Here is a 72,089-nt window from a genome sequence, read left to right on the forward strand (position 1 = left end):
AAGCAGCTGGCAGACCGGAGGAAGAATTTTTGGCTGCCTTTTGATGCGATCAAGATCTGCTTGAGTGATGAGATTGGCTGAAGCACCAGTGTCCAGCTTGAACTGGATGCTGCATTGGTTAACGTGTACGACAGCACGCCATTCATCTGCAGAATCCACGTTGAGGATAGATAGACGTGTTGCTGAATTTGAGGAGGCCTTGTCACACGTAGTAATGATGCCCACACGATATGGGGACTCCACGCAGTCGTCCTCTGGATCCGTGGTGCTACCAGGATCAGAATCCAGCAGCCCTTGCTGCACACATCGAACGCGTTTGCGTTGGAAATGGGATCGCTGGCCCACGACTGGTGGTGCAGACCTGCACAAGGCTGCATAATGTTCAGGCTTCCCACAATTTAAACATCGTCTGCCTCTTGCAGGGCATTGCCGCTTTAAGTGGGCGGTGCCGCAGTTCGGGCACGTCATGACGTTGACGTTGTTACTCTCCATGCGTCGTCGCACATGCGCAGTGCGGTCAGCTGGCGTTCGCACCTGCGCAGTGTGGTCTTCGCCCGTTTCGTTCTCCCGTCCATGGTGTGCATGCGTGGGACCCCGGGAAAAGCGCACAAAATGGCCGCCTTCATCGATACGAAGGCGCCGCATCTGCGCGATGGCCTCTACACTCGCTGCTTCGTGGGAGGCAAGTTGTTCCTGTTCTGCCGATTTAAGATGGGAATAGCGACTTTTCGCCTGTTCATGCACTTTACACGTCTCGATTGCGACTGGCAGGGTCATGTTTTTCATTTTTAGGAGCTGCTCCCGCAAGGTGTCGGACTGGACTCCAAACATGATCTGTCCCTGATGAGGGAATCAGCGGTGTCACCATAGTTGCAGGACTGCACTAATATACGGTGATGAGTTAGAAAGGATTGGAAAGGTTCATCCTTACCCTGAAGGCATTGCTGGAAGACATAACGCTCAACGCTCTCGTTCATTTCGACTTCACAGTGACTGTCGAATTTGGCTAAAACGGTGTTGAATTTGGTCTTGTCCTCGTCGTCGGCAAAAGTGAGCGAGTTGAAGCTTTGGATGGCTTAGTCCCCCGCAATCGATAAGAGCAGCGCGATTTTTCTGGCATCAGACGCATCCTCGAGGCCCGAGGCCTCAATGTAGAGACTGAACTTCTGCTTGAAGACCCGCCAGTTGGTGCTGAGATTGCCGGAGATCCGTAGCTGTGGAGGGGCCTGGATCTTCTCCATGCCGCTGGAAGGCACTTGCTGGTCGTCACTGAATTATTCAAGGTAAATCACTTAGATGAAGTAGAATCCTGGTATCATGTCGTGTTATTCACCCTGGGGTAACACGGACTGCAACTGGATGCAGTTGTACTGGAAAGCAGACACCAAACTTAGACGTTGGTTCAATATGATGTATTGAACTTCTGTACCAATTCACAAAGCTTGTTGTGGGTTGACACTCGACTACTCTAAGTGTGCTAACTCTAATTAACTAGACCAGATTAGCTCTGAGCCACGTGTAGAAGGTGCTAAATTATATATACACCCTGACTGTCACTACAGTTGTCACCAGTGGAAAGAGGAGGAGTGCTGATGCCTCGTGTGTTTTATAGTAGGAAGCCCCCCTCTAGTGTTCTGTCTGGTGATTGGTTGTGTTCTGTCTTGTGTGTTAATTGACTAACCTGGGTGTCTGTCATTGCCTGTCCTTACCTCAGGGTGTGCATGAGTGCATATTATGACACTCACCATCTTCAAGGAATGGGTCCTGGAGGTTACGAGGGTGGCTTAGGACAAAGCAGTCACCAACACGAAGGTAGGTGCACACTGCAGAGATGAGGATCCACTGGGCCCCACTAAGATGGACTGTCACACGTGGGTTGTAAATACCATACACGGGAGAGGCCCGTCCCTCCCATTGACCATATGTCTATTCTCCCGCAGGACCTGCATCCAACTGCACCGGCCCATCCGGGATGGTCCTCCCCCAGCCTCCCATGAGAAATCCTCATAGGAGAGCTCTGAGGATGCCGTCATAGATGGGCAAAGATAGTAGTCAGGCTTCTGGGGCACATTCTGATGAGTACCAGACAGTTGCAGATGCACATCAGGTGGAGGCAGGAACGCTCAGGTGAGACAGCAGTCAGAGGTCTGCTGGATCCCAGGATGCGGCTGGGTCTCAGGTGCTGAACTTCTGGAACAAGTTTAATCCCAGCTGATGTAAACATTGGAGTGTGGCCATGATATTCAGAGGGGATTGTCAGCGACACTCCAGCAGGTCCATAGTTGATTGGAGAGGTTCCAGAGGCTAAGGGCACAGGATATAGCACTGGCAATGCGTGGTACGAGGCCACACTGCAGGGATGGCAACCCCAGAGGACAGCCTGGTGCACAGCATCGGCAGCATGAGTGGAGGTGTCCAAAGCATGGCGCAATCGGTAATGGCTATGGCTGAGGGCCTCGGTAGGGTGTCTGACTCAGTACTAGGTGGACCTTGATGAGGCGCTGCGGGACATGTTCCGGTGTCACATTGGAATGGTCGAGGCACTGCGGAGCTTTCACCAGTCACAGGTGGGCATTGCCGAGGCACTGCTGAGCGTGGCTCAGTCACCAGGTGATGTGTCCCAGTCACTGAGGAGCATCGCTGAGGGCGTCAGCACCAGCGTGCAGACATTGAGGAGCTGCTAAGGCTGGCAGGATCAGTTGACGCAGAAGCAGCCGGGGCTAAATCCAGCTGCCCCTCCATTCCAAGATGAACGCTAGGGCCTTATGGGCACCATCAGGGAGGAGGTGGCACTGAGTGACAACCCTGACACATCCTATGGACTGGGGAATGTAGCCATCAACTCCCCTGAGTTCCACCCCTCTGACAATGCTGTGTCTCGCTGTCAGCACACGGGACAGGGTGGCACAGCTTTGCATGTGCTGCCAGCAAGTGTTAGGGACCCTCAACCCTCAGCACTCCCAGAGGACGCCTGCCAGGGCATCGAAAACCACGGGACGTGGTACGCAGCTGGCTGCCTCCACATCTTATGTTTATCCTGGGGATACACCTAGACGTAGCGATAGAGCAAGGAAGGCCAAGCACATCAAGTATTACTGAGAGAGCACTTGGCAGAGGGTGGAAGCGGTAGGAAGTGAGGACGGGAGTGTGCGTGTGGGGGGAGATGGGGGGGATGGAGGGAGAGCGGGGAAGAGTGGGGCCGCACCAACGGGTCGCTGGGGCAGTGGTGTACACTTGTCTGAGACAAATTTTTAAATCCTAACTACAATCAATAGAACGCCCCTCGCTCTTTGTTCCGCGATGCTTGCTGACCACCAATCCCATGCCCCCTTTCCCCATAGGCATGGGGCCCTGGCCCCACCCGGCATGCCCTACCATCGCACACCCAGCCGCAAGGGGATGTCATGCGGATGCCATGCTCACCGGCTCGCACACTCTGCACCCTGAACAGAGCATCATCAAAGCCCGGACATGTGCCTGGGACTGAGGCCTATCCGCTGGGTGTTCAGAGTTTGGCTGCTGCGACTGTGGTGCTGCCTCCCACAGTGTTCAAGCACAATGACCATGCATCAAGGTGTGATTGGGATGCTGGATCGCATGGCCTAAGGCCTCCGCGGTTAGTGGGGTTATGGGTAGTCGGTAGGGCAGACAGGCAGGGAGTAGAGTTGTCCCTGGAATGGGTACACATGATCCAGGGGTTGGCATGGAAGTGCGCACGTTTGATCCCCCCCCCAGCAGAGCATCCCCTCCACCTCTGATACCATCCCCCCACCCCCCCCACTCCGATACTCCCAGCCCTTCATGCCGGTCCACCCCAACCTGGGCTACACCCCCGCCTCCCGGCCGCCCCTACCCTCCTCCTAGCACAGGGGCAGAAAGCCCAGTGCCCCTGGGCTCATTACCAATGAGCGAAGATGGCTACCTCACAGCAGCCCTTCTACCAGGTTCACGTTTTTCAAAAGGAGTACTAATCGGCGCCAACATGATCACTTGCTGGGAAGAGTGCTGGATCACGGGAGACCATTGGATATGGCTTGGCTCCTGTTAATTGCATGGAAATAGGACTTAAATGGTGATTATTGGTTTCTTGTCACTCTACAGAGGGATTCCGATTTCACCTATGGGAGCAGGCCGTTTGCATCGCAAACGGTTTGGCGCCCTGCACGGTTCTCGTTTTTGGCCTCTCCCGCTATTCACCGACCTTGTCGCGCTCTCGCTAAAGTGCAACGAGGCCACTGGATCACGCTCATGTACTTCAGAAGCGAACAAGTTATAAATGTATTGAGGTGCACAATTTGCATCGATCAGAACTAGTTTCGGCTTTGTAGCACTATAAACAATATGATTGAGTATGAAGCTACCATATACAATTCAAAAAGCACTGAGAGACAACCACCTTGCTTCATGCTTCATGATCAAAATAACCCTAACATCGACTGCACAGGCAGCTATTGGCATGCCTTTGTATATGTTACAGGGGCTGTACATCTTTGGAATGAAGTGTTGTCCTGTAGATTGACTTCACGCAGGCAAGATTGAATTTCAAGGTATTTTATAGGTGAGATACTTCTAATATACTAATTAGTGTCACATTTTAGTTGGCTTTAACAGGCATTGAGGCAAGATGTGCATCTATGGATAGAATCACCCATGGAATTGTGGAAAATACTGAGCATTGTCTTTACTTTTCCTGGTTCTCCTTTACTTAAAAAATCTGTACGAAAAGTCAGAGGTACACAGCTAATTGATATGTTGTTTTAGCCTTTTTGTGAACCTGCTCTGAGCTGCTTTGGTATTTGGATTGATTTCAACAATCATCACTCATTCCCGTTGCTGTAAAAAAATCAATTTGTAAATAAAACCATTTGATGGTCTATCACAAAAGAGCTTGGCATGACTAATATCATCTCCTGAAGCGACGTGGGCTCAGATAGTTGAATGCTCATTTTTTTCCCCGGAGCACTAATATTCCAAATCGCGAAGCTGCATACAATTAAGGAACCATAGGCCTAGTGTCGGAGATCATCTTTTGTGTTGTACCCGGTGGAGCCTGAATCATAACAATCAAAATGAATCTCATAAGGGCTCCTTTCCTCAGTTTTACTATGATTTACCGGAAAACATTCTAATGGTGTTACCCTTGACGCACTGGCATCACTCTCATCTCTGAGTCAGTGGTTTATGACTTCAAGCCCAGCCCATATACTTGGGCACATCATCTCATCTGATACTTCAATTCCCACTCAGGAGGACAGACAAGATTCAATGGCAATATTTGCCGAGAAAGGTAGTCTTGGCTAACTTTTGTTTCTTGCAACAGCATCACCAAAGACAGATTATCTGGTTATGTATGTCATTGCTTTTTGTGGGAATTTGCTGTGAGAAAACGGGCTACCACATTGGCCAAAATGACTTCATTGGCTAGAAGCACTTTGGGACACCCCAAGGCTGTGACAGGTACTCTACAAATGCAAGTTCTTTCTTCTCTATACCTGATGAATATGCAGTGCCTGGCGCTAACACATGATCTGACAGGGCAGAATTAGTGAGAGCCATAGTGGTGGTTGCTGTTAGCATTTACCATTAGCAAAACAATTCAAGCTCGAAGCTTTATGCATTATATTTGAAAATCAACTTAAAATTATTTTGAAGTGACATATTTGTCTTTGGAGTCTTACATTGATTTATAATCTTTTGAACTAATAAAAACCTTAGTCAATAAGACAGCTTTATAGGGCGCGATTCAGTGGCCTTGTTGCGCTCGAGCGAGACCACGGGAGAGGCCAAAAGCGAGAACTGCCCGAGGTGACAAACTGTCTGCAATGCAACCGGCCTGCTTCCGTAGGCGAAATCAGGATCCTGCAGTAGTGTGGCAAGAAGCCAATAATCACCACTTAAGCCCTATTTCTGTACAATTAATGGGAGCCACCCCATACCCAATGGTCTCCCGTGATCCAACCACCTCCCCAACAAGGGATCACGCTGGCGCCGATTAATATTCCTGTTTAAAAACGTGCAACTGATGGAAGGGCTTCTGCAGGGAGCCGAGGAGATGAGTAACCATCTCTGCTCACAGACAATGAGCGTGGGGGCACTGAGCTTGCTGCCTCTGTGCTCAGATGGAGATTGGGGGGGAAACACAAAGTGGGGGGGGGGGAACTCTCGGCTGGGGTGATCCACAATGGAAGGGGGGTCAAAGTTGTGGTGCATATAGTCAATGCCCTCTGCAATGCTCCTCAGTGATTGGGACATGCTCTGCAGTGCCTCGGCAATGTCCACCTGCAACTGGGACACGTTTTGCAGCACCTCGGTCATTCCCCACTGAGACCAGAACATGTCCTGCAGAACCTCATCAAGGTCAGCTTGATACAGGGTCACGTCACCCTTCGAGTCGGACAGTCTACCGAGGCCCTCAGCCATGACCGTCACCAGCTCTGCCATGTCTTGGACACCTCCACTGATGCTGCTGACATTATGCACCAGGTTCTCCACTGTGATCGCCACCATACCAGTGTTGGCCTCAGTGTCACGCATTGTCAACACTATCTCCTGTGCCCGTAACCTCTGGGACTCCTCTAATCAGATGTGGACCTGCTGGAGTGTCGCTGACATCTCACTCTGAAGGTCCTAGCTGCTCCCTAATGTCTCCATCAGCTCCAGGCAAACCTGTTCCAGAGACTCAGCATCTGACTGGGACGCAGGTGGGACCTGAGTTACAGCAGGGTAGGGGAGAAAGTTTCCGGATGGGGTTTGGTAAGGGGTCAGCATGGGTGGACCAAGGCACGGTGCGGTGCTGGGCAGGGGCGGTGCCAGTTGCAGGCTCATGGGTGGGAGGGGGGCGGTGCCAACTCATCCATGTGGCCCGGTGTAGGTCATTGACCTTCTTACAGCGCTGGGTACCGGTCCTCCTGGTCACGCTTTCCGGGTTGACGACCACTGACATTTCATCCCAGGCGGCACTGGTTGCCTAGTGGTCTCCATCCACGATTCGGGCCGGTCGTCTTGGCGCCATGGCTGCGAGCTGAGTGGGGTTGGCTGTGCAAGTGCTGTTTAAGTGCTGCGCGGCCTTGTAAAGGGAGGGCTGGTGAGAGCGCTCTCAGCAAATCAGCTGGCGAGCCTTCATTTGCGGCGTGAACGCTGTGAGGCTTCATTGAGTGACCCAATTAGCATTGTATTGAGGTGATAGCCTCGCCGGGCCGTGTGTAGGAAAGCTCGTGGCAGTTCCCGCTTACTTACACGATTGGAAATGTTTTGGAAGAATCATGGCCATAGTTTTGTATGATATCAAGGTGTTGGGCGGCGTTCTCCCGCAACTGGCCGGATGGCCTGATGCCGGCGCCAAGAGCGGCGCGAAACACTCTGGTGTCGGTCCGACCGGAAGGTGCGGAATCCTCCGCACTGTCGGGGGCTAGGCCGGCGCCAGAGGGGTTGGCGCCATGCCAACCGGCGCCGAAGGGCTGGCGCGAGTTGGCGCATGCGCAGAACCGCCGGCGTGGTTACTTGCATGCGCTGACCGGACGGCGTGTTCCTACGCATGCGCAGGGGGTTCTTCTCCGCGCCGGCCATGGCGGAGCCCTACAGAGGCCGGCGCAGAAGGAAAGAGTGCCCCCACGGAACAGGCCCGCCCGCAGTTCAGTGGGCCCCGATCGCGGGCCAGGCCGCCGTGGGGGCCATCCCAGGGCCGGATCCCCCCATGCCCCCCTGAGGACTCAACTAGCCTGCCTACAGCCAGGTCCCGCCGTGATGGACCGTTTCCATTTCACACCGGCGGGAATGGCCGAAAACGGCCGGCGCACACCCCATCGGGGCCCAGAGAATTGCCAGGGGGGCCGCTGCCAACGGCTCCCGACCGGTGCAGCGTGATCTCCGCCCCCACCCGAAAACCGGCGCTGTAGAATTTGGCAGCCGGCGACTGAGCGGCGGAGCGGGATTCACGCCGCGGGGGTTCAGAGAATCCCGCCCATAATGTCTCATCCACTGAGCAAAATGTTGTAGAAGACTGACTGGATCAGCTGGATAACCCATCGTATTCTGTACGTGTCGTTTTGCCTCAGTGGGAGAGAGCAGTTTAGCAATACTGAAGCACGTGCCTGCTAAGAGCAATATTGCATGGCCATAGCTGCTGTGGGAACACGTCAAAAAAGGTTTAGATTTTTCTTTTTTGGTCCACAGCATTTTGTCTATTGAGATAGGTGGCTGTCAAGATATTAGACGTGCTCAACATATTCTAGAGACTTTCCTTCAACATATATGAGAGGTAGAATATTTGGCTGACCAGGTGTGGATCTGACCAGACAAGTTTTGTTTTAGCAGCATTCAAGGACAGGCCATTTTCATATGTGCAGAATTGAAGAGGTTGAGAGTGGCTTGCAAGTCAGGTGCAGAGTGGGCAAAAAACTCTGCCATGATTCAAAAGCTGTAAGTCATCTGTGTCGTGGTGGTCAGTTTAGTTTTGACACAGTGGCAACTTAAGGTTGAAGGGTTTTCCATTCAGAAGTATTTAAGACTGACAGCAAAGGGTACTTGGGGCTGGATTCTCCAGTCGCTGACGGCGAAATCGCGTTCAACTAATGTACGGAGAATCCAAATTCCCGGCGAAATCAGGGACGGTGCCGCTTTCGTGATGCGCCGCCCCCTCCAAAGTGTACTCTGCATGTACGCTGCGCCACGTATCCATGGCCTCAGGTCATTGCCTGAGGTCCGCCCCCGATGCTCCGCCCCTTTCCGGCCGAGTTCCCGACACGTGTGGTCTCACCCGCCGGCAACTAGGTGTGGCGGCTGCGGACTCAGTCCAGCGCAGCCACGGTCGGGGGACGGCCGACCGCAGGCAGGGGGTACATATTCGGGGCTGTGGGCAATGTGGTGGAGCGGTCCGGGGCGCGTGAACCATCCAGAGTGGGCGACTATTTTGAGGGCCGGGTCCGCGATCGGCCTCAGCCATGAAGCACGGCACGGCTGCTGCAGGCCACCGCAGTGCACATGCATGGCGACCGACCCGGCAATTCTCAAGGCCGTAACGGTAGCTAGAGCGGGGTGCTCTCTGCTGTCTCCCTGGTACCCCCCAACAAAACGGGGAATCGGTGGCCGTTTTGCACCAGTTTTCCTGGCGTAAAATGCCACCGTTCCCACACCAGTGTGGGGGCATAACCCCAGAATTGGAGAATCCAGCCCTTGATCTCTGGAAAGGTAAATAGCCACTGCCAGTTAGACTGTAACTAGAATGAGGACTATTGCACAGTCTCGCTCGATCCCTGCTTGGATTACAAAATCTGTTTCAGATGTCCCACTCAAAACTGTTGCAGTTATATTATCATGAACTAACTTCTGAATTGTGATGAGGTCTATTCGACATTCAAATATTTGAAGCACAATTCAGATTCTCATGACTAATTGAGAGACATGCTTCAGTTAGGTCCATGAATGCAATGAAATATTGCTAGTTTTCTTGACATTTTACTTGGATTTGTGTGGTAACATGGACCATATCAGAGGTTCCTCTGTAAGGTCTAAATCGACACTGTGTCTCTCGGAGGAATTGTTCAGTCACAGGAACTCTTCCAGCCACAGAACCTTTTTGACCTCCCAAGTGTACTAACAGAACCCCTAAAAAACATTCTTATTATGTTGAAGAGTTAAACCACTAAATATTGATTGCTTTTGTGCAATAGGCACAAACAGACAAAACCAAATTGATGAAAGCATTTCTTATGTGTATGCATTTATTATAATTTAAAAGTTCTCTTATTCGACAAATACTTCCAAGTCTTACCTTTTTGTCAGTTTTAATGAGAGAAACAATGCTGCTTCATTAGCGCACAAATGTGTTGAATATTTGGAGTGATGCTGGAGAGCTGGATTCTCATTTCACACGCATGCACACACACACAGACTCTCATCCAAAATAAGCACACATACACTTCGTCTCGCTTTCATACACACTCACTCTCTCTCACACAGACACTCCCATCTCTCTCTCTATTTCACGTCCGCATACCCACACTCTCATCTCTCGAATATAAAAACAGGAAATGCTGGATAAACTCAGCAGATCTGGCATCATCAGTGGGGAGAGAGAGAGAGAGAGAAGCAGAGTTAATGTTTTGAGTCCATGTGACTCTTCGATAGAACTGCAAACTCTCACTGTCACCAACTCCCACCTCTCTCACTCATTCACTCACACGCCCACCTCTTTACCATGGAATCTAGTTTTGGAAGCGCTGAGATAGACAATTCAGGATAATGTTTGTCACGATTTCCCCGGCTGTGGACAAGAGGGAAATACCTCAATAGTTTCCACAGCATGCTTTAGCTTCCTTCTTCAAGGTAGTTACAATTATCATGGGCGGGATTCTCCGATCCCGCGCCGGGCGGAGAATCGGCGGCCCGGCGTCGGAGCGACTTTGCACGATTTGCGCAACCCACTCCGCCGATTTTCGCCATGGCACCTATCAGGGGCCGCTCAACGCGGTCCCCCCGACATTTCTCCACACTCGACAGGCCGAATACCCGCCGAGTTCGGCCGTGTCCCGCTGCCGTCGTTCGCATGTGGGCCTACCCGGCGGGACCTCGCCGTTCTGGCTGCGGGGGCTGTCCTGGTAGGGGGAGGGGTGATCTGACTCTAGGGGGGGCCTCCACGGTGACCAGGCCCGCGATCGGGGCCTACCGATCGGCGGACGGGCTAATTCCGGGGAGGGGCTATGTTCCTCCGTGCCGGGCTCTTGTCAGGCTCCACCATGTTGCCTGGGGGCCAACGCGGAGACAGCAACCCATGCGCATGCACGGACCCGCGCCAGCCATGCTGGCGCCCATATCGGCAGCTGGGGCTACGTGAAGTGCTCCAGTGCTGTGCTGGCCCCCTGTGCGCCGCAGGATCGCTGCCCCTAGCGGCCAGATGGCGCCGTTGTAAAACGCTCTGGCGTTTACAGCGGCATCAACACTTCGCCCCATTATCTGAGAATCCTGCCCCATACTCCTCAATTCAGAAGTGAGGGTGGGGAGAATTGGTGTGGTGTGGGGAGGAGATCTTTTCCCTCCCAAATCTGTAGGATGAGTACATGGAACCTTGATGTGAGCAAATGTCTGTCAGCTATGAAGATGTCAGTTGGAATACCATCAGGGCTGCGGTTGTTTTTCATTTATTTGATTGTTTGTTGCAGATCACCCATTGATGATGGTTGACCCATGGATTCTACAATGCCAATGCCATCCTCAAGAAGGTGAATGCCATCCTGTGAGTGAAGGGGGTTTTGGCCATTTGCCTTGATCTACAGATAGCCCTGGTGGCTTCAAAAGCACTTTGCATGTCATGATGGTCACATCTCAGACTGCCTCTTCCTAACACATCTCCATCTTTCAGATTTGTCTTTGGGCTTCAGACCTGAGCTGTTGAAATGCTGCCTTTTTGGATTGCAACCTTAGGTTGCCTGTTTTTGTTCCAGGTGGGATCACATATTTCAGCATTGTTTTCATTGAACCAGTCCTGGTGATAACAATACTCAAATCCAATGGTCTGGACACAGGAGTCTCGTGCAGTTGCCTTTATTTGATCCCACTGCACTGGAATTGAATTGAATGGATAGCACGGTAGCACAGTAATTAGCACTATGATAATTTATAATTAAATAAGGGTAACTACAATGACATGAGGGAGGAGCTGGCCAGAGTTGATTAGAAAAGGAACCTAGCAGGGAAGACAGTGGAATAGCAAGGCAGGAGTTTTTTGGGGTTATTCGGGAGACACAGCAGAAATTCATCCCAAGGAGATGGAAACATGCTAAGGTGAGAACAAGGCATCCATGGTTGATGAGGGAATTCAAGGACAGCATAAAAGAAAAAGAAAAAGCATACAAAGTGGTGAGAATTAGTGAGAAGCCAGAGAACTGGGAAGCCTTTAAAAGTACAACTAAAAAAGCAATAAGGGGAGAGAAGATGAAATATGAGTGCAAGCCAACTAGTAATATAAAAGAAGATAGGAAGAGTTTTTTTCAATATAGAAAAGGTAAGAGAGGCAAAAATTGACATTGGACCACTGGAGAAGTAATAGTAGGTTAGAGAAGTAATAATAGGAAACAACGAAAAGGCAGACAAACTGATTAGTTACTTTGCATCAGTCTTCATGGTGGAAGATACCAGTGGGATGCCAGAGCTCCAGGAGAACAAGGAGGCAGAGGTGAGTGCAGTGGCCATCACTAAGGAGAAGGTTCTGGGGAAACTGAAAGGTCTGAATGTGGATAAGTCACCTGGACCGATGGACTACACCCCAGGGTTCTATAAGAGATAGCTGAGGAGATTGTGGAGGCATTGGTGGTGATCTTTCAGGAATCATTGGAGGCAAGAAGGAGCCAGGGGACTGGAATGTGACTAATGTAACACCACTGTTTCAAAAGGGAGGGAGGCAGAAGACGGGAAATAATAGGCCGGTTAGCCTGACTTCGGTCATTGGTAAGATTTTAGAGACCGTTATTAAAGATGAGATTGCGGAGTACTTGGCCGTGCATGATGAAATAGGACTGAGTCAGCACGGCTTTGTCAAGGGGAGGTCATATCTGACAAATCTGTTAGAGTTCTTTGAGGAAATAACAAGGAAGTTAGACAAAGGAGAACCAGTGGACGTGATTTATTTAGATTTCCAGAAAGCCTTTGACAAGGTGCAGCATAGGAGTTTGTTAAATAAGTTAAGAGCCCATGGTGTTACAGGTAAGATCCTGGCATGGATAGAGGACTGGCTGACTGGCACAAGGCAGAGGGTGGGGATAAAGTGGTCTTTTTCAGGATGGCAGCCAGTGACTAGTGGTGTGCATCAGGGGTCTGAGCTGGGACCACAACTTTTCACAATATACATTAATGATTTGGAAGAAGGAACTGAAGGCACTGTTGCTAAATTTGCAGATGATACAAAGATCTGCAGAGGGACAGGTAGTATTGAGGAAGCAATGGGGCTGCAGGGGATTTGGACAGCCTCAGAGAGTGGGAAATGAAGTGGCAGATGAAATACAATGTGGAAAAATGTGAGGTTATGCACTTTGGAAGTAGGAATTTAGGAATAGACTATTTTCTAAATGGGGAACTGCTTAGGAAATCAGAAGCACAAAGGAACTTGGGAGTCCTTGTTTGCGATTCTCTTAAGGTTAGCGTGCAGGTTCAGTCGGCAATTAGGATGGCAAATGCAATGTTAGCATTCATGTCAAGAGGGCTAGAATACAAGACCAGGGATGTACTTCTGAGGCTGTATAAGGCTCTGGTCAGACCCCATTTGGAGTATTGCGAGCAGTTTTGGGCCCCTTATCTAAGGAAAGATGTGCTGGCCATGGAAAGGGTCCAGAGGAGGTTCACAAGAATGATCCCTGGAATGGACAGCTCATCGTATGAGGAACTGTTGAGGACTCTGGGTCTGTACTCGTTGGCGTTTAGAAGGATGAGGGGGGATCTTACTGAAAATTACAGGATATTGTGAGGCCTGGATAGATTGGACGTGGAGAGGATGTTTCCACTTGTGGGAAAAACTAGAAGCAGAGGACACAATCTCAGACTAAAGAGACGATCCTGAAAAACAGAGATGAGGAGGAATTTCTTCAGCCAGAAAAATTGGAATCTGTGGAACTCTTTGCAGCAGGAGGCTATGGAGGCCAAATCACTGAGTGTCTTTAAGACAGAGATTGATAGGTTCTTGATTTAAAAAAGGATCAGGGGCTATGGGGAGAAGGCAGGAGAATAGGGATGAGAAAAATATCAGCCATGATTGAATGGCGGAGCAGACTCGATGGGCTGAGTGGCCTAATTCTGCTTCTATGTCTTATGGTCTTATGCTTCACAACACCAGGGTCCCGGGTTTGATTCTCGTTTGTCTGTGGACATTCTGAATTCTCCCTTTGTACCCAAAATGGCGCTGGAGTATGGTGACTTGGGGATTTTCACAGTAACTTCATTGCAGTGTTAACGTAAGCCTACTTGTGACAATAATAAAGATTATTATTATGTGTAAAGATTTTCCAGATTGTTCAAGAGCTGCACTTGGAATTCCTCTTTGGTTGGACTGCTTTAGGGCTGAAACTTTGATCTTTGTCTTCTTGGACTTAGTGCTATGTGGATGTTCATCATTGATGGAACAAGTTGTGATCTGTCCAGTCAGTATCAGTCATCTACTTAGATCGAGTGATGCAGACATCACTTAGATCTTTGACCTGAACAATGGCATGATCAAGGAGAGGGCATTGCTTTGATGAAGATGCCTCCATATGGTTTTGTACTTCCTGGTGGAAGAGGGTGTTTTTTTAATATAATGAGACCATGCTGAGCACACTTTGTCAGTAGAGGGAGGCCATTTTCGTTCACTTTTCCCACCCAGATTTCCCCAGCAGTTCTGCTCCAAACATCAGAGTCACAGCAAACCATGGCATTAATGTCCCAGGTCAGAATAGAACTTTTCTTTAACATAATTACTGGAGTCAATGATCAAGCCCATCGGTGCTGATGGTGATGGGATACTGACTACAGCTCGGTGCTGATGGTGATGGGATACTGACTACAGCTCGGTGCTGATGGTGATGGGATACTGACTACAGCTGAGCGGCAGGCGAAGTTTCATGAGTCTTTCATTTATACAATTGGGGAGTTCCAGAAGTGCATCCAAAATCCGATTCCAAATGGCAAAAGCAACTTTGTGAACACTAGGATCACTGTCAGTCTTTCTTTTTTAAAATTTGTTCATGGCATGTAGACATTGAAGGCTGGGCCAGTATTTATTGCCCACCCCTAATTGCCCTTGGGGGACAGTTAAGAGTCAACCATATTGCTGTGGGTCTGGAGTCACTTGTGGGCCAGACCAGGTAAGGAAGGCAGATTTCCTTCCCTCAAGTACATTAGTGAACCGGAGGGTTTTTATTACAATTGACAATGGTTCCATGGCCATCATTAGACTCAGAATTCCAGATTTTTATTTAATTCAAATTTCACCATCTACAGTGGCAGGATTTTAACCTGGGTCCCCAGAGCATCACTCTGGGTCTTTGGATTACTAGTCCAGTGACAATACCACCACATCACCGTCTTCCAGTGGAAGATTTTCCCCCCCTCTTGTCTCTTCAGCTGCTCTTACCCAGGAAGGTGAATCTTGCTGAGGGGGACAATGTCAATTTGGAGCCTTGATAGCTCCTGTGATACAATCACAGTTCTTTCCAGCCAGTCACTCTTGAGATTGTCCGTGAGTATTCTAACATTCCAAGTTGCAAATTTAAAGCTTTCTTTATTTGATCACAAAGGTGGTGATCTCACATGGTGTGGTTTCCCAGATGGGAGAATGTGGGACAAACTATTGTCACAACACCTTTTCTAGCGCCTTCCCTATTTGTGGTGAGCAGAGGGTATCCTGAAGGGGATTTCTCAGTCATAGATGATGTTATCCAAAGACAGGTGTCCAACCACCTTCATGCGTCTGTCAGCTGTACAAAGGTTTGTAACTAAGGACTCCCCAGGTTCAGAACCCTGGGTGACATTCTCCGACCCCCCGCCGGGTCGGAGAATCGCCGGGGGCTGGCGTGAATCCCGCCCCCGCCGGTTGCCGAAGTCTCCGGCACCAGAGATTCGGCGGGGGCGGGAATCGCGCCGCGCCGGTTGGCGGGCCCCCCCCGCTCGATTCTCCGGCCATTATGGGCCGAAGTCCCGCCGATAAATTGCCTGTCCCGCCAGCGTAAGTTGAACCACCTACCTTACCGGCGGGACAAGGCGGCGCGGGCGGGCTCCGGGGTCCTGGAGGGGGCGCGGGGTGATCTGGCCCTGGGGGGTGCCCCCACGGTGGCCTGGCCCGCGATCGGGGCCCACCGATCCGCGGGCGGGCCTGTGCCGTGGGGGCACTCTTTCCCTTCCGCCTCCGCCACGGTCTCCACCATGGCGGTGGCGGAAGAGACTCCCTCCACTGCGCATGCGCGGGAAACTGTCAGCGGCCGCTGATGCTCCCGCACATGCGCTGCCCGGAGATGTCATTTCCGCGCCAGCTGGCGGGGCGGAAATTCCTCCGACGCCGGCCTAGCCCCTCAATGTTGGGGCTCGGCCCCCAAAGATGCGGAGCATTACGCATCTTTGGGGCGGCGCGATGCCCGTCTGATTGGCGCCGTTTTGGGCACCAGTCGGCGGACATCACGCCGTTTCGGGAGAATTTCGCCCCCTATCACCATTGCCACTTCTCCCCCACCACAGAACTTAGCAAATGGGCTCTGGTAGAAACCTGCATGTCACTTTGTGTAGGGAACTTGGGACAGGGTGTCCCAAGGTCCATCTGATTGTCCATATGATCTTGACTGGCTGGTGGTCAGATTTCGATGACGTGTCGAACTAAAATTACTGGGACCACCTTGTCATTTCAGCCTTCTTCCCCCTTTGCGTCCTGTGAGACTCAAGGGACGGGATTCTCCGAGGTCCGTGCTGGGCCAGAGATTCGACGCAACCGCGCCACGCCGCCCCGATGCCGGCATGTGATTCTCCGAGAAGCGGAGAATTGGCGCCATTTGCGCCAGCGCGTTTGGCGCGCCGCCGATCATGGGCCACTGTCCGCGGCCGGGCCGCCGATTCTCCAGCCTCGATGGGCCGAGCGGCCGCCCGGAAACGGTAGAGTCCCGCCGGCTCTGTCCACACCTGCTCACAGCCGGCGGGAACTCTGCGCGCAAAGTCGAGGGGTGGCCTGTGGGGTGGGAGGGGGGCTCCTTCACCGGGGGAGGGGGTCTTCGATGGGTCTGGCCCGCGATCGGGGCCAACCAATCGGTGGGCCAGCCTCTCCAACCCGGCCCTATTTTGTTACACGGCCGGCCCCTGAACGCCCGCGCCATGTTGCGTCGGGGCCGGCGCATATGCGGGTTGGCGCTGGGAACGGAGGCTGGAGCGGCATGAACTGCTCCAGCGCTGTGCTGGCTTCCTATGGGGGCCAGAATCTGTAGTCCCTGCGCCCGTTTCGTGCCGTCGTGAAACGCAACGGCTTTCACGATGGCGCGGAAACTCTGCCTCCATTTCGGAGAATCCCGCCCAAGGGCTTCCTTTGCTTGTTCTACCGTTGAAGACTGTTTGGGAGTGAGAGCGAGGGTTGCATGTTTATATCGTCTGCAGCTTGTAAATCAGACGAGATTGTAGGATAAAGAGGAAGTGGGATATGAGAAGATGAATTAGGAATGGGGATACTGTCATTGTCAATGGTTTCAACATCATCAATGACCAGGCTTCTGTTGCAACCACTCCAAAGAGGGCAAGCACTTACTGCCCCTGGTGGGGGGGCGGGGGTTAGAATATGCATTGTTGCTTCCCCTCCCCCATCAGTTAAGTGCTTCTGTTTCTAGTTCTACATTACCTTGTCCTGCAAGAGAGTGTGGACGTGTGTCAGCGAGTGTGGTACAGTATGCCTGGCTGATGTGTTTTACATGATTGAATGTTGGCATTGAGTGCAAGCTCTAAGATCTTGGTGTGTGGCTTGTACAAAGAGCTAAATATGTGAGGGTGAAGTGAAGCTGGAAAAGTGGTCCGCATCCTATCAGGGTCCTTCCTGTTTGTTCCCATTTATTCCACGTTTATTCCCTTATTTCCCTAATCTTTTATTTTTGCTGTTGCCTTTTTGATCCAAAGATGATTTGTGGACATATGTCTTGAAGGCAGCCTGTGCCTTTAATTCAAGCAGAAGGATCCAGAAGGCAGTGCTGCTTTAGACAGGCTGACATCCGTGATGGCATGGTTTGATTGATTTGGCAGGTGACAAATGAATTTGCCAAAAGGCTGTTCTCTGCCTGGTAATGGGTTCTGATTGGATATTATCCCACTGAATGGTTCAGAGACATAAAGAGCTTTCAGTTTTGTTTTGGCAACAGGGAGGCGAGAGTTCCAGCTAAATCTTCTCCAGAAACTTGTTGTTAACTCTCTCCAAATGTTTCAAGTAAAATGTCTCCATAAGACCTCTGTGAGGGTTGACTCTCTCTTCAGGATGACTGGGTGTCATTCTTTTGAGTCTGCAAAGGCTTGAAGTCAAACCAGGGGCTGAAAGCAGGGCTTGATGTGAGAAAGAGTGTCTCAAGAAAGAAATAGGCCTGAATGTGAACTCTGAGCTGAAGGCCCAGTTTGATAAGAACTAAAGTGGCGAGCCAGAAGGTCTGCTTCCTGTAAGTACTGTATTGAATGAATGACTTAGCAAGGAAGACCATTACCAGCTGTAAACCAGAGGACTTTAATCAAGCAGTGTGCTGTGAGTAAAGCATGCTAAAGAACCACCATTTGAAGCAAAGATTCTTAATGGGCAGCGGGAGATGCCTATGCCCAAACTGCAGCCTGGCAGGTTTGACCATGCATGTAGCTGACCAGTGAAAAGGAATTGAATGAAAAATGAAATGAAAATTGCTTATTGTCACAAGTAGGCTTCAATGAAGTTACTGTGAAAAGCCCCTAGTCACCACATTCCGGCGCCTGTTCGGGGAGGCTGTTACGGGAATTGAACCATGTTGCTGGCCTGCCTTGGTCTGCTTTCAAAGCCAGCGATTAAGCCCTGTGCTAAACAGCCCCAATTGCAAGGAGGAATTGTTTCCTCCTTTCCGAGTTCCCAGTGTCCAGTCCCAATCACAGACCCCCTCCCAACAGATTTTATCCACTGCATCCATTTGCCTCTTTGAGACCTCACCCCACTCACTTCCTCATCAGGGCCAGCTGAGATCCCTGCATGTCCAGGTCCATCGCTAATCGTCTCCTTCTTGGCCTACCTGTTGCACTGCCATTGGCCACGACTCCTGGTAGCACTGTAGAACTGCGAGCCTCCAATTGGCCAGCAGCTCCATGAGGCAGGACTTCCTCCTGAAGCTGGACAGCAGCCTCTTCTCATAACAATTAAAGGCCTGCTGACCAAAAAAATAAAGCAGGGCAAGCCAGCCAAGCAGAGGGGATCTCATCCCTGACATTTACACTGGGGAGCCTGTCCTCAATGTATAATCCAGTCCAGGGTTTGTGAAGATACGTTCACTGACCTTGACTGGCATTGAGCATCACAGTTGGACACCTCTACCTTCTGGCTCTTTGTGGATGGATCACACTCTCTTCTTCTCCACCCCCTGCACTGAGACCTCCAGTGCAGTGTCAGAATATCTTGCAGCAAGGCTTTTGTTACAATTCTTGTGTCTGTCCCATCAAAATCACCTAATTGACTCCCAGCACCCGCTCTTGCAAAATGTGTTTCCCATTGAAGAGCTTCAGGCTGGCTTTAAGTAATGCAGGTTAACTTGAACTCATGTTAGCCGATCATTATTTTATATCATCTGCTTAGGCATGCAGCCACTCAACAGTGAAGCTAGCACTGAATTCACACTGCGGTCTTTTAAATTAACAAGCAGGGTAAAGTTTGCGTGCTGCCTGTATTGGGAAGTATCGGTATGGGTTATTCCTACTCAGCAATCCACGCATCACATTTCGGCCCCGTTCAATTTAGCGGTCACCGAGTCTACAACATACTCAGATAACTTTAGAAACAGTAATCTTGAAACAATGTTGTTTGCAAGGATGTTATGAAGAGGCAGAAATTGAAATACAATATAACATTATATCGTCATTTCGGGTGGCACGTTGTATTATATAGTCATTACAGATGGCACAGTGGCACAGTGGTTAGTACTGCTGTCTCACAACGCCAGGGTTCGATTCCAACCTTGGGTGACTGTGTGAAGTTTGCACATTCTCCCTATGTCTGCGTGGGTTTCCTCTGGGTGCCCCAGTTTCCTCCCACAATCCAAAGATATGCAGATAAGGTGGATTGGCCATGCTAAATTACCCATTAGGATGGGGTTGCAGGAATAGGGGGCGGGATTCTCCACTCCCACGCCGAAGTGGCCGCGCCATCGTGAACGCCGTCGAGGTTCACGACGGTGCGGAATGGCCCCGGTCCCGACCGATTCAGGCCCTGACAATGGGCCAGTATCGGGGCCGCGTCATCTACACGCGCCAGGCCTTGTCGCCTGCATTAAAGCGGCGCCGCATAGATGACGCGGCCGGTGCCGCATAACGGACGTCATCCGCGCATGCGTGGTTGCCGTCCTCTCTAAGTCCGCCCCGCAAGAAGATGGGGGACGGATCTTGCGGGGCCGCGGAAGGAAGGAGGTCCTCCTTCAGAGAGGACGGCCCGACGATCGGTGGGCACCGATCGCGGGCCACCCCACATTCCAGGTGAAGCCCGGTGCAGGATCCCCCCTCGCCCCCCCCCCCACAGGCCGCCCCCCCCAGCGTTCACGCACCGCCCACGACTGCAGCGACCAAGTGTGGACGGCGCCGGGGGGAACCCGCCGTTTTGGCCTGGCCGCTTGGCCCATCCGGGCCTCAGAATAGCGGGGGTACCGGAGAATCGCCATTTTGGGTGTCTCCGGCGATTCTCCGGCCTGCGGCCCGTGAAACTCGACCAGGCCGTTCCCGCCGCTTGGGAGAATCGCGGGAGGGCGTCGGACCGGCGCCCCTGGAAATTTTGGCGGCCCAGGCGATTCTCCCAACCGGCGTGGGAGTGGAGAATCGCGCCCAGGGTGAGGGATTGGGCCCAGGTAGGGTGCTCTTTCGAAGGGTTGTTGTAGACTCGATGGCCAAACGGCTTCCTTCTGCATTGTATGATTCTATTAGTTGTGCAAAATTTTGCTCCTGAATAAAATATAAGATGAATGTTTAATCTTTGCACTATCCACCTGTACCACTAGAAGAGAACTTGGAAAGGTACGACAGTCGGAATATTATCAGAATGGCCATAAATTTGGAGACAGGAATGTGCAACAAGTCCTGGGTCTCCTACACTAGTCACTGAAGGTAAGCATGCAGGTAGAGCAGACGGTAAAGAAGGCAAATAGTATGATGGCCTTCATAGCGAGAGGATTCAGGGTCAGGAGCAGGGATGTCTTACTGCAATTATACAGGGCCTGGGTGAGGCCATACCTGGAATATTGTGTGCAGTTTTAGTCTCCTTATCTGACGAAGGATATTCTGGCTATAGAGGGAGTGCAGCAAAGGTATACCAGACTGATTCCTGGGATGGCGGGACTAATGTATGAGGAGAGTTTGAGTCAGTTAGGGGGCTGGATTTTCCACCCTCCGCACCACATTTTTGTTTTACCCCGCCAGCGGGATGCTCTGTACCGCTGGCTAGTCAATGGGGTTTCCCATTGTGGGGCAGTCCCACACCAACGGGAAACCCCTGGGCTGCCGGCAAAACGGAGCATGCTGCCGACGGAGAATCCAACCCAGGATTGTATTTGCTGGAGTTCAGAAGAAAGAGAGGAGCGCCCACAGAAAACTATAAAATTCTAACAGGATTGGGCAGGGTAGATGCAAGAAGGGTGGTCCTGATGGTGGGGATGTTCAGAATCAGGGGTCACAGACTGAGGAAACAGGGTAGACCATACACGACGGAGATGAGGAGAAACGTCTTCACCCAGAGAGTGATGCGCCTGTGAAATTTGTGACCACAGGAAGTAGTTGAGGCGAAAATATTGTGGGTGGGATTCTCCAGCGGCCGACACTATAATCAGGAATCGCAATTGGTCAGAGAATTGGTTCCGATGCCAAAATCGTGGCGGGCGCCGGTTTCATGCCAAATCACAATTTTCCGTCAATGCATTCCACTCCGCACACACAGTAAACGGCGTTGGCAGATCATTAGCGGGCCTGACCTGGTATTCCCCAGGTGACCCGGTATTCTCCAGGTCCTCCAAGATTCTCCACCTCCGCTGGGGGGAATGCCCGACGGCGAGGTTCAGTTGTGCCTTTAAAAATCGAGAAACCGGTGCCGTGGCTGATGAGGGAGAGAGAAGCAGGACACGGAGAAGTGCGACCATGGGCTGCCGATCCTGACACTGGCCAGGCGGGCTAGGGTGGGGGGGGGGGCCCTGCCAGTGCCAGGGGTGTGACGGGGGGATGGGCATGCGACTGGGGTGACCCCCCATGGGACTGGGGCATGTCCAGGAGCGGACCGCCATTGCCCTAGCCCCCAAGGCAGCCACCTTGCTGCACAGCCCACTGGCCACCCACCTTTGAACCTGGTTCTGCAGCTTGCCACCGGCCATATGGATGCCAGCAGCCCATCACCCCACACCCCAGCCCTCACCCTCCTCTGACCATGGGCATGATCGAGCGGTTCGTCGGCATCCTGAAGATATGGTTCAGGTGCCTGGACTGCTCTGGAGGGGCCCTTCAATATGGCGCTGGGAGGGTCACCCGCATCTTGGCGGCCTGCTGCGTCCTCCACATCGCGCAGCAGAGTGGCAACATGCTGGAGGAGGAGGACGAATGTCAGTCCTCATCCGACAAGGAGGATTCAGAGGAGGATGAGGATGGACAGGACATGGAGCCCAGGCAGGTACAGAAGGCCGCATAACGTGTGCGCCTGGGCCAAAGCGCACCAAACTTTCTGATCGCCTCCAGGTTCAATGACTCGGGGGTGGGGGGGACACGGACACTGAATCCCACCTCCATCCACCCCCCGGTGAGCGCTGGACAAACTGCGGTTCCTGAGACAATCCCACCCCCAAAGTTCACCCATTCCTTCCCCCTCCGCACCCCCTCTAAGACCAGACCAGCCTACCCATCTGTTCGAGCACCAAAGCAGGTTGTAATATTGCCTTTAGGTGTTTAGATCATGAGAACATAAGATCTAGGAGCAGGAGTAGGCCACCTGGTCCTTCGAGCTTGCTCCGCCATTCAATAAGATCATGTCTGATCTTTTGTGGACTCAGCTCCACTTTCCCACCCGAACACCATAACCTTTATTCCTTTATTCTTCAAAAAAACTATCTATCTTTATCTTGGAAACATTTAATGAAGGAGCCTCAACTGCTTCACTGGGCAGGGAATTCCTTAGATTCATAACCCTTTGGGTGAAGAAGTTCCTCCTAAACTCAGTCCTAAACCTACTTCCCCTTATTTTGAGGCTATGCCCCCTCGTTCTGCTTTCACCCGCCAGTGGAAACCACCTGTCCACATCTGTCCTATCTATTCCCTTCATAATTTTATATGTTTCTATAAAATCCCTCCCGCACCCTTCTAAATTCCAACGAGTACAGTCCCAGTCTACTCAACCTCTCCTCGTAATCCAACCCCCTAACTCTGGGATTAATCTATTGAATCTCCTCTGCACACCCTCCAGCGCCAGTATGTCCTTTCTCGGGTAAGAAGACCAAACCTGAACAAAATAGTCCAGGTGTGGCCTCACTAATACCTTATACAGTTGCATCATAACTTCCCTAGTCGTAAACTCCATCCCTCTAGCAATGAAGGACAAAACCCCATTCTCGTCTTCTTAATCACCTGTTGCACCTGTAAACCAACTTTTTGCGACTCATGCACTAGCACACCCAGGTCTCTCTGCACAGCAGCATGTTTTAATATTTTATCGTTTAAATAATAATCTATTTTGTTGTTATTCCTACCAAAATGGATAACCTCACATTTGTCAACATTGTATTCCATCTGCCAGACCCTAGCCCATTCAGTTAAACTATCCAAATCCCTCTGCAGACTTCCAGTATCCTCTGCACTTTATGCTTTACCACTGTTTAATATTTAATGTGAAAACATTTATACAGATAGGTGCCCTAGCCCCTATCACTAAACTGTGCCCTGCACCTGTACCAAGTTAACTGGTGTCTACTTTTCTGGTCTTACGGGCCCTAATGCTACATCTAGTTGGACCCCCAGCTGATACATCAAGAGTGGAGGCGGTGGCTGTGATTCCTGCCCTGCGGCCTGGTCCCCTCCGGTGGAAGTCTTCTGGGGCAACCAGGCTCGGATGGGCCCGGCTGGTGCTTGGGTGTCCCAGGTGACATGGTGTTGCACTGTTCTTCCTGCTGCCCACCAGATGCACCAGGGACAGGAGGGGGAGGTGGATGTGCTGCAGTGGTCCGGCACCTCCGCTCGGGAGTCACCAGAACAGGCCCCATCACCTCCTCCTCCCTCGAGGTGCGCCATGGGACAGGAGTGTGAGCAGAGGTAACCCTTGAGACTCCACGCCACCTGACACTGCCAGTCCTGGGGGCCCATTGGCATCTCAACCAGGGCCTGTATGCCCGCGGCCATGGAGCACACGGAGTGGACCACCTCCGTCTGGGACTGCGCCACATCAAGTCTCTGAGGTGGGCGACGAATTCCGGTTGACCGCCTCAAGGGTGGGTCAGGAGACACCAGCTGAGGAGCGGGCTGGACTGCGTCAGAGTAAGGAGGATGCAGAGTAACCGGAATCTCTGCATAGTCCAGGTCAGGGACAACAGGAGGGGGTGGCACTGGCGGAGGATCACGTAGCGAGCGCGGAACGAGACGAAGGGCACGCCGATTATGGCGCAGAATGGAACCATCTATTCGATGAACCAGGAATGAGTGGGGAGCCACCTGCCAAAGAATCACAGCAGTTGCAGACCAGCCACCATCCGGAAGCTGGATGCGGACGTTGTCATCTGGAGCCAGAGCAGGGAGATCAGCTGCACGGGCGTCATGAGCCGTCTTGTGCTGTGCACAAGACAGTTGCATTCATTGAAGGACCAGAACATGGTCGAGGTCTGGGACGTGAATGGACGGCACTGTCGTCCTCAGGGTGCGACCCATGAGCAGCTGGGCTGGCGACAGGCCAGTGGACAGTGGGGCCGAGCGATAGGCCAGCAGGGCGAGGTAGAAATCGGATCCTGCATCGGCAGCCTTGCAGAGGAGCCGTTTGACGATGTGGACGCCCTTTTCCGCTTTGCCATTGGATTGGGGGTACAGGGAACTGGATGTCACATGCACAAAGTTCTACATCCTGTTAAAGTTGGACCATTCCTGGCTTGCAAAGCAGGGGCCATTGTCCGACATCACAGTGAGTGGGATGCCGTGACGAGCAAAGGTGTCCTTACAAGCACGGGTGACTGCAGACGATGTGATGTCGTGCAAACGTACCACCTCCGGGTAGTTTGAAAAATAGTCTACAATCAGAACATAGTCCCTGCCCAGCGCGTGGAACAGGTTGATGCCGACCTTGGACCAAGGGTACGTGACCAACTCATGGGGCTGTAGGGTCTCACGTGGTTGGGCCGGCTGGAAATGCTGACAAGTGGGGCAGTTGAGCACTGTGTTGGCGATGTCTTCATTGATGCCGGGCCAGTACACTGCCTCTCGGGCCCGTCGGCGGCACTTCTCCACGCCAAGATGGCCCTTGTGTAGCTGTTCCAAGACGAGCTGGCGCATGCTGTGAGGTATAACAATGCGGTCCAGCTTCAGGAGGACACCATCGACGACCGCTAGATCGTCTCTGATGTTGTAGAACTGCGGGCATTGGCCCTTGAGCCACCTGTCTGTTAGGTGGCGCATGACACGCTGTAGCAGGGGGTCAGCCGCAGTCTCGTGTCGAATTTGGACGAGGCGTTCATCCGTGGCCAGTAGATTGGAGGCCACATGGGCGTCAACCTGGCAGACAAATGTTTAGCTCACTAGGCTAAATCGCTGGCTTTTAAAGCAGACCAAGGCAGGCCAGCAGCACGGTCAATTCCCGTACCAGCCTCCCCGAACAGGCGCCGGAATGTGGCGACTAGGGGCTTTTCACAGTAACTTCATTGAAGTCTACTCGTGACAATAAGCGATTTTCATTTTCATTTCATTTCAAATCCCGTTGTGTCACTGCCTGGACAGAGCGTCGGCTATGATCAGGTCTTTGCCCGGGGTGTATACGAGCTGAAAGTCGTATCGCCGGAGTTTGAGCAGAATGCGCTGGAGGCGAGGCGTCATGTCGTTCAAGTCTTTTTGTATTATATTGACGAGCGGGCAATGGTCGGTCACGACCATTTGGGGAATTTGGGGTGATTTGGGGAAGGCCGTACACATAATCATGAAATTTGACGACACCGGTCAACAGGCCCAGGCACTCCTTTTCTATCTGCGCGTAGCGCTGTTCTGTGGGGATCATGGTGCTTGACGCATATGCAACGGGGGCCCATGATGAGGCCTCATCGCATTGCAGGAGCACTGCCCCAATGCCAGATTGGCCGGTATCGGTCAAAATTTTTGTCTCTTTCGCTGGATCAAAAAAGGCCAATACCGGGGCCATGGTAAGTTTGGTTTTAAGTTCTGTCCATTCGCTCTCGTGGGCAGGAAGCCATTGGAAGTCTGTCATCGTCCTGACCAGGTTCCTGAGAGCTGTGGTATGAGAGGCAAGGTTAGGGATGAACTTCCCTAGGAAGTTGACCATGCCCAGAAATCGGAGGACCGCCGTCTTGTCCTCTGGCGTTTTCATGGCTGTGATGGCAGCCACCTTGTCCATATCCGGCCGCACACCCAACTCGGAGATGTGGTCCCCTAGGAACTTGAGTTCCGTCTGGCCGAAGGAGCATTTGGCTCTGTTGGGGCATAGGCCCTGGTCCCGTATGCATTTGAACACCTTCTGGAGGCGACTGATGTGCTCCTGGGGGTGGTGGACCAAATGATTATGTCGTCAACATAGACGCGAACACCTTCAATGCCTTCCATCATTTGCTCCCTGATCCTGTGGAATACTTCTGACTCCGATATGATCCCAAACGGCATCCTGTTGTAACAATATCTGCCAAAATGGGTGAAAGGGTACACATTTCCTGCTGGATCTGTCTAGTTGAATTTGCCAGAATCCTTTCGAGGCGTCAAGTTTGGTGACGAGCTTGGCCCGAGCCATCTCGCATGTGATCTCTTCGCGCTTGGGGATTGGGTAATGCTCCCTCATTATGTTGTGATTCAGATCCTTTGGATCAATGCAGATTCTGAGCTCGCGGAAGGCTTCTTTACGCACACCATGGAACTGACCCAGTCGGTTGGTTCCGTAACTCTGGAGATCACTCCTTGGTCTTGGAGGTCCTGCAGCTGCTGCTTGAGGCGGTCCTTGAGGGGTCCTGGGACTCTGCGAGGTGCATGCACCACAGGCGTGGCGTTCTGTTTGAGTAGGATCTTGTAAGTATATGGGAGTGTGCCGATGCCTTCGAAGACGTCGCGGTGCTGGTCGATGATGGCGTTGAGTTGCGCCCCAAAGTCATCATCCTGGAAGGCAGACGTGTCATCAGGAGAGAGAGTGAACTCTTTGAATGAGGTTTAGCAATTTGCACGCCTGTGCGCCAAGCAGAGAGTCCTTCGAGGAGCCCACGATCTCGAAAGGAAGGATGGCTTTTCGTGATTTGTGCGTCACTTCGAGTTGGCATGAGCCGGTAGCAGGAATGATGTTGCCATTGTAGTCCAATAGCTGGCAGGCCGATGGGAGAATGGTTGGTTTGACACGAAGGCTTTGGAAAGCAGACCATGCCATGAGATTGGCGGAGGCACCAGTGTCCAGGCGGAATCATATTTGGGACCGGTTGACCGTCAGGGTGACACACCACTCATCGTCTGGATCGATGCTGTATACCGACAGCGGCTGGTGTCTTTGCTTCGGGGACAGCCTGTTTTTCGTTACGATACCGACTCGAAAAGGCGCCTTCGGGTCCTCAGTGTCACTGCTGTGTGGGAGGTGACCGTGGGTTGAATTGCCCGAACAGTCCTGCAAGGCTGGCTGAAGCGATATGAATTGGAAGGCTGAACTGCTCGACAGCAGGGAGCATAGTGGCCAAGTCTTCCACATCGTAGGCATTGTTGAGATTTTGCGGGGCATTGCCGCTTTAAATGGGCGGAGCCACGGTTGCCGCACGTCGTGACGTCAGCACGTTCGCTGTGCCACCGCGCATGCGCGGTGCGGTCCTGCGTGGTGCACGCCTGTGCATTACGTTCCTCCATGTCGTCATCCCCTCGTTTGGTGCGTACAAGCGCGGGAGTCTGCGAAAAGCGTGCGAAATGGCCGCCCTCATCCAGGCTGAGGCCCTGGAGGTGTTCAATCACTTTGACCAGTTCCGCTAGGGTGAATTGCTTTACTTTGAGGGGCTGCTGACGTAGGGGGTCCAACTGAACACCGAAAACGATCTAGTCGCGTATCATGGAGTCGAAGGTGGGCCCGTAGCTGCAAGATTGCGCACGGATGCGGAGGTGCGTTAAAAAGGATTGGAAAGGTTCGTCCTTACCCTGCAAATACTGCTGGAACACGTAGCGTTCGAAACTTTCATTCACCTCTACGCTGCAGTGAGTGTCAAATTTGAGGAGAACCGTCTTGAATTTCGTCTTGTCTTCGTCATCTGCAAAGGTGAGAGAGTTGAAAATATGGATGGAATGGTCCCCGGCCGTGGAGAGGAGAAGAGCAATCTTTCTGGTGTCCGAGGCACCCCCCCCCTATCCGTGGCCTCGAGGTAGAGCTGGAAGCGCTGTTTGAAAATCTTCCAGTTGGCCCCTAGGTTGCCGTCGATGCGGAGCGGCGGCAGCGGGCTGATGTTGTCCATGTTGCAGAATGACGGAATGCTGGCGGAAGGCAGATCACTTGCAGGTAGGTCTAAGAAGTGCTAGTATGCAACCACTCCTGGTATCATGATGTGCTGGGTGTTCTGGATCACATACAGGTCACCAACACTTGAAGTAGTGCAACACTATTTTATTAAATGGTTAACTATTTAAACATACTTGAACTGTGGGTAAATACGATACCAGCTTTAACTAAAGACCTTTGCCTTGTCCTAACCAGTTGATGCACTCAGCACATGGTGAATGTCTGTGTTGCAGGCTGTGAGCTCTGTGCTCCTAGCTAGCTGCTACTCGAATGAGCGGGAACTCTGATGTCCCCTGTCGTTATAGTGAGTGTGCTCTCACTGGTGATTGGCTGCAGTGTGTATGTTGATTGGTCCCACTGTGTGTCCATCAGTGTGTGCCTGCATCATATATACTGGTGTATATTATGACGGGGGGGGGGGGGGGGGGGAGGCGGGATTAGGCTATCGAGTTGGACATTCAGTCATGATCATGTCTGGCTGAGCAGGCTCGAAGGGCCGAATGGCCTCCTCCTGCTCCTATTTTCTATGTTTCTATATTACAGCACAATGATGTACTTCAATGTGACTTACCCATGGTCGAGAAAGAGCTACAGTAGCCCTTTCCCAAACACTTTGGCTGGAATTTTCTGATCCCTCTCGTTGACGGGATCATGTGGTCCTACCGGAGTCAATGAACCTCTGAAGAGCTCGCTGTATTTTCCGGCCTTGCCCGTGCCACAGCGGGGCTGGAGAATTCTGCCCTTTGTCAAAGACACCAGCCCTTTCAAATGAAGAATGCTGATCAGTTTATCAAGAATCTTACTGTACTAAAAATTCAAAATGTGATATTAAGAAAAATGATTTTGCATATTGTTTAATATATAATGTAGTGAAGTGTTTTAGATGCAGAATCTGCGACATATTTTCAAATTTCTACCATTTGTTCTGTTAAATAAAGGCTCTTTATTTAAATATACAACAGATTGATATATTTAAAATTGAATTACGGGTAAAAGGAATCATTTGATAAGAATGAACCATTGACATCGATAGAAAATAATTTTCTACTTCTAACCATTTAATATGGCATTCATTGTACTGATGACACTCCATAACAATTTTCTTTCTCGAACCTAACTGAACTGTTAGATGAGTACAACTTCTCACCTATTATAGGATTACTTTTTAAGGTTCAGCTCCCGGCATTGGGTCTTACTGGATAGGAGCTTGTACTAGGACAGCCAAATAATATTATAGCCCAGCTGCTGTGACACAACATTCGTATAGAGTGTTACATTATATCGTATCATTAAAAGACTCATCATCCAAAGCACAGTTTAGGTTTTATCCCCATTTTATGTGAACAGTTTTCTGTAATGGTTTTCTCTTTTTCTCCATAATCTGGAAACAATCTAAAATATTAAACATGATTTTGATGGAAAAATTAAAGCTTTCAATCGAGGTGTTATCTCATTTAATTGATGTTTTTACTATGCGATATTGGGTCTGGTGGTCCTGCTGTGAACTGTTAGTTCTGTGTTATTAAATGAAATTGAATTATCAGCAGTCACTCCCTTTTGCAGAGCTAGATGTAGCAGTGGAGTTCTCCAGCTAAATACATTAGGGCGGCATGGTGCACAGTGGTTAGCACAATTCCAGGGTCCCGGGTTCACTTCTGGCCTTGGATGACTGCTTGTGCGGAGTTTACACTTTCTCCCCGTATCTGCGTGGGTTTCATCCGGCTGCTCCGCTTTCCTCCCGCAGTCCAAAGATGTGCAGGTTAGGTGAATTGGCTCTGCTAAATTGCCGTTTAGTTTCCAAAAAGGTTCGGTCGGATTACTGGGTTATGGGGATGGGGTGGAGGATGGTGCTCTTTCTAAGGGCCGGTGCAGACTCAATGGGCTGAATGGCCTCCTTCTGCACTGTAAATTCTAAGGCTGGGATTCTCCGTTTTCGTGGCATGACCCGACGCCGGCTTCAAAACCGGGACAAGTCACTCCGGCGTTGGGCCGACAGGAAGTTGAGAACTTCTCTGCCCCGGTAGGGGCTAACATCGGCGTCACGCCAAGGGCAACGGTGCGACCCGGAACAGCGTCACAGACGCGCACGGCGTCAATTACGCCGCACGGCGTTACTCTTCAAAAGACGACAGCGACGTGGTAAGATGGCCACCCGCCGTGCAGCATTGAGGTTCCAGGAGCAGAACATCGAGGCTCTCCTGGACGCCGTGGAGCACAGGAGGGAGGCCCTGTACCCCGGACACGGACGCAGGGTCGCACCAAACATCAGCCGGTGCCTGTGGAGGGAGGTGGCAGAGGCCGGGAGCGCCATGGCCGTAACAGCCAGGACAGGCAGCCAGTGCCACGAGAAGGTCAATGATCTAGTCAGGGCAGCCAGGGTGAGTACCCCCCCACTGTGCCCATTGCACCAACCCCCACACATTTCCCCCCCCCCCCCCCCCCCCCCAGGATGGGCGGCACAGCCCTAGCTGAGACCGACATGGCTGTACCCACCCATGCAGGCTGCATTGGTAGGATGGGCTGTGAACCTATGCCAATATACACACAACCGCTGGATATGTCCGCCTAACACTGTTGGCCATTATCTCTGTCTCCCCACCTCCAGGGGAAGCACGCCCATAACAACCAGGAGTGTGACAGGACCGGAGGGGGTCAACCTGAATTGCGCCCCCTCACCGTTCATGAAGAGAGGGTCCTTGACCTTGCAGTCTGACCCGAGGACCGGGAGGTTGCAGATGCAGAGATCGGGGCGCAGCACCAAGTGAGACCCCCCTATCCCCCCATCCCCCCTCCCCCATCCCCCATCTCCCCTCCTCCATCCCCCCCTCCTCCTCCGTCTGCGTGTCTAACCATGCATGCTTTATTGTGTATTGCAGGACCACATGGCGATCCATCCGTCCCTCCGGATGCCGACCTCCCCCAGGACGTGCCAGGGCAACCACACGCCCTGACCCGGGCCATCAGGTGTACCTCGCCCACATCCAGTGTCGGAGCACCCACAAGCCAGGGATAGACCCGGGCCATCAGGCGTAAGCCACCCCCACCTGGTTCCTTGGCAACCACGAGCCAAGGATAAGCCCAAACCATCAGGCGTCTGCTGCTCCCATCTGTAGGGCCACATCCAGCGACGGAGAGGGCAGCCACACCAGCAGGCCCCCGTCCCAGTCGACCCAGGGCACCGAGACACAGACACATCCACCCAGGACACCCAAAGATAGGGGACAGACGGACAGGACACACCATCCCAGGGGACCCCAAACTTCGGGTCCGATGAGGACCTCGACATAACGCCACTGCTATCTCCTGCACCCTCCACCATCGCAGAGACACTCACCTCAGTTGGTCACTTTAGAGATGAGGCTTCTGTGCACTCACTGGTGTGAACCACACAGCCATCCCGGTACAGCAGGTGGAGGTAGAAGCAGCCGAGGGGCCAGACGGTCGGAGGGCAGCCCGGCCCCAGCACCCAGCTGCCGTCCAGAGGGGTCCCGGGTCCCTGGAGTTCCCTCACCCACACATAGACCCGATGCAGTCAGGACCCTGGGACAAGTGGAGGGGGTGACGGCTGTCTTGCAGCACCTGCAGACACAGGTGGAGGAGTCCATCCGCATCCAGGAGCAGGGAGTGGTGCCGGTCATGCGTGCTACCCAGGCCAAAACTGCATGGGTGGCGTCTGCCGTGGAGGCAATGGGTGTGATGGGGTCAGACATGGGTAGCAGTATGCAAGGCCTGGGCCTCCGGGACTGGCAGCGCCAGTTGCTGGGGGTATGTCGGGTGCTGGATCCGTTCGCATCCTCGACCCATGGAGAGCCCCGGGGGCCATCGAGTACCCCGAGGGAGGAGGATGTGCTGGGACCTGTTCCTGGCCCCCCTGCAGAGGAGGTCCCGGAACACCGCGACACCTTGGACTCCCCACCCCACCCACTTTCTCCCAGGTGCATCTGATGGGCAATGGGCAGGACAGGCTGGCAGCACGCCATTCCGGTCGCCCGAGCCGCAATCTGGCCCATCCAAGCCGGGCCGCCCCAGGAAACGGCCACCAAAGGGAACCCTAGTCACAGGGCAGGAATCACAGGAGTTTGCCTCCAGTTCTGCTGCACCGTCATGGAAACCACCTAGACGTAGTCATAGGGCCTGTAAGGCCAGAAAATTAGACACTGAGTAAGTTGGCACGTGTGCAGGGCACAGACTAGTTATAGGGGCTAGGGCAATTGTATGAACTGTTTGTCATTAAAATCACTTTCACACCTACAGACACTGCCTCTGTGCTCTGTCCGATGCGTGCGGGGGTGGCATGTGAGGTGAGCCCCAGTGTGTGTGTGAGGGGTGATAGGACGTCAAGCTCAGGTGAGTGTGGCGTGCCCCCCCCCCCACCCCAGGTCGTCCTCGCCATCCCGCCCGCAGACAGAGAACAGGTCCGTGTGCTGCAGTGTCCAGGCCGCATGCAGGAACTACCCAGGCGGAGGGTGGCACTGTGGCCATGAGTCAGACATTGTCTAATGATGTGGAACCTGGAGCTCATCGCAGAGCGGGTTGTCATCATCCTCCATGGCCTGCAAGACCTGCTTCCACTGGCGACCGTGTGAGACTGGCCCGTTGTGCAGCAGGTGGATGTGTAATGGAGGGGTGGTGCGCTTGCGGGTGATGCGGTGGTGGGTGGGGTGCGGGTGGTTGGTGGTCGGTGGAGTGCAGGTGGTTGGTGGAGGGCGGGGTGCGGGTCTGTGGGGTGGTGCCGTATTGAGCTGTCCGTGCCCATGCTCAGTGAATCCCCCCCTCTCCCCTAGTCTGTGAACCGTGCGGCTTTCAATTCCTCCCGTGCCCGCTGGCCTAGCCGGTATCGGTGGGCAGCCCCCCGTCCCTGTCCAGCCCGTCTGTCCCGTACATTGCCACACCCGTCAACAGCCTCCTCATCTGGTCATCTAGGGAGGCCTGCCCTTCATCATGCTGCTCTCCCTCCCCCTCCCCCTCCTCTGCCTCCAGCACATCGCCCCTCTGCTGGGCTATATTGTGCAGGACGCAGCAGACCACAACGATGTGGCCGACCCTATCCGACGGGTACTGGAGGGCCCCTCCAGAGCGGTCCAGCTGCGGTCTTCAGCAGCCCAAAGCACCTCTCGACCACACCCCTGGTCGCTGCATGGGCATCGTTGTAGCGGTTCTCCGCGTCAGTCCGTGGCCTCTGTATCGGCGTCATCAGCAACTACGTCAACAGGTAACCCTTGTCGCCCAGCAACCAGCCCCTCAGCCGGCGGGGGGTGGGGGGGGTCCCTCGAACATGGCGGGGATTAACGATTGGGTCAATATGAACGAGTCATGCACACTGCCGGGTACTGGGCGCAGACGTGCAGGATCATAATCCGGTGGTCACAGACCACCTGAATGTTCTTGGAGTAGGCCCCCTTCCTGTTCCTGAACACGGCCCTGTTATCCACTGGTGGCCGCATGACGTGCACCCCATCGATCGCCCTCTGGACCATGGGTATCCTGGCCACGGCAGCGAAGCCTGCTGCCTGGGCATCCTGGTGGGCGGGGTCCACAGGGAACTGGATGTAACGGTCCGCAATGTCATACAGGGCGTCAGTCACTGCACGGATGCACCTGTGCACTGATGCTTGGGAGATGCCGGAGAGGTCCCCACTCGGCGACTGGAAAGACCCCGTCGCGTAGAAGTTCAGGGCGACCGTCACCTTGACGGCCACAGGGAGAGGGTGTCCACCCCCAGTCCCATGCGGTGCCAAGTGTGCCATCAGGTGGCAGATATGGCCGACGGTCTCCCCCTGCATGCCCGGTCCGTGAGGTCCTGGTACAAAGTGCGGTGCCAGTACACACGAGGCCTCATCGGGTGCCTCCGTCGCCGTGGCACCACCACCTCCTCCTCCTCATCCTCATCGTCCTATCGGGCGGGCGGACCTCCAGCCTGGGTGGCTACCACCTGCCCCATGCGACACGCTCCTCTGCGGCAGCCTTCGCCGCCTCCCTGGCATGCTCTTACTCCAGGTCCCATAGGGCTACATGCAGGGCAGCGGCCCACGCCACAGCAGCCAACATCGCTGGGTGATGGCCAAACATAACGGTCTGCAGGGTGATTTGGATTTGCATTTGGATTTGTTTATTGTCACGTGTACCGAGGTACAGTGAAAAGTATTTTTCTGCGAGCAGCTCAACAGATCATTCAGTACATGGGAAGAAAAGGGAATAAAAGAAAATACATAATAGGGCAACACAAGGTATACAATGTAACTACATAAGCACCGGTATTGGATGAAGCATACAGGGTGTAGTGTTAATGAGGTCAGTCCATAAAAGGGTCATTTAGGAGTCTGGTAACAGCAGGAAGAAGCTGTTTTTGAGTCTGTTCGTGCGTGTTCTCAGACGTCTGTATCTCCTGCCCGATGAAAGAAGTTGGAAGAGTGAGGAAGCCGGGTGGGGTTGGTTTTTAACCCCTCCCCGAGGGGTGGGGGTAGACAACATATCATCATTGTACAGAACCCCCTCCGCAACCAGGTGCTATATGGGCTGCATGGTCACCGCTGTTGCCAGCTGGCACCCAGCCAGGCACCCTCCCCACCGAACACCGGCACTCCTGTTCCCCCCCCCGATCCCCTCCGCGGCAACCCCGATCCCAGGCCCGGCACTCCCGATCGGCTCCCCGGCTGTCCCCCAGCTGCTGTTCCTGTGAAGAGAGACTACTTCCTGTTTGTCTATGTAAGTATACATCTCTGGTGCTCCCTCTAGTGGTTACTTAGTTGTAGTGCATTTACCTTAACCCCTTGTGTATATAAAGTGATGCATATCACTACATCCTCCCTTTTTTCTTTTTACATATTTTCGGTACTTTGTTAACGAAAATTGTACAAAACAGATAGATAAATGATGATATGCACAAGTTGTGATGATATTGATGATTATCCAAAGCCAATTAATATTTATGAGTCCAATCTTAATTTAAAAAATTTATGAGTCCAAACTTTAGGAATTCTTTTGGTTGAGTTGCTTTCTTTTTCTGTTGTTGAAGTGGTGATGTTGATGTTGTCATTTCTTTGTGAACGTCGTCAGTGTTCTTGTGTTTAAGTAAACTAGAGGTCATCATGAGGTGTTCGAATGGTCAAATCACTTTGTTGTCTGATTTAGACTTTTTTTTTCTATGCTTGTGGTCGCGATTTTGTATGTCATCTTTGTTGTCTGACCTAGACTTTTTCCTGTGTTTGTGGTATTGATTCTGTATGTCACCTGCCTTGAAAGCTGGTTTGCTTGTTTGTAGTGGAGCAAATGTGAATTTATGAGATTTGTTGTCATGCCATGGTATGTTTGTACTCTTGCCATTGTTTTGAACTGTGCTGTTACATTGTCCTTCATGTGCAGAGTTGTACCATGTTGTACAAGTTGTTGTTGTTTTTGTCATTTCTGTCTTTGTTGTTTCCGTTGTTGTTCGTGTTGTTTTTATCATGCTTGCTGTTGCTGTTGTTATGCCTCTTGTTGTTGTTTTTGTTGTTGTTCTTGTAGTTTTTGTTGTCGTGCTTGTAGTTTTTGTTGTTGTGCTTGTAGTTTTTGTTGTTGTTCCTGTTGTGCTTCTTGTTGGTTTTGTTGTTGCTGTTGTTGTTCTTGTTTCTATTGTGCTTCATGTGCTTCTTGTGGCTTTTGTTGTTCTTGTTGCGCTCAATGACTGTTCCGTGTGGAGACTTCGAGTCATTCTCAAAGTTATTTGTGTCAGTGTCCTTTGAGGTATCAGATGTTTCATTGATCGTTTCTTCTCGAGGATTGTGAGAATGATCTGATGTTGCATTGATCTTGGTGAAATCACTCCTTTGTGGTTGATGTGATTCCTCTTTGAATCCTTGGTGCTCCACTTCTGGAGTCATTTCTGGTTCACGTGAATCATCATTGATGACTTGGTGCTCCTCTTTTGGAGTCATTTCAGGCTCATTGAATCATCATTGATTTCTTGGTGCTCCTCTTTTGGAGTCATTTCAGGTGCATTTGAATCATCTTTGGTTTCTTAGTGCTCCTCTTCTGGCGTCAAAATCTTCAAGATTTAATTTTCTTGTGGGTAGTTAAGAGCAGATGAGGTTTCAATTGACGTGGTTTCACTGGACTCAAGAATAGTTTCACTTTGATTTTTGAGTGTTTCTGTACATACGAGCTGAGATCTGTCAGTCTTGCTGTGATCTTGCACATCTTGTACAGGAATTGTGATTTCTTCGTCACTTGTCTCACATACACAGTGGGTAGACATTCAGTGTCTTCTTGTTGGTTAAATGAGCTGGGTAGACTTTCATAGTCTTGTTCTGGTGGCTCAAAGAAGCTGGGTAGACTTTCATAGTCTTTTTGTTGTTCACGTGAGCTTGGTAGACTTTTATAGACTGCTGCTGGTTGCTCAGATAAGATTGATAGACCTTCATGGTCTTTTTCATGCATGGACTTTGCTATGGAGTCTTGAGTTGCTTCCATTTTGGAGTCTGTCAACGAGCTCTCTGTGGAGGCTTGCATCTCTCTCTCTGTGGAGTCTTTCATCGCTCTCTGTGTGGAGTCGTGCAGTGGTCTCTCTGTGGAGTCGATCTGTGCTCTCTCAACGGAGTCATTCAGTATTCGCTGTGTGGCATTGTTTTCTTCTTGGGTATTTGACAGGTTGCTGTCATCCAATGTATCAACGACCTGCCATTACATCATGGTATTGGATTCATCTACCATGAGTAGAGTCATGTTGAGCTTTTCAACCGTGGCACTGGTGCTTTTATGATCAGCATATCCAAATAACTCAGCCATGCCTGAGTAGTATTCTTCAATCAACAAATCATCTTCAATTGTTTCGGAATTGTCATTGTGCTCTTCATGTTCAATGAACAAACCATCTTCTTTGGTTTCGGATTTGTCATTGTGCTCTTCACCTTGGGTGGTGAAAACTGCTTGTTCCAGGGTGCTCCAGAGGTTATTTTCAACTGCTGGTAGAATTTCAGGCACTGTTCTGTCTTTCGAGGTAAAAAAACTTGTGTTTTGTAGCTTTAAAAGTATTTTTTTCAATTTTTGGACATTTCCCCTTTAAGTGGGCATGGTCTGGGACCTCTGACATCAGGACATAAAGCGTAGGAATCAATTGTGCATGCGCAAATCAATTTTCCTTTACTGTGCGCTTTTTCATAAACTGCGCATGCGTGGCTTGCGCATGTGCTGAACGATTTGCGCCCAAAATGTCTTTTTTCAATTGTGCATGCGTGTTTTCCGTTTCCTGCGCATGCCCAGACCCAGATTTGCTCCTGTTGTTCCCTGGGCAGTTTAAAATGTGCTCAGGCGCCATTTTAACTTCTTCAGACCCATGGAAAGAACATTTTTGCTGTTTTTTCTTGTTAAAAACTTTTTAAAAAAAAATTCTTGCGATCTGCACTTGTCAATCACGATTTCTCGCATTAAACCTTTCTGTTCTGATGATTGTTTGAGTTTCGCAACACTCATTCCCTGTGCAATTTGGTCTCTGAGCATTGAATGTCTTAAAGCAGCATTGTTGCTGGTGTTACAGTAATCTTAACATTTTTTAAGGATTATTTCTAATTTGGTGTTATCTTCACCTTTCAAGTAATTAAAGCGGTTATAGATTTCTCTAGCTTCGTGTCATGCTAGTAGAAGTGCTATTTTCATTTCTTCTGAGGCCGCACTCAACTCATTAGCTACGATATACAGTTCGAACGTTTGTTTAAAGGTTTTCCATCTATGACTTTAAATACCGGTTGTTTTCAGCTATGGTGGAGTTCAAACGAGTTTCATCGACTCAGCGAAGTCTCCCCACGTCCTAGTTTTCTTCTGTTTTTAATCTTATTTTGTCTGCATCTTGTGTAACCTTTCTAGTAAGCGTTCTGAAGACACCTGGTACCATGTATTATTCCTTGTGCCTGAATAAAGCTTGTAGTCTTCAAGTTGAAGTAGATACTTTATTTCTATAAGTTTGTTCTCTCTCCAGCGCTTATACTATGTTACATCTGAGCTGCCTGTCTGTGTCCTGCTCACCAGCTGCCGTTCCTGTGAAGAGAGACTGCTTCCTGTTTGTCTATGTATATATACATCTCTGCTGCTTCCTCTAGTGGTCACTTAGTTGTAGTGTATTTACCTTAACCCCTTGTGTATATACAGTGATGCATATCACTACAACGACAACTGCCGACTCAGGTGGGTGTACAAACCCCGTGCCACCATTTCATAGGAGAGCAACAGACTTTTCCTCAGCCTCTGGCCAATATTTACATATTAACCAATGGGACTGTGATAACCTTCACGAGATCCACACCGACACCTCAAGATCTCCCGGTGGGACACATGGAGTACGAACACACCTGCTGGTGGATAGAGGCCCGCCCAGGTGGGGCTTATAAATCCGCCTTATAAAGGCTGACTTGGACTGCAACCGGCATAATTTGTAGTCCCAGGTGGGACCTATGGACTGTTAAGCCGCATGGCAGCATTTACTTTGTGTTGGTTTAATAAATACTGTTTAACTTACCTGCTCGGGCCCCCTGAGCTTTAATAGGAACCAACACAAATTATCTGTTCATTTTCATCTTGTTGTTTGTGGCAGCTTGCTGTGTGCAAATTGCCTGCCATATTTTCTACATTACAACAGTGACAGCACTTCAAAGCTCATATGCACGATCTTTTGTTCCCTTTTCGTCATTTGAGCACTTTATTTCAACTGCAGATCAAAGGAGTTCTCAAGCAATATTTCAACTTATTGCCACAATTTTGATTTTAAAAAGAAACTTATATTTGTGGTTTTCCTCTCATCTCAGATTCTTATTTATTAAAAATAAGAAGTTATTTTGTTCTGCGTGCATGACATGTACCATCCAATCCTGTGACATTTATATGATTATCATCCAATTTACATTGAGTAATGACAGTGGATTGTGTAACCACACTAAGATTTTCAAAAGGTCTCTGCAAATGTGAAATAATGTCATTGATGTCACGTTGTGTGAACAAAGTTATGATAATTTGTTACAGACTTTTCAAAATGTGTCTTAATTTCTGTTCACATATGTAAAGTAATGTTGCATCAATTTTGCTAGTCTGTTTTCCTGTGTGCATCCCAGTCAGTCAGTCAGCAGTACATCCAAGAAGTCTGCTTCACCATCTTCATGAAAAGAGCTGTCACTCAGTCCATGGAAAATAAACACCTTTGTAGTTCAGATTACATTTTGGAGCCATATGCAAGAAGTTGGATTCAGTCTTTCAGAATACAAAGAAAGTCACCGAATGACAAGAAAGATTTATTTTTACCATTGATCCTTTTTCAATCTCCATTACTTGGGGTAAAATGGCTTAAGAGGAAGTAACAAGCAAAATCATCATTAACTTTGATTTCAATTTGCTTAAATACAGCAATTAGTTGAAATGCTGAAATGAGTCACTTCATCTGCCAGTTAAATCTCGATTACATTCTTTTTGTGGTACCCCCAAATAGTTTATAATTAAGTGTTCAACAATTAGCTTAATTGGAGCCATGAAACCTGAGGTTATATACTTTTGAGAGACTATAAAATTAAACGTGGTGTTACTTGAAAGGTAGAGAAACTTCTGAAAATTAATCCTGTCTATTCTTTCTGTCATTTCTGTCATGCTGAAGGAAGGTAACTCAATCTCACCTTGGAGGGATAACATCAAGATTGCCACCGTCTTAGGATCTAGAAGCTGAATTGTTGCGAATTAGGACAAGGAATTTAACCTGAGGGAAATTAGAGTTTGGACCCGGTAATAATGGTGAAAAGATCCTTTGGCAGTTCCGGATCAGCAATCAAAAAATTTTTGCATTGGGATGTTACTTCTCTTGAAGACTTTTTGCTACATATTAAAATACCAATTTTAGTTTCTATTTCTTAAAACTGTCAATCTTTGTTGGATGTATTTTGTATTGAGTTGTGTTGAGAATGAAATGCATGCGGATTTTAACTCCGTGCAACCTGCTGAGAAGTCTCCTGGGGCAAAATTCTCCGGAAACGGCGCGATGTCCGCCGACTGGCGCCCAAAATGGCGCAAATCAGACGGGCATCGCGCCGCCCCAAAGGTGCGGAATGCTCCGCATTTTTGGGGCGGGCCGAGTCCTAACCTTGAGGGGCTAGGCCGGTGCCGGACGAATTTCCGCCCCGCCAGCTGGCGGAAAAGGCCTTTGGTGCCCCACCAGCTGGCGCGGAAATGACATCTCCGGGTGGCGCATGCGCGGGAGCGTCAGCGGCCACTGACAGCATTCCCGCGCATGCGCAGTGGAGGGAGTCTCTTCCGCCTCCGCCATGGTGGAGACCGTGGCGGAGGCGGAAGGGAAAGAGTGCCCCCATGGCACAGGCCCGCCCGCGGATCGGTGGGCCCTGATCGCGGGCCAGGCCACCGTGGGGGCACCCCCCTGGGCCAGATGGCCCCGCGACCCCCCCAGGATCCCGGAGCCCGCCCGCGCCACCTTGTCCCGCCGGTAAGGTAGGTGATTTAATTTACGCCGGCGGGACAGGCATTTTAGCGGCGGGACTTCGGCCCATCCGGGCCGGAGAATCGAGCAGGAGGGCCCGCCAACCGGCGCGGCGCGATTCCCGCCCCTGCCGAATATCCGGTGCCGGAGACTTCGGCAACTGGCGGGGGCGGGATTCACGCCAGCCTCTGGCGATTCTCCGACCCGGCGGGGGGTCGGAGAATTTCGCCCCTGGTTTCTGGTCATATTTGTGGCCTTCATTGCAGGTAAGCATGGGCCTCATTAATTTGAAAAATTCATAGTCTGATGGAAGAATTCAGACCCTGGACATCACCTTAATTGTCAGTCACTCTTTTGGAATCCAGTATCAGTCTCAGCAGCTGTCAATTGCAACAGGCTCACAAAAGGACGAGAAAGGTACATGCTGAACACTTCATCCCATTTCCTCCCAGGCCAAGAGGAGCAACAGCGTGGCTTGATGCTGTGCTTGCCCTGCTACCACCCTGTGGTGTGCTGCAGATGGAAGGGAGTCAGATTTTGACTGTTATAAGGCCTGAGTCCAGGCAATTCTTCCATTTACCTCATGCCCCAGCAGTGGTCCAAAAGTCTGAGAACACGCACAAACAGACTCAAAAACAGCTTTTCCCCCGCTGTTACTAGACTCCTAAATGACCCTCTTATGGACTGACCTCATTAACACTACACCCTGTATGCTTCTTCCGATGACGGTGCTTATGTAGTTACATTGTATATCTTGTGTTGCCCAATTATGTATTTTCTTTTATTTCCATTTCTTTTCATGTACTTAATGATCTGTTGAGCTGCTCGCAGAAAAGTACTTTTCACTGTACCTCGGTACACATGACAATAAACAAAATCCAATCCTTCAATGTAAGAAAATGTTCAAATAGCCTGGATGGAAATTAAAAAAGAAAGTTCCATGCATTTAATTAATGCACATTTTGTCAAATTCGATCATGCTTCAATCTTATAACTATCTGGAGGTGGAGAATAGTATCAAATGCATCTGTTTATCCAGATTTAAAATGGGCGCAGATGCAAAACATGTCCATTTATCAATGGTGCAGCTAGCACCCAGTCTGCAGAGGAAATTGCTCCCACCACTAAATTGCTGAAGCCTATTTTTTAAGTATCCCACTTTGACATGGGTTTCCCTGTGGCCGAAGCAGCAACTGCAAACAAACAGGTGAGAGTTTAATCGAAAAAATAATTAACTTTCTTTTTCTTTTTTTGAATAAATTTAGAGTAGCCAATTATTTTTCTTTTCCAATTAAGTGGCAATTTAGCATGGCCAATCCACCTAACCAGCACATCTTTGGGTTGTGGGGGTGAAACCCACACAGACATGGGGAGAATGTGCAAACTCTACACGGACAGTGACCCAGGGCCGGGATTCGAATCCGGGTCCTCAGCGCCGCAGTCTCAGTGCTAACCACTGTGCCACATGCCGCCCAAAATAGCTAATTTTAATGCGGAGACAGGAAGAGCAGTATCTACAGTCTCCTGAAGGCTGATAACAGTCACAATGATCTTCTCCAATGTCAATACCACAAGTTACTGCTGTTGAGGTAACTGGCATGAAATGCAATCCTTCTGAAGCTGACTTTAGCTTTACAACAGCCACGGGAAAGTCATCCAGAATTTTACATGAGTTCCAGAATCGCTGGATGACAACACAGTGGCTTTGTTAGAGAGGAGGTAGACCAAAAACAGGAAATTATAGACCAGTCAGCCTGACCACACCCATTATGCACCGACCCCACAGTGGGAAATCCTGCTGGTGGGATTTGGTGCAAGATTTCTTAAGTATGGACCTGACAAGATGGACCCCGCAATGGTTCAAAAGGGTCAGTGAAGAACTGAGGTGCCACCCACAGTCCATCGACTCCTCCAGCCAGCCATCAGATCCACCATCAGAGACTCGCCATCAGAGACCCCAACAGAGACCCCATCACAGACCTCCAACAAAGATTACTAATAGTGACCTCCAACAGAAACCCACATCAGAGACCTCCAACAAGGACCCTAATCAGAACTAGCTAAGTGCTTCCTGCTGTGAAAAAGAGGAAGTCAAAGCACTTCTCAGCTTTAATGTGATGAACATAAGAACATAAGAACTAGGAGCAGGAGTAGGCCATCTGGCCCCTCGAGCCTGCTCCACCATTCAATGAGATCATGGCTGATCTTTTGTGTACTGTAAGTCATGGCAAGAGTGTTCATAGACATTGTGGTTAGCATCAAAGCGGAGTAATGGACATGCATTCAAGTGTGAAGGGAAAGATAGATCAACAATCCACATAGTAGCTGTTTCTGGAGTAATAAAACTGGCAATCAATATATTGCTGTGTGAAATTGAATGGGAGATTTTGTTGCTCTTATTAGCCTTAGTTTTATTAGCTCTAATTATGTCACCTTTGCTCACGAGTTGCCAGGTATCTTTGTGATACCGCCATGTGGTTCAAGCTCTAGTTATGATTAATAAGACAGCACACCGCTTAGTAAGATTAAAATCAACAGTCATTTATTATGTTCAGCAATAAATATTTACACAATAATCCTACTTTCTAGACTACTACCTACCACTACTGGCCAATACTTCACTTTTGGGAATGGCCCACCAGGTCAGGGAAACAAATGGCTTATCGAATTGGGTCTGGCCTGCGGGATTCAAAGGCTGATACTGGTCGATGGCTAGGAGTCTCTATCGGGTAGCGATCACTGGAGTCAAACTTACGGTTGCTGGTCGATGGTTCATGCGAAGGTTGCGAGCAGGAGAAGAAGGGAGAGAAGGGTCGATCCGAACTTGGCCTCTATTTTTATAAGGCCCAGGGGCTTCCCGCCTCTCGGGGCAGACCTTGACCCTGAGTCCCAAGTGATTGGACTTGTTCCCAATCACTGGGATCGATATGCTCCAATAATGGGGCGATTCCTTGATCGGGGTGTGGTCGTTCACCTGTCTCTATCTCGGCCACTGCTGGCGCCGAGAGGTCTGGCCCGGCATTCAATTGCTAATATGTTGCAATTGTTCCCGGGGATAGCTGATTAAACTGCAGATGTCTGGGTTGATGTGCTGCTAATGGTCGCAGGTATCGATCTGGGCCGACTTCCCCAGAGCCGAATATGCTATTCTGTCTGCAGCTGTCCGCTTGTGCCCTGTTGGCTGCTTTTCCCATCAGCCTTTTCGGTTAGCCATTTTATATCGGGTTTTGGCCAAATTAATCGGGAATCAGCCATTTTAGGTGGCTACAATTTGTATTTCAAAGACTGTCAAAGGACTTGAAACCCCTTGAAGTGTACTTGGCTTTTGACAAAGCCTCTGATACTTATAACAACTGCTGCTTTAAACACTTTTGTCTGAGGCAAGAGAAGTTTGGGAAGGGTAAGTGAAAATACTCTTCAGCTTTCAGGCAGGGGGTCTGATGTGGGGCTGGGGGATTCTGATAGTGGTACTGTGGGAGTTTGATGGGGAGATCTTATTGGGGGCTGAGTGGGCTTCGGGAAGCCAAGGGGGGAGTCTGATGGGGTGGTTCAGGTGGACTGGAGGGGGTCTGATGGAGGTTTCTGTTGGGAGGTCTGATGGGGGGAACTGGGAAGATTATTGGGGGGGGGTCAAGTCATCCTCAGTCATGAGTGATGTGGGGGGGGGTGGCCCACTCTTCCCGTGGTGAGAGCGGGAGGATGCTCCTACTTGTCAGTGGAGGGTGGACAGAATGCGCGTTGTGGGGTGGGGGGGGGGGGAGATTGCCACTGGACTTCGGTATTGGGCCGCCCATTCAAAATAATGGCCCGATAGCTGGATTCCAACAGAATCCGGTGAGCTCGCCTTCATGCATAAATTAGCACGGAAAAGGAGGGAATCACACGTGGGCGCCACTCCTAGCACCAGGGCTGACCAGTTGCAAGTCTCCGCTGATGGGAGCATTTAGTCTCCAGAACAGAGAATCCAGTCCAATGCTTGACAAATCTACAAGTATTTGTTGCGGATGTACCTACTAGAGTTGATGAGGGGGAACCAGTGGATTTGGACTTTCAAAAGGCTTTCAACGAAATCCCACTTAAGGGATTAGTGTGTAAAATTAAAGCACATGAGATTGGGTGTGGTGTATTGAGTTGGATAGAAAACTGGTAGGCAGCCAGGAAACAAAGAGTTGGAATAAATGTTTCTTTCCCATGTGGCAGGCAGTGACTAGTGGGGTACTGCAGGAATCGGGGCATGGATCCCAGCTATTCACAATATATATTAATGATTTAGATGAGGGAACTAAATGTAATATCTTCAAATTTGCAGATGACACAAAGTTGGGTGGGAGGGTGACGTGGGAGGAGAATGCAGGGATACTTCAGTGTGATTTGGACAAGTTGAGAGAGTGGACAAATGCAAGCCAGATGAAGTATATTGTGGATAAATGTGAGGTTATCTACTTTGGTGCCAAAAACAGGAAGGCAGATTATTATCTGAATGGCAATAGATTGAGAGAGGGGAATATGCAGCAAGATCTGGGTGTCCTTGCCCACCAGCCACTGAAAGTAAGCATGTAGGTGCAGCAGGCGGGAAAGAATGCAAATGCTATGTTGGCTTTCATTGTGAGTGAATTTGAGTACAGGAGCAGGGATGTCTTGCTGCAGTAATGCAGGATCCCTTGCTAAGGCCACACCTGGAATATTATTTGCAGTTTTGGTCTCCTTATCTGAGGAAGTATGTTCTTTCTACAGAAGAAATGCAGCGAAGGTTTAGCTGACTGATTCCTGAGATGGCGGATGTTATGTTGTGAGGGGTTTGACGAGACAGTGTTAAAACACAGCAGAGGTTTATTGAACAAAGAAGAACTAAATACAAAGGACAACACAACTACTTTACAGGTTTTGTTCCCACAATGTCCAGCCTACTCTGACCAAGCCCCAACAACCAGATCTGCACGTAGACACCTGATAGGCTAACGTTTCCATGCTCCGTCCCCATAGACTCAGGGCCCATCACATGGCGCATGCACTGATCCAAACAGGGGCAAATGCCAACATACTACCTCTGTGAATTCTAAAAGACATGTATTCATTATTATGAACTTTGGGAGTGCAACAGTTCACTAATTTCATATGCAGGTTCCAAAACCCTGGATTGCAAGTGCAGAATTGTTCAACAAAATTGGCAGTTTCAATTTGCAGCATCATGCTTGCAGGAGAATGCAAGTCCATCAAATGATTTAATACATGTCGCCCAATGCAAATGCCAGTATCTACAGGAAGACACAACAAATCATTCTGCATACAGAAACTATGGAAAGCCATCATTGACGGATGGCCTGATTCAATGTAGCATATGCACATACACATGAGACCATTTTGGTCTTATGGGATGAGCTTGGCATCGCCCAGTGAGTCATTTTCAAAGACAGGCAGGCCATCATACCAGGATCTTTGCAACCTGACATTCTTTAACAACTTCATCACTCACACATGGACAAAGATGGAAGAGAAAACTCACCAGTGAGACAATCAATTAGCCGGGTATGAACACTGAAATTGCAAACATTGTCAAGAAATGTCAAGGACCTATGTCATGTCAGCACAAAGAACCACATGAAGTTCCTACACATCCTTGGTCCAAAGTCACATCCAAGTTCTTGTCCAAGGTTCTAATTTCATCATCAACTACTTTACCAAGTACACTATTATTCAACAATTGCACAATATATTACATTAAACACAACTGTTGTGCACACTGTAATTTTCAGTTTATTTGGTGTATATGAGAGATCATTACAGATAACGGTTTGCAATTTATTGGTAAGCCTTTTCAGGTTAAGTGTGAGGAGTGGAATATTGATCATACTACTTGTTCTCCCTCATACCCTCCATCTAAGGGCCTAGCTGAACAATAATTTGCATGATGAATCCCTAATTTTCAAATGTAGGCAAATCAAGCAAAATCCCCACTTTGCAATGTTCCATTTGACAGTGACGCTTTTTACTGCAACTATTCCATCACTGGTAAAACTCATGTTTGACAGGCTAGTGCGTACCAATCTACCTACTCTTACCCATTTTACTCTCTCAGAAACTGGAGAGCAACTTTTAAATTTACAAACAATGATGGCTGCCGTGCACGATAAACATGCAGGTACAGAATTGCCAAGTTTAGAGTTGGAACGATATGTTCGCATCCAGGACCCTAGAGAAGGTATGTGGCAACCAGCCAAGATGACAAGAATTTGTTCAGAACCAAGATTATACACACTAAGGCGAAACATTGAGGTATAACCAAGGATAAATCAGATCCATTGCAGCTCCTCAACCACCATTCAAGTCCTATTGCATCAATGGTAAAGTCCGAAATGTGACCAGGAAGAACATCCAAGAACGACAATTCCATCAATCACTGTGAGCAATTTAAGACACCCCCAGACAAGGTTTCCATTACTAGATATGCATGTATCAATAGATTACATAAGAACATAAGAACTAGGAGCAGGAGTAGGTCACCTGGCCCTTCGAGCCTGCTCCGCCATTCAATGATACCATGGCTGATCTTTTCTGGACTCAGCTCCACTTTCCCACCCAAACACCATAACACCATAACCCTTTATGGTGTTCCCGAGCTTTAGAGACTCAGATTCATCAGTTCTGTACACGTCAATAATAGTTACTAAATATGACCATGTGTTGTAAATAGTTAAACTTCCATGGCAAGGGGAAAGGAAAAAGAAATGGTTTTGTTGTAATATGCCTTTAAGGAATAGCAGTATGACATCGCTAGAAGCAAATTGTGTCATGAAATCCAATCTTAGTTTCATTTTTGTTTTTGAGCGGAGCACGCACACACACACACAGCTCTGCTGCTGATATCTTCAAGACGTCTACAGTTATATAAATGTCCTCATGTGCCTCATCTAAATAAATAAATGCACTAAGTGTTTACCCAATCCCTTATGAGTGATTGGTTTCTTTACCTCATTATAACAATGCTGGTTGATTTATGACAAGTTACTAAACCTGAAACTCCAAGTGGACCGAGCGTAGTGAAGAAGAGTAAGACGTTGGGATGAAATTACTCCGTTCCATTGCCAAACATCTGTACATGAATCCAGATTTCTAAAACAACGTTTCATCCACGGTATTGAAAAAATAATGACGCTATCATACTTGTATTAGCAGCGATTTGGGAGATTAATTTACATAATCTGGTAGAGCTATTACCCATCCCTAACCCCTCTGCCTGGTTACTTTATATCTGATGGAAAGAGGTGTTAAACTGCTTCAGATAAAGCTCAATGCTTCTAAGTTCCATTGTTCCTCATAATATGTTCTCCATGAAATGTCAATTTTTCATTTGCAAATCATTTACTGTGTTTAATGTACCTGCCATGTTCCTATTGTGGACATCATTGTACACTTTCAAGTCAGTATGTTATGCTTTAGATTGGAGATAGTTTATTTTCTTTCATAACAGTGCTATCTTTCTGGTTATTATCTTGCCTGTTAATATATCAGCTCTCTTTCTTTTGGTCCAGAAAGATGGGTATACAGTCCTTTGGTTGCTAATGTTCTATTTGACTGACAATTTAAACCTTGCTCTACAACCAGAATTTTTTGTTCATCTTATCTTGGGAGAATGTTTAATTGAGAACTGTGTGGGATTGGGTACAGGTGGGGGTTTGGGATTGGGTTAAAGTCATGGAAAATGGATTGCACCTGGGAGCCTGTGAAAAAGAGGAAGTCAAAGCACTTCTCAGCTTTAATGTGATGAACATAAGAACATAAGAACTAGGAGCAGGAGTAGGCCATCTGGCCCCTCGAGCCTGCTCCACCATTCAATGAGATCCTGGCTGATCTTTTGTGGACTCAGCTCTACTTTCCGGCCCGAGCTCGGGGGTCGCATAACTATTTAGTGAAAATAGGCCAAATAGGCCAAAAACAGGACAATACAGAAAGGATCGAAACCTCCCAGAGATCGACAATGTCTGATGTTGGGAGGGGAAAGCCGCATTGGAACCATCAACGCCAACGGTGTTTTTTTCTGCCATATTATGTGTGCAATACACGAGCAGGCACAGGTTTTATGTCTTATCGCCGGCGAAACGGCCTCTGATTCACCTAGCCTGCCATGGCATCAGAAGTTCATTAATCTGAGCGCCATATTTAAAGGTCTCCCCTGCTCACAACTGGTATTCTTCAAGGAATAGGAAGCTGCTAGGAACCGATTACTGCCAAAGCCAAGAAGCATGCTGCCCTAAAATTCAGCATTGCTTCCCTCGTGTGCCTGCTGGATGCAGTGTAGGACCGCCGTGATGTCCTTTACCCATGTTCCAGCAGAAGACCACCAATTCAAAGAACAAAGAACAAAGAAATGTACAGCACAGGAACAGGCCCTTCGGCCCTCCAAGCCCGTGCCGACCATACTGCCCGACTAAACTACAATCTTCTACACTTCCTGGGTCCGTATCCTTCTATTCCCATCCTATTCATATATTTGTCAAGATGCCCCTTAAATGTCCCTATCGTCCCTGCTTCCACTACCTCCTCCGGTAGTGAGTTCCAGGCACCCACTACCCTCTGCGTAAAAAACTTGCCTCGTACATCTACTCTAAACTTTGCCCCTCTCACCTTAAACCTATGCCCCCTAGTAATTGACCCCTCTACCCTGGGGAAAAGCCTCTGACTATCCACTCTGTCTATGCACCTCATAATTTTGTATACCTCTATCAGGTCGCCCCTCAACCTCCTTCGTTCCAGTGAGAACAAACCGAGTTTATTCAATCGCTCCTCATAGCTTATGCCCTCCATACCAGGCAACATTCTGGTAAATCTCTTCTGCACCCTCTCTAAAGCCTCCACATCCTTCTGGTAGTGTGGCGACCAGAATTGAACACTATACTCCAAGTGTGGCCTAACTAAGGTTCTATACAGCTGCAACATGACTTGCCAATTCTTATACTCAATGCCCCGGCCAATGAAGGCAAGCATGCCGTATGCCTTCTTGACTACCTTCTCCACCTGTGTAGCCCCTTTCAGTGATCTGTGGACCTGTACTCCTAGATCTCTTTGACTTTCAATACTCTTGAGGGTTCTACCATTCACTGTATATTCCCTACCTGCATTAGCCCTTCCAAAATGCATTACCTCACATTTGTCCAGGTTAAACTCCATCTGCCATCTCTCCGCCCAAGTCTCCAGACAATCTAAATCCTGCTGTATCCTCAGACAGTCCTCATCGCTATCCGCAATTCCACCAACCTTTGTGTCGTCTGCAAACTTACTAATCAGACCAGTTACATTTTCCTCCAAATCATTTATATATACTACAAAGAGCAAAGGTCCCAGCACTGATCCCTGTGGAACACCACTGGTCACAGCCCTCCAATTAGAAAAGCATCCCTCCATTGCTACCCTCTGCCTTCTATGGCCTAGCCAGTTCTGTATCCACCTTGCCAGTTCACCCCTGATCCCGTGTGACTTCACCTTTTGTACTAGTCTACCATGAGGGACCTTGTCAAAGGCCTTACTGAAGTCCATATAGACAACATCTACTGCCCTACCTGCATCAATCATCTTAGTGACCTCCTCGAAAAACTCTATCAAGTTAGTGAGACACGACCTCCCCTTCACAAAACCGTGCTGCCTCTCACTAATACGTCCATTTGCTTCCAAATGGGAGTAGATCCTGTCTCGAAGAATTCTCGCCAGTAATTTCCCTACCACTGAAGTAAGGCTCACCGGCCTGTAGTTCCCGGGATTATCCCTGCCACCCTTCTTAAACAGAGGAACAACATTGGCTATTCTCCAGTCCTCCGGGACATCCCCTGAAGACAGCGAGGATCCAAAGATTTCTGTCAAGGCCTCAGCAATTTCCTCTCCAGCCTCCTTCAGTATTCTGGGGTAGATCCCATCCGGCCCTGGGGACTTATCTACCTTAATATTTTTTAAGACACCCAACACCTCGTCTTTTTGGATCACAATGTGACCCAGGCTATCTACACCCCCTTCTCCAGACTCAACATCTACCAATTCCTTCTCTTTGGTGAATACTGATGCAAAGTATTCATTTAGTACCTCGCCCATTTCCTCTGGCTCCACACATAGATTCCCTTGCCTATCCTTCAGTGGGCCAACCCTTTCCCTGGCTACCCTCTTGCTTTTTATGTACGTGTAAAAAGCCTTGGGATTTTCCTTAACCCTATTTGCCAATGACTTTTCATGACCCCTTCTAGCCCTCCTGACTCCTTGCTTAAGTTCCTTCCTACTTTCCTTATATGCCACACAGGCTTCGTCTGTTCCCAGCCTTTTAGCCCTGACAAATGCCTCCTTTTTCTTTTTGACGAGGCCTACAATATCACTCGTCATCCAAGGTTCCCGAAAATTGCCGTATTTATCCTTCTTCCTCACAGGAACATGCCTGTCCTGTATTCCTTTCGACTGACACTTGAAAGCCTCCCACATGTCAGATGTTGATTTGCCCTCAAACATCCGCCCCCAATCTATGTTCTTCAGTTCCCGCCTAATATTGTTATAATTAGCCTTCCCCCAATTTAGCACATTCATCCTCGGACCACTCTTATCCTTGTCCACCAGTACTTTAAAACTTACTGAATTGTGGTCACTGTTACCGAAATGCTCCCCTACTGACACATCTACCACCTGGCCGGGCTCATTCCCCAATACCAGGTCCAGTACCGCCCCTTCCCTAGTTGGACTGTTTACATATTGTTTTAAGAAGCCCTCCTGGATGCTCCTTACAAACTCTGCCCCGTCTAAGCCCCTGGCACTAAGTGAGTCCCAGTCAATATTGGGGAAGTTGAAGTCTCCCATCACCACAACCCTGTTGTTTTTACTCTTTTCCAAAATCTGTCTACCTATCTGCTCCTCTATCTCCCTCTATTCAGCAAGGGAGGTGATGACAATGGTGGCCAGCACCAATGCCCTCCCAAAGAGGTCAGCTATACAGTATGGAAAGAAGATAAGAAGAGGAACGATCTCCTCCATTCTGCTAGGGTACGTCACTCTTGTCATCACTCTCAGCTCACACACTTACAGAGCCATTACACATCCACAGGGATCTCACTCACTGCCAACTCAAAGGACACCATCACTCGCTTTACCACACACATCTTCATCTCCCCTGCGGGTCATGTCCTTATCCTGTCCACGGCTCCACTCACCACTCACATATACCAGGCGTCCTTATGATCTGTCCTGGCATGTGTCCCGCTTACACACTCTCTACCTGCCTTCATTCAAGACAAGCTGGCTCACAACTAAAGGGAGAGGTCCCAGACCGGTAGAGGGCTGCCCAAATACATGGTGCTCTCACAATTTGAGGATAGAGAAAGCCAGCTGGCCAAATCATCACAAAATGTCTGGGGTATCATTCTCTGGTTTTCTCAACTTTCCTCACATTATATTTGTGGTGACTCGAGACATACACACTGGAGGTATCACACTCCCGCACGATTAGCTCAGACCCAGTCACGTGGGCCCAGAAGCCTACCTCTTAAAGGGGCCACTCTGCCACATCCCCCCCCCCCCCTTAAAACACTCACTTCGCAACATGACAACTAGTTAAAATCTGATACACATTAGGGATTACAACATAAGAGGAGAGGGTCAGCCCATTAAAGAGTCAATCGGTCCAGGGACTTCCTGATCCGACAGGATCACTTCAACACCACTACCGGTCTTTCACCCCCTGGAACAGTTGAAATGTTCGAAGCAGGTAGCAATGTACTGGTTCCAGAACCAGCAACTGGACCAATAGGTTCGCCACCTGATGTAGGTAACATGTCTCTGGAATAGGGATCACTGACCACCTGTCCCTTAAGTGTCTAACCAGCCACTTTAACAACATATGAACCCGGCAAACCAAAGTGAACCCAAGACAAAATTTTGGACCAAAAATGGGTCCCCTACCCAAAACACCATGGCCGGGATTCTTCCTTCCGGGGACTAAGTCCCCACGACGGAGGGAAAACCGGCGGCAACGACTCCGGCACCAACGAGCCCCAAGGTGAGGAATTCTCAACTGTCTAGGGGGCTAGGTGGACGCTGGAGGGGTTGGCGTCATTCCAGCCGGCGCCGAAGGGACTGCGCGGGTTAACGCATGCGCAGAACCGCCTGCGTGATTCCACACATGCGCAGACTGGCCGTCGTATTTTGGCACATGCGCAGGGGTTTCTCTTCTCCGTGCTGGCCATGGCAGAGCCCTACAGGGACCGGCGCGGAAGGAAGAAGTGCCCCCATGTAAGAGGTCCGCCCGCAGATCGGTGGGCCCCGATTGCAGGCCAGGCCACCCCCCCCCCCCCCCGGGGTCTGAGCCCCCGCGCCTCCCCGAGGACCGCCCACACCGGCTCACCTGCCAGGTCCCACCGTGTGGGACCATACGTAACCCACGCCGACGGGACTGGCCAAAAACAGACGGCCGCTGGGCCCATCGGGGCTCAAAGAATCTGGGGGGGGGGGACACCAGCGTGGCAGGAATCCCGCCCCCACCCGTAAAATGGCGGAGGAGAATACAGCAGCCGGCGTCGGGGTGGCGGGGCGGGATTCGCGCTGCCCCCCCCGCAGAGATTCTCTGACCTGGTGGGGGGTGGGAGAATCCTGCCCCCATCTCCTTTCTGAACAAGATTCTGGTCCTTTTGGGAGGCCTGGCATGTCTCCATCCTCCCTGTTAAATTTGGAAACACCAAGTCAGGGCAGGCCCCTGAAGGAGTCTTTCCAATCTGCTTTGGAAAATGGCGCATGCTGATGCTACCCCGAATGGCAATCTTGTGTATTAGTACAACCCTTTGTGTGGGTTTACTGTGGAGTATTTTTGTAACTACTCATCCAAAATCTAGATAGAGGAAAGTATGGCTAAGGTCCACCTTCGATTAGGTCAGGCGTCCTGACAGCTTTCATAGAGGTCTCGATCCTAGGGAAGGAGGACCTGTCCACCTGGTTTATCATCAACTTATAGATTTTGATGGATCTGTCGGTTTGAGGATAGGGACTTTGGGAGCAGCCCACTCCGAGAATTGGACTGATTTGATGATGCCCAACTCCTCAAAGTGCTTTAACTCGTTTTCCAGCTTTTGGTGCAGGACGTAAGGAGATATTCATGTTCGAGGTACATGATGTAAACCAAAAGGGATTTATTAAGCAAGATAAAAGGTAAAAGGCAATCACAGTATTGGCACGGAGTAACTATGTACATGTGTTCACCCTGTAGCTCCAGGGTTTATTCTGCCGGCCCCTCCATTTCTGGTCCCACACTGGGCCGCTATTGGTTGGGGTTCGCAAGCTCCCGCACAATTGGCTCAGACCCCGTCACATGGACACATGAGACTGTCCCATTTAAAGGGCCACACTACCACATCAAAGTACAAAATACAGTTGAGGGATTTCGGTGCGGAGGCTCGGAGAATCCAGCCCATGGTTTTCCATTAATCTGGCTGTTGTTTGCATGCTGCCTCCATACACACTGCCACCTGTCCCCCTCCCCACATATATTGTGTGCAACCTGCAGTCTGTGCTGCCTTGGCCCTGCTCTGCCTGCCTCCCCCCACTGTTGTCCATTCCCCGAGGTTCCCTTCCCTCCCTTCCCCTGTCCTCCATGCGACAGAGTTACCCTCCCTCCCTTCTCCCCTGCACTGTTGCAAATGTGCCGGGGTTCCTTTCCCTCCCTTCGACTCTGCACTGTTACCCTTGCCCTGGAGTTCCCTTCCCTTCCATCTCCCCTCAGTTTTTCCCCTACTCTGGGGATGTCTTGCCTGCTTTAGTAGGCCATAAACTAGCCCGAATCAAGATGGTCGAAATACAAATTAGTTTATTGCACAGCAATTATATTTGCAATTTACATCAGATCACAGCCGGGTCTGTTCTGTCAGTTCCATACCTGGTCGACTTTAAACAGATCTCAATCATGAATATCCTCGGGCTCCTCGCCGCCTTAGTGGGGGAGCTCTTCTTTGGCGAGACTCACAGGGAGACTGATTGTTCAAAGTCGTAGGTCTCGTCTGGGTTATAATACCTCTCCATTAACCCCCCCATCCCCCTCAACTGTTCCCTGTGCCCCAGCACCACAAGGCAGTTATGAAGATGCTGTTGTGTAATGTCAACCGTCTAGATTGATGAAATTCTCAAATTTACCAGTTTTCTTAAAAGCGTGATTAAAACACTCTTTTTCATGCAGCATATTCATATTGTGAGTATTACATAGTATTATAATTCAGATAGGCTGTCTGTGATTATTCATGTGAAAAGGAATCCTTCAGCTAAAATAAAATTAAGAATGCCACGATAATGGGATTTGTGCATGAGTGATATAAAACTGTAATCTCATCATCTGACCAAACCTATATTGAACTGTTTAACAAGGACTTTTTTAAAGACTCAAAAAGGCACTGACTAAAGATGGCTGCCACAAGTCAACAAATGCCTGGCATTGTAATTTGGCTTGTTTTCTGGAAAGGTCCACTGCGTATTACAATTCAGACACACCACAACATCCTTCTCAGAAATTCCCCACCTGGGGATGTCAATAACCTCCTCAAAAGGTAATGGACAAAGTATTTGCATTTCGACAATAAAGGGGTGCTCAGACTTTAGTGACTTGAGATCTACTTTTTCAACAGTCATCGTAATGCGCTCCCGCAGTGCGGTCTTCCCACCCTGTCCCACAGGAACATTCAAACATGGTGCATGATATAGCCTTTCCACTGTCTGTCAATGGATATAAAGAACAAAAATGCACCAAAAACATTCTTGCACACACTATGCAAAGATTTCTCCCCCGACAAGAACATACTAATCTGGTACGTTTGTTGTCACCGGTTCCAGAATTTCAACCCAGTTTAATTTATTGAATTTAAATTCTCCAAATGCACGGTGGGATTTAAGCTCTTGTCCTCCAGATAATTAATCCAGGTGTCTGGGTTGAAATACCTGTGGCATATCAGATGATTCTCTACCTTAAGTAGCAAAGGTTTAATATTGTGTCATTGTCTGTTGGCCCTTATTCCATAGGTCTTTAATTTTTAATTTAATTTAAATTTGAAGGCAAATAAATGAGGACAGTTTTGTGCTGCCATTAGAAACTGGGTTGAAACCTAAGGATACATTCTTACAATAATGCAGTAAAGAAGGGTCGGTGGGAGTGATATTTAATCAGGCTGGGATAAATCTGAGTTCACAACTGCATAGCTCTAACCTGCTGGCAGCCCAGTTAACAACAGAAGTATTCTAAAAATGTGCTAACGACCTTCTGCTTCCAATATGGGAAGCATCTTATGCAGGATTTTATGCAGCTGCCTTCACCAAAAATGCACAATGGTAAGTATATAGTTTAGTTTTTAATGTATCCTATAAAGTTTACTCTTAACATTTTCACAGAGAAAATGCACACAGGAAGCTTGCACTGCACATGTATAAATTCTGTGTGCAGAAAGCACATAGCCTACTGGAAACTAGTTCGCAATCAGTCAACCATGAGCAACGTCCCGGGCACCTCTGCTGTAAGACTACCTCCCTAGCAGAGACAGAAAGACTGCTGGAATAATGGTTGAATGGAAATATGTCATCCTCCCTCATCAAGATAGATAATGACTCATTCAGGATGTTGGGAGATGATCATATCTAACCACCCCTTGGGTGGGTCATGAAAGAAAAGCCACAGTCGATTCAGACGTTAGATTTTTTTTAAATGTCCTCGATTCATTATCGGTAGAGTGAGAGGTCAGGTGACTGAAATAGTCATTTTGAAATCTTTAATACCTAATCTGCTAAACACAGAATCAGGGAATAGTTTTGGAAAGCTGCCAATGGAGCAGTAAAGCAGTTCCCCTTTCTTTTCTTCTCTCTCAACTTAAGGCCCTGTCTCTTTACAGTTTAAAAAATCCAGCCCATAGACAGTGAATTTCCATCGAAAGAAATCTAAAGTGAAAAGCTCCTGGAAAGATGGATTCTGGATTTTTTTTTAATTGCCTGTGGCAAATTGCAATTACATGAGCTTCATCTCAATTCCTGGAACCTGAAGGCGAATTGTGAGCGATTTCTGTCGAAGTCACAGTGTCCAGGAAAGCACGCACAAATTGAAAACTCTCTTTTTTACCTTTTGTATTGAACTTTAATTTGACTTTGAAAGTAACTACCTCTAGTATAACTTGTAAATGTTGTATTTCTGTGTGTGTATGAATGCGGGCCATGAAAGTTCGAGAAACATGAGTTTATCTTCCTAAATATTTTACTATCTTTAGCTTGGTCGGATATTTTTGTTTTTAAGTTCCTGAAAGGCTGCCAGACTTGTTTCTTTGAAATCCTTAACAAATTATGTTGAGACTTAGAGTGGCACCATAGGAGAATCATTTTTACCCCTCCTCACGTGGCCGTAACAGGAATCACTGTGTTGAATAAATGAGTTGCGATCAAGTCATGTGAGTCTGTACCACGCTTGCTGCCACACCTTCAACATCATACCTGTGTTGCTGATTTTCTCCTTGGTTCAATTGCTCTGTTTTATTACCTTTGCTCTCGAGTCGCCAGGTATCTTTATGATACCGCCACGAGGTTCAAGTCCAAGTAATGATCAATAACCCAATACACCGATTAGTAAGATTTAAATCAAAGCACATTTATTATACACAGTAATCGCTACTCATGCACAAATTCTACGTCTAAGCTACTTCTACAACAAACAGGCCTATACTTAACTTTGGACTGGCCCACCAGGTCAGGGGAACAAATGGCCTTTCGTTCAGGTTCTGAGTCTGCGGGATTCGAAGTTGGTACGGATTGGTAGCTAGGAGCGGCTATCTCGTAGCGAGTGTTGAGTTAAGACTTACGGGTTTCGGTGATCATTGGAGTCACTGCATCGGTCACGGTCAATGTTGGTTCGTGTTGCTGGGTGACCCGGGCAGGAAGAAGAGAGCGATTTGAACTTGGGGCTCAACTCTTATAGTCCCCAGGGGCTTCCCGCCTTTCGGGGTGGACCCTGTACCTGGTCCCAAGTGATTGGACTTTGTCCCAATCGCTTGGTTCGATTTTCTCCAATACTGGAGCGGTTCCCTGATCGATGGGCGGACTTGAGGTGCTCGTTCACCTCCTTTGTGTTGGCTCCTGCTGGCGCCGAAGAGTCTGGCTTTGCTTTGTGTGTCCAAAATGTTATTTATTGTTCCCGGGGATTGCGCATCAGTACGCAGATGGATGTTACTTTGTTATGCTGATGGTCGCTGGTATCAATGTTGTCTGGTTTTTGCAGTGGTAAATACACAGCAAACCTGCAGCCGCTGGTTTCTGCCTAGTTGGCTGATTTTCCTATCAGCCTTTGCCGTTCGCCAGTTTAAATCGGGAGTTGGCCAATTTAGGTGGCTACAGTTCCTCCTTGTGATCCTAACGCGAAGCGTGAAGGATCACACAACTATGTTGCTTTCCATTCCCTGAACTGGGGGGCACTTCTTTCATGGCCTCTACACTGACCATAACTATGCAAAAAATGTTTAACTGACAATTCTAAGGGTCGCTATGTCAAACAGGGACATGCATTACAAAACCATAAAAATGGGAACCTCTAACTATTCTTAATACACTACACTCACTTAAACATTTCATCATTCTACCTTCCTCAACCATACAAACAAAATCATAGCAGTTTATACGCTGTTTTCCTGGCTTGGCAGTCAAGCTCAGGATCGTACAATCTGCTCATGAACAGTTCTTTACATTTCTTTATTTACAATAAAACCGCAAGTGAATGCTCTTTATTATAGATCACGGGGGTCGGGGGTCTGGTCGTATCCGAAAATAGGGGATCTGATCCTATACACCGGGGTTCGAGCGCGGTAGGCTCTCCTTCTCCATTTCCTTAGATGAAAAATCTGCACGATGCAGCAGAGTATCGCCAATACCAGTAAGGTTTCTATTACATATGACAGAGAGTACCAGGTTATAAACCTGGCACACCAAGATGGTGTGGTGTCGCTGGTGACTGGGCTCAGGGTACTGTGGGGAAGTGAAACATTAACGGCTGGGGGGGGGGCTTCAAGTCATGGGGTTCGTGTTCACTCGCAACCAAATGTCCATAAAGATAAGCCATCTGGAGGATGTCCTCATGGTGCTTCTTCTTTTCTTTCCTTTTCTTCTCCGGTCCTGGAGTTTCTGGAGTTCTGTGGAAACAAGCATAGTGTCTGTAACTATCTTGGTTTAACATCGCGTATGATAGTCTGTCTGTCGTTTAGTGCCAATTACTCCCTTTATAATTGGTCACTATGTGTGACTCACTCATTTTTTTCAAAAAACGAATTTTTCCAAATAATGAACCAGTGCGAGCCGTCTCGCAGACTGTGCAATTTACCATCCAAATGTTTCAGGATGTAAATAGCATGTGGTTGGCAACCTAAGGGTTACCTGAAACAAAACAAAACTTTTTGAACTAAAATTTCCAAAATGAGGTGCGTATGAGTCGCGACGGGTAAGAGTTGGATGGAGTCCCCGGGTAGGACGGCTACCAATGCCGTGTCTCTCCTACCCGAGCGTAGTTGACCAGAGGGGGGGTTCCCAGGCAGGGCGGGTCCCAAGCCGTTTCTCCACTGCCTGAGCAACCGACAAGAACGGGCAAGAAATGTAGTCAGCGTGGTGGATCTGCCGTAGTGGTTCTTTCCTTCGAACCAGAAGGGCAGTAATGAACGGGGGTCTGGGTTTCCGTCGACAGACGAGTTCCACTGAACTGGCGTCTGGGACCTTAACAAGTCTCTGCAGACAAACTAGTTCCTCTGAACTAGCGTCTGGGCAATAGGAAGTCTCTGTGGGCAAGTCCTGAGCGGTTTCTGCTGAAAGGGCGTGGGGCCGTGAAAACTTTTTTCCGGTCTGACAAACAACATGTAACAAACTTACAAACAACATAAAACATGCGGTAGGTTCCATCAGAAAGGACACCACTTCTCCCAAGCGGTTCCTTTTAAAACATCATCTGGACAGCTCAGTTCTCGGTTGCAAACAGGGTCGCAAAGGGGTTCTCGGTTTGGGAGTCAGACCCAAGGTCGTCAACTTCTCCCGGGTGCCACACTCTTGAGTGTATCAGGGCTGAAAGGGCTGCATGGTGTGAGGTGGGGTCGCTCTCGTCGTTGCGGACGAGTCGGAACGAGTTATCTCGGCGCCAATAGTTGGTGTCCAGTTGTGTGGGAACAGAATCGGGGTCCACAGTGTAGTTCGGTGGTCGGTGGTGAGGTTTGTTGAGGAAAGTAATCATGAAGGGATCACTCGGATCGTAGTCGGAATCGCTGGGTGTGGGTCCTGTTGCATGGGAATAGTAGGGAGGTGTGCTGTGGCTATCGTCCGAGTCACAGTCGCTGTCTCTGCTGCTGCAGTCTGTAGGCGTTCCGGGGCGGAGTGTATATTTAGGGGGTGGAGTCGAGGTCGAGTCCGTGGCTGGGCTGGACGTGTTGGGGGATGGTAGGGTTACGTTGGCTCTGGGCGGGGCATGGTGTGCTTCGTCGAGCATGATGTGGTGTGCGTGGTTAGACTGTGTTCCATATGCCTTCAGCTGGTTGATATGGAACCACGCAGTCTTACCGTTGGGATATTTTATTTTATGTACGGAAGGGCTTACTCTGTCCGCAATGGAGTACGGACCCGAGTATTTTGGTGACAGGAATGTGCTGGGGTTATATACGGAGAGCATAACTTGCTGTCCTATACTGTGCTCAGTCGCATGCACTGTCTTGTCGAAACAAGCCTTGCTCTGTTTCTTTCTGGTGCCCAATTTTACTGCGGCTGCTAGCTGAGCCGTTTTAACATTTTCAACTAATTGCTCTACTGCTTTCTCGTGTGTGAGGGCCGTCACTTCGGGGCTGGTCAAGTCTAAACCTGATAAATATTCTGTGCCTTTCATGGGGCGTCCGGTCATGAGGGTGTGTGGGGTGTAACCAGTGGAAGTAGAAATTGTATTATGCAAAAACATCAGCGCAAAAGGGAGGACTGAGTCCCAAGTGGTGTTGTTTCACTGGACCATTTTTCTGAGGGTGGATATTAGGGTCCGATTCATGCGCTCCATGATACCACTCGACTGTGGGTGGTATGCTATGTGGAATTTTTGGGTGATGCTAAATATCGTGAGGACGTTCTGCATGACACGCCCCATAAAATGGGAGCCTTGGTCGGATTCAAAGCTGCGGGAGAGTCCCCATCTTGTAAAGATGTGGTGGGTCAAAATCGTGGCTGTTGCAGTGTTTGTGCGGGCCGTGAATGCTTCCACCCATTTCGTACATTTGTCAATCACCACGAGTACATCTTTATAGCCATTCCTGCAAGGGGGCAATGGTCCTATAAAATCAATCTGGAGGTTAGTCCAGGGGCCATTCACTGGTCGGGTGTGGCTGAGTTGAGCCTTTTTGGCATATCTGTCCGGATTATTCTGGGCACAGATAAGACAATTCTCGATGTAATGGTTTAAATCTTCCTTTAAATTCGGCCACCAACAAAGCTGCTTGAGATGGGCTGTAGTGGGATCGATTCCCTGATGTCCATGACCGTCATGGAACAAACAAATCAGTTGATTCCTGTCCTGTTCAGGAACCACATAAAGGGTGTTTTTTAACACCACACCGTCATATGTGGTCAGTGCATTTTTGAACCTCTCATAGGGAGCTGGATATTTTCCTTTTACAATCTCCCTGAGATTGCTGTCCTGCTTCTGGGCCTCCACTAGATCCTCGATCTTTGTCTGTGAGACCTGAACTGCACTCATTGGTGCGCTTTCGGGGGGTGTCCAAAAGTATCCGTGCCTGGAACCTGCTTTAGGCGGTGTGTCGGCTTTCACATTCCCATGGGGGGAGGAACGATGGTGACTGCGAACTTTGATTATCACAAAAGTCCTGTTCTGGGCTCTCTGTAAAATATGACGGAGCAATGGGGCTGAGGGGAGGGGTTTTCCATCTGCGGAAACAAATCCTCTTGCTTTCCACAGGGGCAGAAATTCCGTGAGGCTTTTGCAAACATAGAGGCTGTCCGAGTATATGTCTGCTGGGCTGGGGAAGGAATCTGGGAGTTCCACTATATACGCAATGGCCGCGAGCTCTGCTGCCTGCGCACCTAAGTGGCCTGGAAGTTTTAACGATATTTCCTCAAGGGCGCGTCCCTGCGCGTCCTCGACATAGATACCGCAACCTGTTATGCGCTTCCCATCCAAGATTGTGGAAGATCCATCCACATAGATCTTTATGGGCTCACACGCGTCTGTGTTCTGGGGCCTCTGGGTTGAACTACCTATCTTTCGGGGGGGGTGTTTTAGCGATAAAGGGGCCTGTGTTGTGGTGTGGAGAGATAATGTCACATTCATGGGGGGTTCCGGAGTACTGTTAGTTGTCAGCTAAAAAGGTGTGCGTCTTTGTCCGTTTATCAGTGATGTCCCGTCCCTGCAAGAGAAGAGTCCATCTCGCTGCTCTAATCTGGCTTACTGTACCATCCTTGAGTCGAACGTCCAGGAAAGGTTGGGTGGGGGTGTGTTCGGTGAGAATTGTAATGGGGTTCAGTCCTGTAAAATATGAAAAATACTGCACTGCCCAAAATACTGCGAGCAGGTGCCTCTCACAGGCTGAAAATCCCTGCTCCACAGCATCTAAAAGTCTGGAGGAGTAAGCTACGGGCCTTAACTGGTCGTGCCGTACCTGGAGGAGCACGGTCGAAAGGTCTGTGGTCACTACCTCTATGGCGTAAGGGGAAAGCGGGTCTGGAATTTGTAGTGCGGGGGCTGCTATGAGTGCCTGTTTTAAAGAGTCCACAGCATCCGTATGCTGCGGAAGCCATTCCCGAGGGGCTCCTTTCTTTAGGAGGTCTGAGAGGGGTGCTGCCTTGCTGGCAAAACCGTCAATGTGGTTTCTGCAGTAGCCAACCAGTCCTAAAAACGACCGGAGGGCTGAAACGTTCTGGGGAAGGGGCAATTTAGCAATCGAGTCAATCCTTTTTTGCTCGATCTCGCGTTTACCATGTTTGATAATTGTTCCCAAATATATCACCTCATCTTCCAAAATCTGGGCCTTTTTGGGGTTGACTTGACAACCGATTGAGTGTAAGAGTTCAAGGAGTTCGGACAGAAGCTCAATGTGCTCTTCCTTGGTGTCTGACTGCAGTAGTAGGTCGTCTACGTACTGAACCAGACATTCGGGGCAAGAACATTTGGCTAAACCATTTGCCAGCTGTCGGTGGAAAATGGAGGGGGAGTTGTGGAAGCATTGTGGCAGGCATGTGCACGTGTACTGCTGTGCTTTAAAGGTGAAGGCAAATTTGTACTGGCATGCCTTTGCCAATGGAATGGACCAGAATCCATTACTGACGTCCAAAACCGTAAAGAATCGGGAATTGAGTCCCTGCTTGAGCATGGTCTCGGGACTTGTTGCTACTGTGGGAGCTGCTGCGGGGGTGACTTTGTTGAGTTCCTGGTAATCGATGGTCAGTCGCCATGATCCATCTGGCTTTCTCACTGGCCAAATCGTGGCATTATTAGTGGAGGCTACTGCTCTAATAAGATTTCTATTACCTTTGAGATTTCTCCCTCTGCCTCTTGGGGAAATCCATACTGTTTTTGGGGTCTAGGGTCAGGTCCTGTTATTTGTACGGAGCCAGTTATCCGTCCACAGTCGTGCTTGTGGGTCGCGAATGCTGCCTCGTTCTTTTGCAGGACTGCCCTAACCTGCTTGTCCGTACTAAGCGTGGTCGGGTTGAACCAAAATTCGCCTACTGCGCTAATTTTGTTTGCGTACTCTGCTATATTGAGCGTTGCACACTGGTTGACTGGATCAAATGAAAGATTATGGGAATTCATGAAATCGATTCCCAGAATGTATTCTGCTGTGTGGGGTAGGTCAACTAAAACTACGGGGTTCTTGGTACCGATTTGAATGGGTACAGGGGCTGTGATGTGTCCCTGCTGTGAGTGGCCTGTAAAGCCGCTGAGGGTGATAGTGGCTATAGTGGGCCACCTGTCCTTTTGGAACATGGTGGAGGAATTTATTGTGGTGCGGGACCATTTGCCAGCTGTCGGTGGAAAATGGAGGGGGAGTTGTGGAAGCCTTGTGGCAGGCATGTGCACATGTACTGCTGTGCTTTAAAGGTGAAGGCAAATTTGTACTGACACGCGGGACCCTCCTGTGTCCCAGAGAAATTCGATGGGCTGTCCCCGAATTTTTGCTGCGACTACCGGTCATCCGGACCTATCCCAAAGGGTGTCGCAGACCCAACTGGGGGAGCCCGTACACCGTCAGTCCATTCCGGTCAAGTCCGTCTGATCTGAACGGACGCTAACGCTATGAATGGGCTCTGTCTTTTTCTTACTCAGAGTGCCCGTCTGCTGGGCTCTCTGTGGCTTTTTAGGAGCATTGCACTCTCTTGCGAAGTGTCCCAACTGTCCGCAGTTGTAACACTCCTGTGACTTGGGTGGGGGGCTGTTATTTCCCTCGTTCACCCATGCAGGGTTCTGGTGTGTTTTTACTGCCTGCATATCTGCGGCGGCCTGCTTTTCTTCGGGATTCTTGACTGCGGGTTTGCTTTGTATAGACTGCTCCCAAGCGTGGGACAATCTTTTTACTACCCACTTCTCATTACGGGCCTCCTCTGAGGGATCATAACTCGTGCAAGCTTTCTGTCCAGTTTCTGTGGCATGGGAGATAAGGGTGCGGGTCCATTTGGCCATGTTGTCTGGGGACAAATGGGCGTGGTCTAAGTCTCCAAAGACTGCTGCAAAGTGAATCCACAGGCGTCCAGCAAACGCTGTGGGGTGCTCGGATTTCTTTTGCCTAAATTTGGGACAGGGGTATTAAGGCGGTGCTGTAAATATGGGTACGGCTTTCGCTATTTTCCGATATACAAACTTCCTACAGTTTTATCGCAACAAAAAATCTATCAGTTTTACCTTATCGCCCTGTTAGTTACGTATGCACACACACACTTCCGAATTTATGAGTATTGATCAGAACTGCTTGGTCACTTGTGGTTTTCTGTTGCCAATTGGATCTCTAATTCAAATTCTGGGTTTTCCCGGAGTGGTTTTCCACTTCTTGATCGGGTCCCATCAGGATGTCGCCAAATAATGTTGCTGATTTTCTCCTTGGTTCAATTGCTCTATTTTATTACCTTTGCTCTCGAGTCGCCAGATATCTTTATGATATCGCCACGAGGTTCAAGTCCGAGTAATGATCAATAACCCAATACACCGATTAGTAAGATTTAAATCAAAGCACATTTATTACACACAGTAATCACTACTCATGCACAAATTCTACGTCTAAGCTACTTCTACAACTAACAGGCCTATACTTAACTTTGGACTGGCCCACCAGGTCAGGGGAACAAATGGCCTTTCGTTCAGGTTCTGAGTCTGCGGGATTCGAAGTTGCTACGGATTGGTAGCTAGGAGCGCCTATCTCGTAGCGAGCGTTGAGTTAAGACTTACGGGTTTCGGTGATCACTGGAGTCACTGCATCGGTCACGGTCAATGTTGGTTCGTGTTGCTGGGTGACCCGGGCAGAAAGAAGAGAGCGATTTGAACTTGGGGCTCAACTCTTATAGTCCCCAGGGGCTTCCCGCCTTTCGGGGCGGACCCTGTACCTGGTCCCAAGTGATTGGATTTTGTCCCAATCGCTTGGTTCGATTTTCTCCAATACTGGAGCGGTTCCCTAATCGATGGGCGGTCTTGAGGTGCTCGTTCACCTCCTTTGTGTTGGCTCCTGCTAGCGCTGTGGAGTCTGGCTTTGCTTTGTGTGTCCAAAATGTTACTTATTGTTCCCGGGGATTGCTCATCAGTATGCAGATGGCTGTTACTTTGTTATGCTGATGGTCGCTGGTATTGATGTCTGGTTTTTGCAATGGTAAATACACAGCAAACCTGCAGCCGCTGGTTTCTGCCTTGTTGGCTGATTTTCCCATCAGCCTTTGCCGTTCGCCATTTTAAATCGGGAGTTAGCCAATTTAGGTGGCTACACCTGTAAATAATATTATAGTTATAGTTAGGCAGCTGCATTAGAAACCATAGATAAGCATGTTGGAGGTTCTGAGTTTCCCCATCCGACATGACACTGCATCCTTCTGAACATGCCTCTGAGTTATTATTGGTGCCAATGATTCCCAATGCAGCATGCAGACCGCTCAAAATAAGTCAAAAATCTAATAATAATAATAGCTGGATGGTTCTCTGCTCACGACCTGAATGATTTATTCGCACTCACTATGATTTTGTTTTACAGGAAATTGATGAGTCTTATTCACTAGATTCTTTCTGAGAATGCTATCTCCAAAGCAAAACAAGTAAAAACTTGGTTGAATCACTTTATCCATGTAACAGTTTGTCAAAATATTTTCAGTTTCCCTTCCCTTGATGTATACTTAATGAATACTTTGTGTTGGTGTTTACTAAGGAAGAGGATGCTGACAAGATATCTGTAGTGGAGATGGTAGGAGTTATGGATGAAGTGAATATTGATAGGCAGGGCATACTGAAAAGGCAGGCTGTGCCAAGCGTGGATAAGTCATCTGGTCTGCGTGTCTTGTATCCCAGGTTGTCATAGGAAGTGGGGTAAGCTCAGGTTAGGCGACAACTGAAGCATTGTGTCCAGATCTGGGGCGCGATTCTCCGACCCTCCACCGGGTCAGAGAATCGCCGGGGGCCGGCGTGGATCCCGCCCCCGCCGTGTCGCAAATTCTCCGCCACCGGAGATTCGGCGGGGGCGGGAATCACGCTGGGCCGGTTGGCGGGAATCCCCCGGCGATTCTCCAGTCCGCGATGGGCCGAAGTCCCGCTGCTGTCAACCCACGCCAGCCGGCGTGGATTGAACCACCTTTGGGACGGTGGCGTGGGCAGGCTCCGGGGTCCTGGGGGGGGGGCACGGGGCAATCTGGCCCCGGGGGGTGACCCCACGGTGGCCTGGCCCGCGATCGGGGCCGACCGATCGGCGGGCGGGCCTGTGCCGTGGGGGCACTCTTTTCCTTCCGCCGTCGCCATGGTCTCCACCATGGCGGAGGCAGAAGAGACCCCCTCCACTGCGCATGGGCGGGGATGCCGTGAGCGGCCGCTGATGCTCCCGCGCTTGCGCCGCCCAGCAAAGTCAGTTTCGCGCCAGCTGGCGGGGCACCAAAGGCCGATATCGGAGAATCCCGCCCCAGGTCACCACACTTTAAAAGCAGGATCATGGCCGTGAGAGGGTGCAGAGTGGATTTATCAGAATGATTCCAAAGAAAAGCAGACCTAGCTATATGGTTAAGTTGGACAAGCTGGGGCTTTTCTCTTTGAAGAAAGGAGGCTGAGAGAAGATAAGAGGGAGCTGTCTAAAATTATGACAGGTTTAGATAAGGTAGACAAAGAAGAAGTGTTCCCACTGTTCGGACACCCTGAGCTAGTGCATGGTCAATTCTAGCCCCATTTGACCCAGAGTCACAATACAAGTGACTTAACCAATAAGTATTAGAAAAATACCCAAAGTCTTTGACCTTGGCTGCCCAATAATTACAGGTCTGTAAGTTTAAACACAATTACTATTTATTAATAACAATAACTGTAATGAAATGAACTGTAACTGTAATGAAATATGCAGCAAATAGTTAGTTAACTGTTATCTAATTCCCGTTTTGACTTGCCCCCCACCTCTACAGACACACGGGCAGCATGGTTGCTTCACTGCTCCAGGGTCCCAGGTTCGATTCCAGGCTGGGTCATTGTCTGTGCGGAATCTTCACGTTCTCCTGTGTCTGCGTGGGTTTCCAATGGGTGCTGTGGTTTCCTCCCAGAGTCCAAAGACATGCAGGTTAGGTGGATTGGGCATGCTAAATTGCTCTTAGTGTTCACAAAATGATTGCGTGGTGTTACTTGGTTATGGGGATAGGGTGGAGGTGTGAGATTGGGTCGGATGCTCTTTCCAAGGGCCTTGCAGACTTGATAGGCCAAATGGCCTCCTTCTGCACTGAAATTCTATGATTCTATGATACAAGATAGACAAACACAGAATTGAAGAAAGGGGTTAAAAAAATAAAAGGAAAAGAAAAGAGAATTTGTTTCAGATGGTATTTTTCAGCACCTTACTCCTCTTCAAACTTTGCTTACAATTAGAGGTTTTACTGTAGATTCATTCAGGTCTCTTTAGTTTCAGAATTACAGCACTGACAGATGTTCTGGAGAGAGAGAGCAAGTCTTTGCATGCAACCTGTAATGGTTCCCCAGTAGATTCATTCATTTGGGTTCTCTGCTGCTACAGGAGTACAGCACTAACAGCCTTGCTGGAGAGGGAGATAAAGCAGGTCCTTGACTTTCTGTGTCTAGGACTCAACTACTCCCTCAGGTCTCTGAGAACTATCCCACTGAGATAGGATCCAATCACCAATTGTCACCGGGCAGAGACGGCCTTTTGGTCAATTCATTGGCCACCAGCCACCAATCAAACTGAGTTCCAACCCATCTCTCTCTCTGGTGCCAAAATGTCTGAAGCTAATTTCTCATTTTCTCTGCTGCTTGACTTAAAGATGCATGTCCATTAATCACCCAGGGATCAAAAATGATAACGGTAAAATAAAAGAAAGGGAAAATAAGGGAATAATCAGGAAGAACCCTGACTGGCTGTTCGCAAGGACTGGGGGATGCAAATGTAAAGTTTTGGGCAAGAGACACAGGGGGAATGTGTGGAAGAACATTTTTTTTGCAGCAAAGTTTATCAATGAAACATTTTTATGGAACTCAATGCAGGCAATCAATGGTTTCAAACATAAATTGGAGGGCACTTGAGGAAAATAAACTTCAGGATTACAAGGATAGAATGGGGAAATATCACTGACCGGATTGCTTTACAGAGAGTTGGCATGGACTTAATAGGCCAAATGGCCTCCTTCTGCTTAACAATGACTGTGCACGCTAAATTATACGAATTGCCGGGTTTCCTATTCCCCACACCTGCCAAACAAATCGGGGGCGGGGGGGGGGGGGGGCACTGAAGAGAATACTAGCCGCCCCTCAACCATTTAACAATCAGTTGGCTGAATGAGGGGATAGGTGATCGGGGTTTAGGGGAGAGATTAACCTGGGCGTAGTGTTAAACCCTCTGATGGGCCTGAGGGAGGGGGGGGTCGATTAATGAGGTCCCACCTCCCTCACTGCCAGCCACCAGCCCTCGCAGGGAAACCTATCAGGCTGGGTTCTTGACAAGAGTCTTTCCCACCACCTGTTAAATCCAAGGGGCAACAGGATGAGTCCGTTAAGTGGGTACTAATTGCCTACTTAAGGGCCTCAATTGGCTCACTGTCAGACAAGTGGTCCAACATCACTTCTGATGCTGGTATAATTGCAGTGGGGGCAGGCACAGGCAGGTAGGTAATGGTCAGGCCACCTGCTGGATTTAATGAGCCACCCCACCCTGCTCTGGCTCTGAGCCTATCAGCAGGGAAACATAAAGTCTAGTTCCCTGACTATTAAAAAAATTGTTCAATCTTCCCTGTAAACAATTCCTGCCTGTTCCAGAGAATCAAACTCTCCAAGCCATGATAATTGATTTTAACAATCTGCACTGTTTTCAACGACAAAAGGCTGAGATGGCACCAACAAATCGTTGCATAAACCACAACCAAATATTGGAGGTAGTTGTATTGACAAATATTTTACTTGCAGTACAGAGAAAGGGGAGACTTTGCTTTATACAAGACATATTTCACAAACTTTCTGAAACTCCAGTTCCTGAAGGAAACATATTGGATATGAAAGAGTTGGCAGCAAGTTACAAATCAATAATTCAAATGAAGTGGTTCTCATGGTATCATAGACTATAAGGGGGAATCTCAAATGGTTTATGATGAGCAGAATGCCAAATCTCATTTCACAACTATTTTTTATACTTTATAATGGGCATCGAGTCATTTTCTCCTTTACTTCATCCATATCTGCCAGGTGGACTAACAGCAGCATGGAAACAGGATAGGATAATAAATAGGCTGGTCGCATGACATTATGTGACAGCAAAGTATGTGCCAATGTTTAGGGTTTTGTGGAGTTGTTTTTCATCTTTGTGTGTAAACCAGTTCTATTCTATCTTGCACAGCTAAAAGACAATGCTGGGATCCCCAACTGTCTAAAGCATACATATTTTTGCGTCCAGCCTTATTTAGCAAATGAGGTTGATTTAAATTCTAGGTTCACAATCAGAGATCACTGGTGGAATGGTCCGAGCACTGACCACTGTGAGGCCCAAGTCATTTTGAGGTTGACCCTCAATCAAATTTTGAGGGTGAGCTGCGGGTTCAAGCCAAGCAGTTGAAACCTGCTTGATGGTCTGTCAGAGTGAGATATCAGCTACCTGGGCACTATGGCATTGCCAGGTTACCATTAGGTTGGCAGTGTCATGATGCCCAGGTGGCACTTTGACAATGGCGGGGATCATGCCCGAGGCACCCTGCCCTTATGAGGTGAGGTATGGGAAGCTAGAGGACTCCCTAATGAGTAAGTTGGGGCATTGGGAGGGGGGGGGAGGGGTGAGAGGTTGGGATGTCATTGAAAAATGGCACCCCAATCTCTTCCTGTACTAGCAGGCTGAGCTCGTTGCTGCAGGAAATATATCTAATTGTGGCCTTGGCGGACGTTCCTCGCTGGGGTCCGAAAAATAAGCAGAGTCCCAGTTAATAGTAGGGTCATTCTCAGTGCTGCGAGGGCCAGGAAACACCCCGCTAAACACACTCAAAGTGGGACTCAGTTATTTTTCCATTAAAAGGGGCCCCACATTTGGAGTATTTTGTACAGTATTGGTCTTCTTATTTGTGGAAAGATGCTAGAAGAGTAAGTGGCGACTTGATCAAAACCTTTAAGATCCTGAGGCTTATCAACAGGGTCGAGGATGTTTCCTCTTGTCAGAGAATCTAAATTCGGGGTCCCTGCTTAAAAATAAGGGACGGCTCATTTAAGACAGAGATGAGGAGAAAGTTTTTCTATCACAGGGTCGTGAGTCTCTGGAACTCTCTTCCTCAAAAGTCAGTGGAAGCACAGTCATTGAATATTTTTAAGGCAGAGCTAAATAGCTTACTGAGTAACAAGGGGTTAAAAGGTTATCGGGGGTAGGCAGGAATGTGGGGTTGAAATTACAATCAGATCAACCATCAACCATGATCTTCTTGAATGGTGGAGCAGGCTTGAGGTGCTGAGTGGCCTCCTCCTCTTCCTAATTCAAATGTTCGTATTTAAATTCATATGATGCTGGCCCTTGAAATTGGCACTTGTTGCTCTTGTTCCACACAAAAAGATTCTATTTCTATCCCTAGATATCTGTAAGTTGGCATCTACAGCTTGAAACCTAGTGATCCAGATAATACCTCTGTCAACCAGTCTAATATGATGCTTTAGAATATCAAATCATTTTTGTGCCTTTATTCCAAAGATCAGAAACCTTTGATGTTCAAAGTATGCATAATTACATAAATTAGCTAACCAAATTTTCATCCATATTTTCTGTGACTTTACTTATAACCTGATATTATTGTATTTAGATTGTAACTTTAACCTTCCTGATGAATATTTTTTATCAGTTACACATTTTATTGGATTTCTAATAAAACCAAAGTTCTTTGTAATTTTACTGTTTGTTGAAATATTACTGGTACGAAAATGATCCACTTTTGTGTTCTAGTATTCGGTTCTGCAGACAAACCCCACTTTCCGCCATGCTCGACCCCCCTTCCCATCACCCACAACCGTGCGCTGGGAGGTTTCAATTTGGTTAACAATTCTGCAGTTAGCCACTGAGGCTGTCAAACTCCCAAGTGATCGATGTTAAACAAGCTACACATTCACTTTATTTCTTGGCAGCTTAATAGCAGCACAATTACTTAATTACAGATTTCTTCTCTGTACAGAACAATTGCTGATGGAATTTACAATCCCTATTGTTTTTAGAAATATCTCAAGCCTGGTGACACATGCTGAGGAAAGCTCATTCATCAAAAGAAGCACTTCAACCTAAGAGTAGACCATTCGGCCCCTATTTTAATTTATAATAGACCACTATTTTATTGGATTGTGGCTGTTCTGTACCACAACACTTTTTAAAGTTATTTACTGGGGAGGGGAAAGTGAAGTGATGAGTTGGAGTTGAAAAATATTATGTTATGAAGAAGCAAAAAACACTTTTCAAAATAAATTTCAGATTCTAACCATTAAAAACCTGCAAAGGTTGATGGACTCTTGCTCTGCACTGGAAGGGAACATATGATCAAACACAACCTTAATGATCATCAGTACCTCAGAAACTTGGTGAAAGACTGTTTCCATTACTGCTGAATCTAAAGCTAATT

Source organism: Scyliorhinus torazame, chromosome 7 (assembly GCF_047496885.1).
Source record: "Scyliorhinus torazame isolate Kashiwa2021f chromosome 7, sScyTor2.1, whole genome shotgun sequence".
In the NCBI taxonomy this organism is placed as follows: Eukaryota; Metazoa; Chordata; class Chondrichthyes; order Carcharhiniformes; family Scyliorhinidae; genus Scyliorhinus; species Scyliorhinus torazame.